Below are 72,089 nucleotides of genomic sequence, written 5' to 3' on the forward strand. Positions count from 1 at the left end.
GACATTTCAAACAGTAATGGGAGGGTGGAGGAAACAGACGAGGTTGCTATCATATTAGGTCCAGGGAAAATTCTGATAGAGTAAGGGCATAGAAGAAAGTAAGGGGAGGAGATAGGAAAAGGGAGAAGGGAAAGGAGGAGGGAACAGAGAGTAAGCAGTCAAAAAGATTGTAGAAGCAAAAATGGAGAGCGAATACAATTGCAGAAGTCAGTAGTAACACATAATGTTGCAAGCCAGGATACAAGATGATGATGGGAACAGCATGATTCAGGGCCACCATGAGTAGAAGATGCAAAGGAAGTTCAGCATGAGAGTTGAGAAAGAGTGACCCACTGTGAATGAATGAAGTCCATAAAAGTCAAATCCAGCATTGGCCACAAGACGGTGATGGTGAAACCAGAATGTATCAAGACAGACTCCTGCAGAAGTAGGCTGGAGGAGGTTGAAGTGGAGAGAGCAGAAGAATCAAGCAAAACAGGCCACAAGGGAACATCACAGGGGGACCAGAGAGGGTGGCGATGGCCTGTGGGGACAGAGGGGGTAACACATGTTGGTGTATGCTTACCTGCTGTCTGAGCAGGGGGTCGGGCCCTGGGTCCTCCTGGTCCGAACAGCTCCAAACAGGAATTGCCCTTTTCTTCGTCTGCCCTTCACTGCAGACACCCGGGCGAGAGATGCCCTTGATCTAATAGTTAAGAGCAGGAAGGAAGAAGCAGGGCTAAGAAGGTGGGTGGGGCTTAGACCAGATGACCTAGATCCACTTGCACCTGCTCCCCATCTGCAAAGGAAAAGAGGCTGGAGGCCTTAAGTAGGGAAACAGAGCGGCAAGCAGGAAGGCACCAGGTGGGTGAGACTTGCTAAGTGGTGAAAATGAGCGACAAGCAGGAAGGCACCAGGTGGGCGGGGCTTGCTAAGTGGTGAAAAAGAGCAGCAGGCAGGAAGGTACCAGGTGGGCAGGATTTAGGCCAGGTGATCTAGATCCACTTGCACCTGCTCCTGATCTGCAAAGGAAAAGAGGCTGGAGGGCTCCTTAAGTAGTGAAACAGAGCGGCAAGCAGGAAGGCACCAGGTGGGCGGGGCTTGCTAAGTGGTGCAAAAGAGCAGCAAGCAGGAAGGCACCAGGTGGGCGGGGCTTAGGCCAGGTGACCTAGATCCACTTGCACATGCTCCCCATCTTCAAAGGAAAAGAGGCTGGAGGACTCCTTAAGTAGGGAAACAGAGCGGCAAGCAGGAAGGCACCAGGTGGGCGGGGCTTGCTAAGTGGTGAAAAAGAGCGGCAAGCAGGAAGGCACAAGGTGGGCGGGGATTGCTAAGTGGTGAAATAGAGCGGCCCACAGGAAGGCACCAGGTGGGCGGGGCTTGCTAAGTGGTGAAAAAGAGCGGCAGGCAGGAAGGCACCAGGTAGGAGGGGCTTAGGCCAGGTGACCTAGATCCACATGCACCTGCTCCCCATCTGCAAAGGAAAAGAGGCTGGAGGGCTCCTTAAGTAGGGTAACTGAGCGGCAAGCAGGAAGGCACCAGGTGGGCAGGGCTTGCTAAGTGGTGAAAAAGAGCGGCAAGCAGGAAGGCACCAGGTGGGCGGGGCTTGCTAAGTGGTGAAAAAGAGCGGCCCGCAGGAAGGCACCAGGTGGGCGGGGCTTGCTAAGTGGTGAAAAAGAGCGGCAGGCAGGAAGGCACCAGGTGGGCAGGGCTTAGGCCAGGTGACCTAGATCCACTTGCACCTGCTCCCCATCTGCAAAGAAAAAGAGGCTGGAGGACTCCTTAAGTAGGCAAACAGGAAGGCACCAGGTGGGCAGGGCTTGCTAAGTGGTGAAAAAGAGCGGCAAGCAGGAAGGCACCAGGTGGGCGGGGCTTGCTAAGTGGTGAAAAAGAGCGTCCCGCAGGAAGGCACCAGGTGGGCGGGGCTTGCAAAATGGTGAAAAAGAGCGGCAGGCAGGAAGGCACCAGGTCGGCGGGGCTTAGGCCAGGTGACCTAGATCCACATGCACCTGCTCCCCATCTGCAAAGGAAAAGAGGCTGGAGGGCTCCTTAAGTAGGGAAACAGAGCGGCAAGCAGGAAGGCACCAGGTAGGCGGGGCTTGCTAAGTGGTGAAAAAGAGCGGCAAGCAGGAAGGCATCAGGTGGGCGGGGCTTGCTAAGTGGTGAAAAAGAGCGGCAGGCAGGAAGGCACCAGGTGGGCAGGGCTTAGGCCAGGTGACCTAGATACACTTGCACCTGCTCCCCATCTGCAAAGGAAAAGAGGCTGGAGGGCTCCTTAAGTAGGGAAACAGAGCAGCAAGCAGGAAGGCACCAGGTGGGCGGGGCTTGCTAAGTGGTGAAAAAGAGCGGCAAGCATGAAGGTACCAGGTGGGCGGGGCTTGCTAAGTGGTGAAAAAGAGTGGCAGCAGGAAGGCACCAGGTGGGCGGGGCTTAGGCCAGGTGACCTAGATCCACTTGCACCTGCTCCCCATCTGCAAAGAAAAAGAGGCTGGAGGACTCCTTAAGTAGGGAAACAGAGCGGCAAGCAAGAAGGCACAAGGTGGGCGGGGCTTGCTAAGTGGTGAAAAAGAGCAGCAGGCAGGAAGGCACCAGGTGGGCAGGGCTTAGGCCAGGTGACCTAGATACACTTGCACCTGCTCCCCATCTGCAAAGGAAAAGAGGCTGGAGGGCTCCTTAAGTAGGGAAACAGAGCAGCAAGCAGGAAGGCACCAGGTGGGCGGGGCTTGCTAAGTGGTGAAAAAGAGCGGCAAGCATGAAGGTACCAGGTGGGCGGGGCTTGCTAAGTGGTGAAAAAGAGTGGCAGCAGGAAGGCACCAGGTGGGCGGGGCTTAGGCCAGGTGACCTAGATCCACTTGCACCTGCTCCCCATCTGCAAAGAAAAAGAGGCTGGAGGACTCCTTAAGTAGGGAAACAGAGCGGCAAGCAAGAAGGCACAAGGTGGGCGGGGCTTGCTAAGTGGTGAAAAAGAGCAGCAGGCAGGAAGGCACCAGGTGGGTAGGGCTTAGGCCAGGTGACCTAGATCCACTTGCACCTGCTCCCCATCTGCAAAGGAAAAGAGGCTGGAGGGCTCCTTAATTAGGGAAACAGAGCAGCAAGCAGGAAGGCACCAGGTGGGCGGGACTTGCTAAGTGGTGAAAAAGAGCGGCAAGCATGAAGGTACCAGGTGGGCGGGGCTTGCTAAGTGGTGAAAAAGAGTGGCAGCAGGAAGGCACCAGGTGGGCAGGGCTTAGGCCAGGTGACCTAGATCCACTTGCACCTGCTCCCCATCTGCAAAGAAAAAGAGGCTGGAGGACTCCTTAAGTAGGGAAACAGAGCGGCAAGCAGGAAGGCACCAGGTGGGCAGGGCTTGCTAAGTGGTGAAAAAGAGCGGCAAGCAGGAAGGCACCAGGTGGGCGGGGCTTGCTAAGTGGTGAAAAAGAGAGTCCCGCAGGAAGGCACCAGGTGGGCGGGGCTTGCAAAATGGTGAAAAAGAGCGGCAGGCAGGAAGGCACCAGGTCGGCGGGGCTTAGGCCAGGTGACCTAGATCCACATGCACCTGCTCCCCATCTGCAAAGGAAAAAAGGCTGGAGGGCTCCTTAAGTAGGGAAACAGAGCGGCAAGCAGGAAGGCACCAGGTAGGCGAGGCTTGCTAAGTGGTGAAAAAGAGCGGCAAGCAGGAAGGCATCAGGTGGGCGGGGCTTGCTAAGTGGTGAAAAAGAGCGGCAGGCAGGAAGGCACCAGGTGGGCAGGGCTTAGGCCAGGTGACCTAGATCCACTTGCACCTGCTCCCCATCTGCAAAGGAAAAGAGGCTGGAGGGCTCCTTAAGTAGGGAAACAGAGCAGCAAGCAGGAAGGCACCAGGTGGGCGGGGCTTGCTAAGTGGTGAAAAAGAGCGGCAAGCATGAAGGTACCAGGTGGGCGGGGCTTGCTAAGTGGTGAAAAAGAGTGGCATCAGGAAGGCACCAGGTGGGCGGGGCTTAGGCCAGGTGACCTAGATCCACTTGCACTTGCTCCCCATCTGCAAAGGAAAAGAGGCTTGAGGGCTCCTTAAGTAGGGAAACAGAGCGGCAAGCAAGAAGGCACAAGGTGGGCGGGGCTTGCTAAGTGGTGAAAAAGAGCAGCAGGCAGGAAGGCACCAGGTGGGTAGGGCTTAGGCCAGGTGACCTAGATCCACTTGCACCTGCTCCCCATTTCCCCATTATGACAGTGCTGCTTACACAGAGGACTACATTGGGGTACAAGCCCCAGGCATATTACAGTGGGATTTTAGATCCAGTTATGAGAGGGCACTTTCCTTGCAAACAATTGCTGGCAGCAGCCGCGTTCGCGATAGATAAGTCTACTAGTATTGTGATGGGGTGTTCTATGACGTTGTTTGTTGAGCATGCTTTGCTGTTTCGGAGAAACCTAAGGGTACATTGACATCTCAGAGAGCTTCTGCATACGAGGCAGTTATATCGAATCCAGCAATCAAATAGTCAGGTGTAAAATAGTGAACCCTGCCCCATTTGTAGGCAAGCCTGTGGCAGAGGTTGAGCATGTGCATGATTGATCTAATTACAAAGAGTTCTACAATGATATCCCATGAGTAAAGGAAAATGGGTTAGGAGGGGAGGAGGTTCTCTTCATTGATGTGTCTTCAAAAATGTATCAAACCGATGGGGAAAGGCATTCAGGTTCAGCTCTGGTAAGGCACAGAGTTAATGGGGAATATGAATTGGTAGCAAGTGCAAGACTAATGTCTCACCTTTTGACATAAGCAGCAGAATTGCTGGCACTTATTGTCACGCTCAAAAAACATGCAGGGCAGGAAGTGAAGGTGTAAAATGACTCCGCCTATGTGACGTCAACCGTGCACGCAGGGCTAGCATGTTGGAAAAGGAGGGGCTACCTCCAAGCGGACAGCACTCCAGTGCAACACGCAACATTATATATAGGTTAATCAAGGCACTACAACTCTACAACTCCCAGTATCTATCACAATAGTTAAATGCGCATCACATAATAAGAGAACTGACTTTATCTCTAGCAGGAATGAAGCCACAGACGAAGAGGACACAAGGGTTGCATATTCACCAGATATTTCAAGTTTCGATACTTTTGATTTAAAGGAAAAAGTAGTCACGATTATGATTGTAAATGAAGGGTGTACTCATTTGTCAAGAACACAGTTGATGGAGGTTCATGGCAGTACATCACAGGAAGAGCAGGAATTGTGGAAACAAAGGGGGTGTTCTTTAAGCCCCTCTGAAGTATTGTGGCGACAGGACAGCACTTAAAAGCCAGTGATGCCTGTAGTCTTGTTAAGGGTAGCGCTTGAACAGCTGCACTACCCTGCACATGTAACTAAGGAAAGCCTTGCAGCAGCTATTGCAGAGGACTGGTTTGTATTGAACCTGTTAGAACAGGTTGTAGTTTATGCAGTAAATTGAAGTGTATGGCAAAGGTTTACCTCTGGGCACACACTGCGAACAATCAGAGGAGTGATTCCTCGACCGAACAGTCCTTTTCAGCATTTACATATTGACTATTTTGATATGCTGCAAGTATGTACTGGATAAAGGTATATGATAGTGGTGGTGTGCCCCTTTTCGAGATGGATTGAAGCAGGTCCATGTACACACCCTGATGCCACTTGTGCAGCAAAGGTTTTAGTCTGAGAAGTCTTTCCTAGATGGGGAGTATGTGAGGTGCTGAGATCCAACAATGGACTCCATTTTGTCAATTAAGTATTTGAACAGATTAGCCTATTGCTTAGTATATAACGCAAGTTTTCTTCTGCTTATCACCCGCAAGTGAACAGGATATGTGAGAGACTCAACAACCTCCTCAAAGAGAGAATTGCCAAGTTAAAATTGACATTGAAGAAGGATGGCTGTACTGCCTGCCCCTTGCATTATATGTCTTAAGGAATCAGCCTGGGTCAGACCACCACCTCACACCCCAAGAGCTATTGATGGGGTGGCAAATGAGAATGTCTTTGTCTCCTCCATCGAGGAGCAGAAGTGCTGCCCAGACGACTGCAGAAATGTTAGAAAATGAGTTATGTGCTTATTTGACATGTATGACTGCTAGTATCTCTGTCATTTCAGATCATCTCAAGCACACAGTGTGTCGGTCTCAGGATACAAATGAAGACCATTCAGCAACCCAATTGCAAGAACAACTACCTGTACCTAAATATTTATTGAAGGTCCAATCCTAGTGTGCAACTTCACAAGGAAGTGGCACGTGCCCCGTTTTAGTGGACACTTTGCACTGAAGAATGTCACTCCCTCAGCAGTAAAAGTCAGAGAAAGACACACGTGAATATACCTGGGCGAAATCAAACCATATGCTGGTGAGACCGATTAACCCCCGTTGATTCAGAAGCAAGACAAGAAGAGGAAGTTCAGCACGTGCAGACTGGATCGATGATGAGGAAGAAGGATGCTAAGATTGCTGATTAAATAAATGCAAGTGTGCATTTGGACTGTGGCTCACCCCGGAAACTCTTTATAGATTTTTTAGCAGGAGTGCAAAGCAATATTTATCAAGACACGGGAATCTTTGAATTGGACCTTAGAAAGTGTTGATGTGCTAAAAATGGCAAATCTAGAGTTTGAGTTTGACGACTGGAAAAGGGAGCAGTTTCCTGATTAATTCCTCACTGAGTTTCTCTTTCGATAAACCCCATAGTTCTGTCAGATGTCGATGCCCATAGACTACTTCTCGCTGTTTTTGTATACATACATTATCCTGCTTTTGTTTGGCGTAGCACAAATACACATGTGTTTCTACAATATCCTAAAAATGGCCCTGCAATTAGGAGGTTACTTATGGTGATAATTGAACAGATCCGGCAGCTACCTGAGCATTTAACGAGGCTGCCTGATTAAAACGTTTTTTTTCTTCCTTAAAATAGTACACAGGCACATTGTGGACTGTCGAGCATGATGCAGTCCTGGAAAATTAGGAAACCCAACGACAATTAGAGAATTGAAAATGGTGGGGTCTCATGTATTGGTGCATAATATAAGCGTGCTCATCATTTATTGTTTTTCTGATTTTGCTGATTCATACTGTCTATTTCATTGGCCCAAGTAAAGTAGAAGTCCCTTTGATTCTTCCCACTCCAGTGACTCTCACAGAAATATCATATCTGTTGCAGAAAGACCAAGGCCATATGTGATTATCCCTACACCAGTCATACATGTAAGGTCACCCACTTCTCTGACAAGTGTTCCTATGATTCCACCTGGCGGATGCTCCATTTTTGATATACTTCATGATCATTATGTGCAAGCTCACTTGGCAAAAGGGAGACCCAAGAGAGCACAAGAGAAGATGACTATGAGTTAAATAATTATCTAGACAGTACAGCACATTTGGGGAATAACATGTATTATCAGCACATGAAAGAGGTGGGAAAAATAACCTCTAACGAGAGCTGCTACGTTTGTGCTCTCCTACCTTATGCTATGGGAAGTTCCAAGATATTTATCACTATAGAAATAGCAGTCCAGGCAGCTCATTGCCTGATGCACCTTGCTCTCTGCCATGCGAGTGGTCAATTCCAGTGTCGAACAGCATCCTTGGTATGGGTGACTGAATGGTCAGCCCCAAAAGAAGATGATTATATGCAAGATTTAAAGACAAGAGAGACTACAGACCAGACATCATGTGATAAGATACGAACAGCCTGGAATGAAGGGAGCCAGAATCGGATGGGAGATAAACAAGTAGCTCAATTGTCAAGGAAATAATTATGAAGAAATACGAAGTTGCAAGAAGAAAGGCAAGGTGCAAATCAGGGGAACAGTACTTTCTCCAGATGGTTGGGAGGAGGGCATAGTTGTATGCAGAGCAGTGGCAGTAACAGGACATTAGGAGCCAGTCATAGATCGTGTGGAGAAGGGATGCAAACCTCTCTGGCCGAAGCTTGCAAAGTTGCTGACATGGGTCAATGACAAAGGAGGACGTTTGCAGATAGTGCCTCTAGCTAGTGCAGAGCTATGCTTCAGAAACAATGGCACAAGAAGAGTTGGAGAGAATCCGCAGTGCGGCCACATTTTCGATGTACCAGGAATGAAGGATGTAACTATACTAATAATGGACCACTACTGGACCTGCAGACCCAGAGTTTATATGAAGCTGCCCAAGGACTGGGGAGGGCTGTGTTCCATAGTGATTGTCGATGTTTCAGCTTTGGTGATTCTGAAGAGTGACCTGAAGACTGGAGAGTTTCCAAAAGCAGACGCAGACCTGAGAAAGAGGAGGTCAATTGAATTTCTCAATCGAACAAAGAAAGATAACTACTTTTCAGTTAAATCAATAGAAGCTTTGATGCTATTCCATGTGAACACAGATTGTTCAGCCAGACTTCAGCAGTATTCGTGACAATCTTCATGCCAAGGATCCAGACGATGGCGAATGTCAAATGGTTACAGATTACCAGATAGGAGCTCCATAAAAGGATTCAACGCTATCAAAGAAGAGCTATCAAAGAAGAGCTGAGAGCCATAAGACTGATGACTCTTCAGAACAGATATGTTTCGGACATGATTACAGCCATGAATGGATGTGTTTGTGCCAGCATTGGAGAATCATGTTGCACATTCATACCTTCTCAAAATGAAGAGAATGGGACCTTGACAGAGGCAATAACGTTGTTAACAAACTTGCATTTCAAGATGGAAGATGAAGTAGAAGATATGGCAGATGCCAGCTGGTTTGCGTTGATCTTCTCATGGGTTCCACAATGAATGCTGAATATCTTCAAGTTCCTTGGAGCATTGTTGGTGATGATCATGTTTGGATTCTGTGTGATCAGAATAATAATCACACAGTGCAAGAAGACAACAAAGAAACACAGTCTCCTGTCACATGGTCAAGATGAGAATAGGCTTGGGGCGAGCTGCACCGAGACCAGAAGATAAGGCCATGCTCGCACTCTCTTCTATTCTCAGTCGCAGTGATACTTGCAAGGCCGAGTTCAAAAGACTAATTGAATAGCAGATGATAGGAGTTATGATGGATGTTGGGCTAACTGGGTGAGGAGGCATGACCAGCTTGCGTGCTGCTAACGAGTGGAATATTCCAAAGGGGTGCAAGCATGCCAACCAATCGTAGAGGGACACAACGTGAGAAGCCCTATAGTTTGAAAGCCAATGAAACGTGTATTTTATGAAACAGACAATGACTTGCGCTAGGGGAGGGCATGGCTGTCCATCTGACCTTAGAGACCAAATTCCAGTCCAATTCCCCATAGAAAGTATACTTAGATGTTCCTCTTAAGCCAATCCCAACCCTCAATAGGTTTTCTTATTTTGCCACATAGCATGACGTCAGTGATGACGGGTTTTTGCTATAAATGAACTGTTTTTATGAAATATGTTGAGAATGCTTGTGCAGCATCTGTTGATACCAGTTGTACTCCCTGTTTTAGATAATTGCTAATAAAACAGCTTAAAGTTTTGCCAACTTTCTAAGTCGGTCTGATTATTGATGTATGAGTAGGATCTGCATAACCATTCATCCCACATAGTTCTATCTCGTCTTAAAGGGCCCATGGGTTCACAGAACTTCTCTTATATCCAATTCTGATTGCTATTGATCTGCCTCGTAGCCCACCCTTATCATTTCGTTTCCTGTTGCAGGAAAGTTCAATTTAGACAATTTTCCATTGAGCTAGAGTAGGAATGACTGGACAGTTAAAATGCAGGGTAGGTAATGTGCTCTTCTATTTAACCCCACCTTTTAGTTTTAGTGATCATTCCAAAGAGGACGGATCTTTAACTAAGTGCCCATTTCAATGTGTAGCTAGCAGTATGAATTCACATCGGATTCTCTTTTTAAGTAAAATGTCACGCTCTAATAAGCCATATACATATTCTTCTTTTGCTTGCAGTCCTTCTCTCAGTGCTGCAGGCACAGAAAGAAAAGCAACACATAATATTGGGCTGTGCTCCAAGAACCTTTTTCTCCGAATATTGAACAGTGGAGAAATGGACCTACATATTACATCTACTTGGTTCCTTATGAAACAGTGACGGATGGAAAATTCCCAAACACTTTTTCCATCTCTGCAGCCTCCATGTTTAAAATGCATCTCCATTAACTCATTAAATGGTTTATAAGCCAGTTCAGACGTAACTCCAGTTTTTGTGTACCAACCTCATTGTGGCTGTCTATATATTATAAATAATCTTTCTCTTTGCACAGTTAATTTGAAAAACAAGTTTTGAAAGTTTCAAATACAGTCTTGTAGGATCCGTCAGAGCGCTAAGCTTAGAAATTGGATATTACATGTGTTCCTTCCGTCACAAAATATAACAGCTGCCCTGCTTTGAGTGAGACGTTTTTCTTAATGTATAATAACAACATGAATGCACATGAAATAACTTACTGTTCAGGTAGCCATTTAGGAAAATATGTCTCACATGAGGGACTACAAAAACTGTAAGTGTTGAATAATATGACATTCTGATGCGAGCGAATTGCTTAATTGTAGCTGAAATGGTGTAATAAACAGGTCCAGTATGATTTCAGCCACTTGATTTAGATATGTTCCTTGGGCTGAAGTCCTGTTAAAACTAGGACTGTCACAGCCAACAGTTGTTCCTTGTGTAAAGGTATGAGAGAGGTTACTACCGCATTGCTATCAATTTCCAAGAATATCAGTCCATTTTCCAGCAGCTGCCATCTTGTGGCCAGGTAATATCATTATGGCAGTGACTAGAAAATGCCTCTCCCATTCCAACACAAAAGCCAAAACGTTTGGTATTATTATACTTGTTTATACTTGTTTACATTTCCAGGTCCAATTTAAGTTATCTCATATGGAAGCCTTTGTCTTTTATCACTAAGTGAAACTGAGAAGATTACTTAGTTCTCTTCAGAGAAATGGCAAATTGAAAACACTCTCTTCAAGTGGAACCTTTTCAGACACAAAACAAAAACCGCTTTTGAACATAAGAGCTCAACAAAACCTGGATCCAACATATATGTATGTAATATAACAGAGTCCCTGGTTGATTCAGGGACTTATACAAAAAAATATTTCGTTCTTTCTTTTGGTGTGACCTGCCCTTTCTTTGCAGTGTCATGATTACTTCTTGCTAAAGTCAACACGGTGTGTTTCGGCGTTTTCGGGAGTGTAGCTTGTAACTCTTATTAACTGCAGCCTTCATCAGGATGTAGTCTATTTAAATTCCAACCAAATGTGATTTTGTGTCATTCCGTTAGTCATTACATTAGTAGCAGAGCCACTGCAGAGTGCTTGTGGTTTACCAAATGCGCCAGTGTCTGTATGTTAACTGAGAACATCACTGGGCAAATTTTCTGTATTCTCCCATCAAAATGACGTAGAACAAAACTGCTCTTCGGAAGGGTTTGAACCAGTGGTCGAAGTGAGTGGGAGCAGATGGGAACGGTACTCCTCTACTTTTTTTATTTAAGTTTTACTGTTCCTATACTTTTATTTTTAAAAGAAACCATTCCGGAATGGTTTCGTTTTAAAATAAAAGCATAGGAAGAAGTTGAAACTTGCACTTTCAGTGCACTACACTGAACGTTCCCTTAAATGGCAGGTGCGTGTGTTTGGAGGTTTGTATTGTGTCTTGGAGGGGTTGTTGTGATGGGGTTTGTGGGGGGTGGGTACAGTCCAGCAGGGAACATATTTCAACTACTTCTTTTCCTACACTTCGACCACTGGTTGGAACACATTCTAACTCATCAGATGGGGCCCCATGGTACCTGGTGCTGCCCTCCTCGAGAATTACTTAGCAGAATGCCAGGAACGCGCCTCGGTATGTTTAATGTGCTATAAAACATACATAATACCAATTGCAAAGGATGAGACATATATCATATCAAATATGCCTATTTTACCAGTGCCCATCTTCACCTTCACATTATTTTAAGTCAATTGTCCTAATTAGAATACAGTTGCTATAGCCTGAATTCATGTGATCTACAATTCTTCTTTTGTCTCTCTCCTTGTAGCACAGCTTTTGCCATCAACTGGTTTTTAGAGCTTTCACTCAAACATACTGAGTTAATGTCACATTTTCATATTTCCAAGGCATCAGTTGGCCCTATGAGCCAAAAGGTAGCTCCTAGTAGCTGTTGGTGTCAAGGTTACCAGACTCTACTATGCAACTATACTAAATAGCTCCCAGCTCCCCTCAATTTCAAACCCTGCTCTTTAGCACTGCCACATCCTGTCCCTGGGTGGAAAGAGCTGTACTTCTCAAACAACTCCCTTTATGGCAGACATGTCCTTTAAACCCTGTCTCCGGTGCCAGATATGCCATTACTGTCCAAAGCTTCTCAGCTCTGCAGTGATGCAGCTGTGCTGCACATAATGAAATCCCTTATGCCATGTGCTGTGCTCTGTGGTTCCCCTCCATCCCATGGATTGCCATCTATGAGTGGCCAGCCACAGCTTGACCTTTGTCTGGCCAGCTGCCATGGCCACTGTGACACGCTCTAGGGAAAGCACTGTGCTGTCTGGTTACTCTGCACTCTTCCTCCTCTGCAAGGTACACGTTCACTGCGATGCTGTCAGGGCTGAGCATCAGAAACAAACCACAGCAGCATATCCAATCGTGAGGACACTGTGTCAGAATGAAGGTGCTTCCCCTCTGGTCCCAGATGGTATGATATGACTGTTGATTGATTGATATTTTATTTATATCGCGCTCGTACACAAGTGTTTCAGAGCTCGAATGTTCTACCAAAAAGTAATTCTCACATATTGAAGCATTCTCAGTTTCTCCTTCCACTCACCTGTGTGTCTTTAAAACCTTGCATGTAAAATTAAAATGACCATGTTCGCCGGCCCATCTTTAATCTAACATTTGTTTAGGAGGGTAATTCACTAAAGGACTCTTTGGTAAAGGGGTTGTTAATTCCCATCCAATGGTTTGCTGCACATAGGCTGGACAGGAAGATATCGGGATTTGCTGTAGTTTCCCATAGAAGACACAAACATACATGCCCAGTATTTTGTGTAAGGTGTGTAAAAAGGTGGGTGGACAGGGACTGGTCTTCCCACATAGAAGATATGCTAGAAAGATGTATTTGTACACCTTAATTTGTGCTATTACTACCAATCTAAAAAGATTTTGACCACAAATGGAATCTAAGCACCAACCAATAGGACTTGGATCATTGCCACCCCCTGTCCCGCCCATACAGGATGCCAAACTAGGTGTTTTTGTCAACTGACACCTTATTTTGAGTTTTGACCCTGCATTCAAAAAACCTATTTGTTGAATGCTCTTTTAATTCTGATATGTAACCCATCACATGCAACCCAGTCACTTAATTGCATTGTAGCAGAATGGGAGAATGGGATTGGAGAGAAAGATAGGACATGGGGTTTTCAAGGGATTAGGTAATGGGCTGGTGTTATTCAATGCAGAGGAGGCAGCATAACAAAATTAACTCTGTCAACATTTTGGAGGTGACGGGCGCCTGGACTAACATCCCTAGACCTATGCATACGTGCTTCCTTTGTGGCACTTCTTCCATTGAATCGCTAAACACCTGTTAGTCCATTGTGCGACACTGGACAAACTCCAACTCTCTGCCCGGAACGGCAGCACGTCTGGAGTCTTCACTTTCTGCTCCAGCAATATGGGAATTATATATGGGGGAATCACGAACCCTGTATTGTGTTTTTTACTATTTTGGGGGAAAAGGTTGCGTGCATGCTGGAGAACTCCCTCACTGTAGCTAGATATTAACTTGTTTATCTGTGATACCATGGTCTTTTCGGACCACTATTTTATTGACTGTTTTCAATAAACTGTTTTTTTATGTCAAAAAGCTGTTTTCTGCTGCTGCATAACAGTGGCTAATAAAAAAAAAGAAAACAACAACAAAATACCTATTTATTGAATGTTCTTTTAATTCTGCTATGTAACCCATCACTTGCAACCCAGTCACTTAATTGCATTGTAGCAGAATGGGAGAATGGGATTGGAGAGAAAGATAGGACATGGGGTTTTGAAGGGATTAGGTATTTTTTTAAATTTTTTTATTGATATAGTTGGAATACAACTTTTCAATATTTCTAATTTATAAAATACAAAGTTTTATCAAAATTTCATACAATAATATTAAAATAGGACAATTCATATATCACACATAGGCATGATATATACAAATAAAAATACACATCACATAAGATTTAGTAGAACATCACCATCATCACTATTTGAATAGTTAAAAAAAAGAAAATAAATATAAATACAACAAAGGAAAAACAAGAACGATTGAAATGCTGAACCATACTCAATTTTCACAAGGCCAGTAGAATGACAACGTGGCCAACATTTGTCAATTTTGTTGACATTGTTTCACACATTCTTTAAATCTTCTGTACTACATATCTCTAAATCAAGTGCTATTAAGTAATTTACAATCGCAATTCTATTTTTGTTAAGAGACGTGTTATACAAGATAAGCCATAATTGTTCAGCAGTTGTAATAAACAAACCCTCAAGGTGATGTTTAAAGTGTTTTATGCGATGATTTAACAGCATAGGACAACTCGTTACTAAATGAGGTAATGTCTCTGATTCACTTGGATTTTTACAAAAGTGACAGATGTTTTGCAATGGTGAAATTAATTTCCATTTTGCCAGAGTTGCCCTTGTATGCCAAACATCCAATCTAAATCTGATGAAAAGATCTCGAAATCTCGCATTTGGAAATTGCAACAAGTACGATTCTGGTGTTCTGACTTTTTTAATTGAAGTGCAAAAAACTTTTGAGTGCTTAGTTGCAAGACATTGAGATCTTGTTTGAATCCAATCTGAAAGCATTATTTTTTCCTTAGCTTTTTCAGGATTATTAATCAGCAACTCCTCAGTGATATTTGATTCAAGTAAATACTTTTTAGTTTCTAATTGCCATTCTTTCATGTTTTTGTGAGTGGTTTCTTCCTAGTACTTAGACAAAATGCTGAGTAATGTGCCTTCTTTTGAGCCTATAATGCATTTACGATAGAGACTGCAGATCTTCCACATGTACATAGCATACAGGGACGTTAGTCCTAATTCATATCGTATCAAACACATTGGTACAGATTTGGGTAAACTCAGTAGCTTTTTCCAGAATGAGCCTTCTATGATTGTCCAAAATGAAGAATCACGCCATGCTCTCGTGTCAGAGCCATATAGCACCGTCGGTATGGTTTTCTGGCAATAAAGGATCAAAGCTGGCTTCATGGAAAATTTGCCATATTTGTGATTTAGTATTGTTGCCTGTGATGTGGCTGTGTTCATTGTGGTTCTAAATTCATTGTAGTACGGTGCATCAGAAATAACGTTGTTTACATTTAGACCCAAGTACTTGTACTCCGATACAATCTCCAGAGGTTTTTTCTGCATGTACCACAATTGCCGAATTCTTTGCTTTGCGTTGTTAGTAGCCACGATCATAATTTTAGATTTCTCCAAATTTATAGTCAGCTTATTGTTGGTAACATAGTCGTGTAATTGATCCAATAACATTTGAAGTCCTCTTGCTGTCTTTGCTAAAAGTACGAGGTCATCAGCATAGAATAGATAAGGAATCGTATAATTTGACAATCGAGGGGAATCAGATGTTATGTTCATGAAATGATTTATTATGTCAGATATGTAAAAATTAAACAGAGAGGAAGCCAACAGACAGCCTTGCTTCAATCCTCTATATGTGTATATGCACTTTGAGAGTGTTCCATCCATAGAGAGTCTTATCTGGATTGAGGTGTCAGTGTGAAATTCTCGTATCCAATGCTGAAGATGAACAGGGCAATTACTTTTCTGCAGTTTGTCAAAGAGAAGGTTTCTGGAAATTGAGTTAAATGCCGTTTGTAAATCAATAAAGGCCATGAATATTGGTTTTTTTAATTGGCACTCTTTGTGTTTGTTGGCATGCAGAATATGTAAATTAACAGATGTTCCTAGGCCAGCAATAAATCCTGTTTGGTATGGATCGTTGATGTTGGATTTATTTGACCACTCAACGAATTTGGCCAGGATTAAATGGGCAAAAAGTTTTCCAGGCACATCAAGTAGCGCTATCGGCCTATAGCTTCTGGGATCTTGTCTATTATGTTTTTTATAAATAGGGAGAATAATGGATTTACGCCACGACTGAGGTATTCGTTGAGATATAATTATTTGATTGAAAATGACTCTTAATATGTTAGCCCAGGCTTCTGGCTGGGACTTTAGCATGACATTAGATAGACCGTCCGGCCCTGGAGCTTTGAACGTACTGAGTTTTTTTATATTCCTTTTTATATCGCTAGGATCTATTTTCAACGGAGTCAAGTTGTGTGGAGGCTTATATGTGGGTTGGTTGGTCCATGGAAAGTCTGCATAGAATGAACTATAATATGCGACCCACACTTCCTCAGATACTGCATTAAGTTGTACAATGGATTGTTGAGGGGTATAGATGGTCTTGATTAAGCCCCAAATCATGGCTGAGCTTTTTCAAGCTATAGTTCGCAGCATTAACTGTGCATCTTTTAATTGCATGCTAGCTTTATGTCGTTTCAGCCAGTTGGCATATCTGTTTTTGATTTTTCTTTTTTGCAATATTCTTTGGTCCAATGATAGATATTTTAAGTCTCGAATTTGCTTTCTCATTATGGCTTTCTCTTGTTTGACTAAATCATCCCAAGTATGCTTATGATTTTTCTTTGTATTAGCAGAATTCATAATTGTGCTTGTTCTTTGCTCGAAAGTCTGTAGGGCTGCAACATAAGTTCCATCTCTGATGATAATGTCGGGACATAGAATGTCTGGAGGAAAGGAGATGATTTGGAGTAATTCATTCAGATTTGTGGAGGTCCATTTATATTTAAAACCTCCTGTTACAACTGCAATCTGGGTGTTATACTTTTCAGGTAGGATTACTAAAGGAGATATTAACCAATTCCAGGTAATTTCCAAGATGTCATGATCACTAATGTGTTGTTCAATCACATTGAAGGATGTTAGGGAGGAATGAAGACTGACATCAACAAAGATGTAATCTATTAAGGATGCTTGCTTGCCTCTCTTCCAAGTGTTCTTCGGAGGAGCATCATGGTCTATAGAATCATTTACCACGTAGAGGCCTCTCTCCTCCATAAGGTGACTCCATCTTTTTATTGAGTTTTGATACTTGTTGCCTGATTTCTTTATGCAGTTCATATTAAGATCTCCTGCTAAAATGATGTGATCTATATCAGGGTCTGCGGCAATGATGTCCAAGCATTTTTCTACATACTCAAAAAATTGTTTATCTCGAACAGCTACATGATTCCAGTAAAGGTTCAGGCAGGCTATCTGTCTCTTATGAATGGTGAGTCGAGTTAACTGTATGTGATTGCTTGGGGCTGCCCAGAATGTAACAGTGAGATCTTTATTACTTTTTACAGCTGTTATAAGTCCTGCCATGGGTCTTCCTCTGAGCACATTTGAGGCCGGATTTAACACCAGTTGATGGTTTTCCCAAACTGGCGCAATGGTTAACCAGACTTCTTGAAGAAATATAATATCATATTCTGCCAATAAGCTCATCGATGTGGTTGTTAAATGTTTATTGTCACGAGTATTCCATGAGGCCATGCTTAGTTGGACTTCCGAATTGGGTTCGAATTGTTATTGTTGATCTTCCAGCAAGTAGTTATTTGGGAAGGATACTGTTCGCGTGCTGCTTTGATTTGTCGAGGAGCAAGAGATTTTCATTGCTGTGGGTGGCCAAGACTTTGCTAAGATTACATTTTGAATCTTAGATGGGCTCTTTGGATCCTCCATAGCTTTGTCAGTAGTGTTCAACAGCATAAATCCCAGCTGGTAAAGCTCATGTCTAGCTTGCCATATAATATTCCTTACCAAACCTGACGTCATCCATAATTTTACTGCAGATGTGTCATGTGGATGTATAAATTCTACTTGAGCTATATCAGTTGTCGTTACATCTTGTAACCTATCTATGTTGCTCATGAGATTCAAAACTGCAGCTCTGTTGAGGTTGCATAATCTATAATCACTGGTGCAGCTCTGTAGTATTAAGCTAAAGCATGCAGCACTTTGATGTTTGTTCTGTCGGTTATCCATTTTAGGATTACTCATCTGATTCACTTGTTGTGATTCTTTGATTGTATTAGTTGCCGTGATTTTTGGAATATTTACATCAGGGTTTTGTTGGAAAGTTACATGTTTATTAATACTCATACTTGGTTGAGTCAGACGTGAATCATTCTGTATTTGTGTCTGTTGATAAATCATTTGCAACGGTTGAGAGATATACACTTTAAGTGACTTTTGAATTTCTTCTCTTCTCTTTTCTAATGTTGTTAGTGAAGTATCATCTGGAAGTGACTGTTGAGATTTTGGAGCAGAGAGAATACCAGATATGACAGTATGTGTAGGCACAGTTGTTATAAGAGCCTGTTTTCGTGCTTCATTAATCAAATTGTCCAAAGGAGGATACATTAAATCCACATTAGGTGTAGGTTGGTTAAGTGTATTATCCATACTCAATTTAAGTAAGGAAGCTTTGTGTTTGGATATTGTTGCGTATTTTCTAATAATAGCAGCTCTTTTGTCATTTGTTCTTCTGTCAGGCATAGAGATCGATTTAATGAATTGTTGAGTATTATTCTTTTTTTGAGCCTTCATGATTTGTTGTTTTTTGTTTTTTTAAGCGATGTTCCATTGTTCAATGCATTTTTGGATCCACCTTTTTGAACAAATATATTAAATGGTAGTTTATTTGTTGTATTTTGATCTAATGAAGGTTCTCCAAATGCTTTAGTAGATGGTAAATTGAGAGATTCAATTATTTCAGCTTTAGACTGATCATCATGAACACAACCTGACCATTGTAAGTTCTTCAAAGTTTTTTTCTGTGGATTTTGTGTCTCTGCCGTTTGCAATTTCTCAATGGTCGCTGTTTCTGACTTGATTTCATTCTTTGTTTCACTCAGTTTGATATTCTTAGGATTTTCTGCACACTTTGCGGAAGAGTCTTCCTCTTGTAGATGCAGCGTTTTATCACTAACTCCGGCTTGATCTAATGCTCGAGAGTGTTGATGGGTTGTAGTAACTGGATTCAATGACAGAGTTGTATGGCATTTAGTTTCTAATATTTCTTTTAAAAGAAAGTTCTGATCAACAAGACGTGAATCCAAAGTTTCATAAAGTTTAGCTAAAGAGAATAAAGCAGTATTCATTGCTTGTAAAGTTAAGTTTGCAGCAGAAGTATCATCTGGCGATGTTACTAACTGAGGGTGAGATTTTGACTGCCTGGGAGTTGGCTGAGTAAAAGAAATAGATAGAGCAGTAGACTCATTAGGTGAATGAGTAAACATCACAGGTGACTGAGATAAATTATCATAATCATGGATCCTATTTATCTGTTTAGGTGAGGTTAAAGGTGATTGACAAGCCTGATCTTTTGTTGATGTTACAATGGGTGTTTCTGTTGGGTCCTTTAAAACAGAATTTATGACTTGTACATCTGGGGTTATCAGGACTGAATGACCATCATTATTTTCGGCATGAAACTGGACTAGCGTTGTGGCTTTGTTTGTAGAAGGCAAAGCAAAATCTCCCAGTAGATTGGTTTCTGAGAACGCAGCCAGTAGCGAGTCTGAGGGTGTACATAAATCAATTTGCAGAGTTGGAAACGTTTCCGTAAATGGAATGATAGAACTTGCTTGAGGTAAAGGAGTGTTGTTTATGATCTCAGACATGACTTTCTCTTTCTATTTTATCAGGGTAGAATGTAGGTATGTCTGCTAGATAGGACGTTGATTTTGGACGTCCTGCTAATTTATTTGTCTTCGTTCGAGTTGGACGTTTAGGTGTTTCATTATTTTAAAAAAGCGCAATTGCCACTTGGTCAGGCGGTGGCATATCAGACATAAGGGTGTATAATTTTACCATATGGTTGACCAAATATAAATGGTCGGTAAACAGCAAGCACAAGAAACAAATATCAACAATACAATTCTGAATAGCACAGAATAAGTAAAATAGAAATTAAAAGATTCAATAAATATTCCCAATTATTTCAATGCTTAAATTGTGCTAATGAGTGGAATAAAAGTGCAATAGCCAGTTTCACTCAAAAACAAGTGGAAAGTACAAACAGACCTCCGCCTCCACGCCCTCCAACCACAACAGCAATAACAGCCCTTAGTGAAGCCCTTGCTTGAATGCGCGCGCGCGAATGCGCGTGTGCTCAGATGATAGAGGGCTTCTGGGAGGGGGAGGTGGAGACTTCGTGTATCACATGTTTTTAGTTCCAATTTGGACAAAACGATGTGGGCAGCAGCCAGAAGGAGCAGGAAAAAAGCACACCCAGCAACAGCAATAACAGCCCTTAGTGAAGCCCTTGCTTGAATGCGCGCGCACGAATGCGCGTGCGCTCAGATGATATAGGGCTTCTGTGAGGGGGAGGTGGAGACTTTGTGTATCACTGCCAATGACGTTCACAACTCCGTAATCTGTCCTTAGTATTCTTTCATTGTAAATGTGCTGGAGTTAGGCAATGAAGCGGAAGCAACATAACAGAAAGAGGGGCCAGATGATTAACTGTGTCAAGGTGAGTTTAATTTGGGTAATAACTACCTTTACTAGTTTGCAGCTGTGAAAACAAAATCTGAAATATGTTATTCGAAGGCCTGTTTTAGTAGTTCTGTTTTATGGCCTTTTTGAATGATATCTGCTGTTTGGGAGTACAATGTAATTGATTTTACTCTGTAGAATAATTTCACCTGTTATTTCCTTGCTGATGTTCATCTGATGTAACTCAGTCGTGGAAGTGTCTTAGGCTGTCAAGAAAATACTTCAGGCCTAATTCATAGAACAAGAGCTAGGTCCCTGAAAATTAATTAGTGCCACAAACAATATTGTGCCTACTTTGCACATTCAAAATGTGTGCACAGTGTGCAGATTCATGGATTCTAAAGTGCAAAGTAACCCATTGCCCAAAAAACGAGTTGTACCTGGAACTCCCAAAACAGGCCCCCAAACAAACAAAAACGGACACCAACATACAACCTTTTTGACAGTCTTTGCACCACCATCCAGTACCCCGGCGATACTGCGCACTGTCTCCGGTAACTCAAGGCAGCACCTTGCGATAATCAGTGCTGTCCCCTGTATTTCAAGGCAGCACCTCGTCTGAACAATGGACTGTCACCCCTAACTCCAAGCGGCACTCTGGCAATACTGCGTACTGTTAATAACTATGAGAGACCAACGGAGTAGATTAAAGAAGCCTGTTCCACACTCCTATTAAAGCCTTATGGACAATACCAGACAGAAAAGGAACCAACCGTCTATCTCCTCTTCAAGCTCTACCTGTACTCCCACTCTAGGTCCATGGACCAAATAAGGACCAAGTCCAAGGTTTTGAAGAATGAATATGTCAAAGTACAATTTTATTCAAGAAAAAACACAATATACAATTATCTTAAAATGAAATCTAAACATCGTAAAAAAGTGTAAAACATAGTGCACTTTTACTAAAACATCAAATACAAAACCACAATACCAGTTCTAAAACAGTTTTAAATTAAATATATAAAAAACTGATAAAAAAAACAGCACCAACCTGCCTAGGTGTGAACTATACACCCAGAAATCTCCTGCCTATACAAATCTAAACAGAGCAACACAAAAAATTAATCCCTGGTGTATAGTTATGCTTTGGTAGGTAGCACCTTCAAACAACCACTATTCTTTGTTTGTTGGAGGTATGTTGTTAATCACCTGTTTGTTAATTGTATATCCTTTGAAACTGCTACTAGGGTGGCTATAACCACTGAATTGGTCAATGAACCGCACCTTGCAACTTGAGGTGCTCATATGCCCGACATGTTTCATTCATATACATTTGGAACAAATTTCATGAACTTCATCAGGGAATCCAAAACAATACCCACTATACACAATAGATAAACATAATCCAAGACACGTTGTTTGAACTGTCAAAGAAGGTGAAGTATATCTCAACTTTGGGGTTGCTTCCAAGTAAATGAAGACCTTTTGTATTCACAACCCACTGAAAAAGAAAGGGGACGGGGGATAGAGCCAGAGAAACAGAAAAGGAGAAAAAGAGAAAAGAGATCTGAGTTAATAATATACCTCAAAACTGCTTACAAGGCTACAACTAACCTTAATAACACTCACCAGTATCAGTCTTGCCAGTGCAAATCCTGCTAAGTTTCTGTGAAGAGGGAAACACTCTACTGTAGACGTTTAAACACATTCAGTAGACCAAGAAAAGAAGACAAAAGAACTGGTGTAAGCACAACACAACAATTTGCTATTCTTCTGACATTACAGGGGGTATTTGTTACTTTTATATCCCCATAGTGACTGCCAGGTTCAGTGACTGGAAAAATTATCAGTGCACGTTTGAATAGGCACCACGTGACTCTTCAAGACTCTGTCACCACTAGCTAAGGAACTCTGTTGTTTATACCGTACTGTCCCACGCAACTCAAGCCAGCAACCTGGTGATACTGCCTATTCTGCCTCCTGTAATTCAAGGCAGCACCCAGGCTAAACAGTGGCCTGTCACCCCTAACTCCAAGTGGCACACCTGCAATACTGCATACTGTCCCCCATAACTCAAGCCAGCACCCAGGCGAAACAGCGGACCATCACCCATAACTCCAAGCAGCACCCCAGCGCTACTGCATACTGTCCCCCATAACTCAAGGCAGCACCCTGAAGAAACAGCAGACCATAATCTCTACCTCTAAGCATCACCCCTAACTCCAAGCAGAAACTGAACAACTTACCATCACCCCTAAATTCAAGCTGCACCCAGGAGAAACTGTGAACCACCCCCCACAAGGCAAGCCAGCACCCTGGTGAAACTGTGACTTTCACCACTAGTTCCAGGCTAAACTGTGGGCATACACCCCTAAGTCATAGAGCCCCATTGTGATGCTGGAAATGCCTTATGGAGTGACAGGGCCTCCTAGTCCTTGTCCTACCAATTTAATGTATGTGTTTTCCTTCTGTTTTCTGAGTACAAGGGGTGTGGGTGGGCACTACTTAGTTAATCAAGCTTCTTGGAATCCACATGTAGTTGCTTCTAAAGTAACTGGTGATCCGCAGAGACCCAATGTACACCACATTGGTACCAAAATATTGAACATAAACATGTCTGGTGAATGCATTCACCAGACCTGGGGTCGCCAAGTATTGTAGTAAACACTACTGAATGTCTTATTTCATTTATTTTGTGATAATATGTTCATCATTCAGCAACAAAATGTTGGTTACGTCAGATTTGTGCAAAAATCTCTTCTTTAATTAGAGTACATTCTATTCATATGAGTAAGCAGAAGCAACTAGTGCCGATGCATTTCAGAACAAGGTCCTTCTTTAGAGCGAGTATCGAAATGACTCCAGGAGAGAGCTTTCTTTTCGTCAGCTGGATAACTAGGCTAGATGCTTCATCTTGCTCATATGGAGATAAAAACTTGCTTTTAAAGAAAAATGAACAGCAGTTCTCACCACTAATATAGTCATGTATGTGCTATAGAACACACATAATACAAGTTGCAAAGGATGACACATATCATATGAAATATGCCTATTTTACCAGTGCACATCTTCACCTCAAAATTAGGTGAAACCGAAGATGAACAAACAAAGAAGAAGACAAAGAAGGTGGAAAGCTGGTAGGTTCATGACCAGGAAGTGGCCGGCAAGTTATGGGAAAGTGGTTAAGAGGGAAAGCCAGGTTTAGACAGGCGACCTGCGAGGAGTACCCATGGAATGGGAAGCAGCAAAGAGGCTTGCATGATGAGACAGAGATGAGTGGGGAGGAAGATGTAGCCACAAGAGAAGAGAGCAGAACATGTCACTGAACTGAAGGAAGTGCAGAAGGCACACATTACCAATAATCAAGGCTTGCCACAGATCCACTGAAATTCTCTGGATACCCTAAGGTAGATAATACACATTTGCATGTAGTCGGAAGGAAATTTTGATTGTATATATGTTTTTGTTTTGTTGCTGTGGGCTGCATATAAGCACCATACAACTATGGTGACAATGCTGATCGTTGGGGACCCTGCTTGAGAGGGAAAAAGAGAGTGCAAATTAACTTTGCTGGGTTTTGATCATATGGTCATCCATAAAGGAAGACAGCTACTGGCTCCTAGCAGATCAATTGTGTTGTGTAACACACCCAGATTTATTCAGCAGGGGTGTTGCTAGGTCTGGAAAAGATCAGGGACTATGCTAATGTCCGAACTGTCGGGACTGGAGGCTAGCTAGCATTTTGGTTGTAGCTCCTGAGATTCTATCTGGGGCTACAACCAAAAGACCAGGGGCTATAGCCCCCTTATCCCCACCCTAGCAACGCCTCTGTAATTCAGCATTCAGTATTGTAAGCATGTGACAGACATAATAGGTTAAGTATGGATTTTTGTTTGGTGGATTTTTCCCTAATGTCATAAATGGGGAGTTAATTGCTCGGTGTAAGATCTGGTGAATCAACATCTTCAGACTTCCATTTTGGTTTTGCAACAATAGAGCCAGTTTATGTTTATTACAATGAAAGAAAACAACCCCACAGAGAACCCTATCAGAAAAAGTAAACCCAGAGGAAATAAAGCAATCTCCCTATATAGATGTTTGATTACACTAACAAACAGGGATTAGTTAATTACCTATTACCTATTACAGATAGTTGTTCTTATAAACTTGTACAACTAAGAGGTTTCAACAGAGTACTGTATCCCACTAGCACATCTCTACTTCATCCGTATCATCTCTCAGTTACAAATTCTCGCACCATCTAGTCATGTGCTCTGGGTCCCTCTAAACTCCTGGCTACACTGTTCCTTATGGCCCTTCCACTTTCTGATTCCAATGCCTTCTAGTCTTTCCCACATCCCTGTGTCAAGACACATTGTTACCTGTCTAATAACCATATCAGATGGAGGTTCCTATGTACATTCTGTAGCACAGCTGACACATCGTCTCTTGGTTGTGGGATAGGTTGTGTTTCTCACTATGTTCTCCTAACTGTTATGCCACCACGTATTCCAATATCTTAACACTGAGAGTCAGGAAAGACAAGGTTTGATAGTTAGCTAAGATTGATAGGATTCTGTTTGGCTTTATGGGTAGGGAGTTGATGCTGGTCTCTTTTCCAGAATTTGGGGAGGAATTTCAAAGTTTGGCAATGCATGGAGCAAGGGCTAGAATGTGGGTGCACATGCATGGGCTGGGTGTGTGTAGATGCAGCGTTTTGTATTAACTAATTGGATGAGATCAATATCTGTGATAGAATTGAAGAATGGGGCATCAATGGATGCTCATGCTCAGACAAAGAGGGCTTTTATGACTCCATATGAGACTGTATGTTGAGGTTCATGTTCTGATTTAAAAATCAAAAAATGTATATGTGTTCAGGGTTAAATAATTATGAGCACAATGAAACATTTTAAAAAACAAATAATTCTAAGTATTTGAAACTAGTACTTCTTTCTCCTGTACCCAATGACCCTTTGCAAACTTGTCTGTCACTTTACGAGCCAGGATATCAAAGATGTTACTGGATTTTCATATTAGCATTTAAGTCCTCCATCCTCATTTTTCATTAACACCATACATGTGTTGTACCATGTTTGGCTAGATTTTCTATTGTTTTGGGGATCTTAGTTACAGTGAGGGCTATGATAACCATGGTGCACTCTAAATCTTAATTAAAGTTTGGCTAGTGTGTTTTTTGGAAAAACGCAGTAAGGGCTTGTATGGTCTGTTAATTGTGCATATCCCTCAAGTATGAGTTATAACCAAATGTATTACAATTTTATATTTGTAGATAGTTAGCCCCTCAACACTTAACAATTGTTCTTTCAATCAACTTATTTACGAATTTATGTCGTTATTCATCAGGGATGGTAAATCACCTTAATACAGGTCTCTATTGTATAATTTTCATTACATCACATCATTTCATATAATTCAATCACATGTAATGTACCATCCATATAAACATTGTTTCAGCCATCTTGTTGCCAATTATCATCAGACAAGATTTTTTTTTAATAAGGTTATTAGCAATTAAAAATAGATACCCACCAGTTCAAGAACCAAATGTTTGTTCCACATCATGGGGTAGAGGATGATAGCCAAAGAAAGAAGGAAAGAAAATAAATACAAAGAGGGTATGAGCAAATTCTCATGTTAGTACACTCATATCACCTCACACTATCTAACAATAACTTACACAAATCATCCACCGTGCATTGGTGTGTCCACCACCTATCGATAAGCCAAGGAAGACTAGTCATCAAACTAATAACCACCTAAAGTCTCCTTCCATTTTGAAGTTGCATGCATAATTGAATTTCATGCGTATACTGGCCATTGCCTATCATCTTACCTAATTAACTGGTTGTTCACCCAATTTGTTGCTCCAAAAGATTCTTCCAATATTAGGTTTTCTTATTCAAGAAGCCTATAACAAATTCCAGCCCTCATAGTTATTCCACCGACTAGAAAAACATATATTTTGTATTATTATTTATTTATTTGCTTATAGTTTATAAAGACTTCTGCAAAAAGACACACAAAGAAGAAAAAGAAAAATTAGAACTTTGTTAAGATGCAAAAAATAAAAAAAGTTTTCATTATTAACACAATCCTTAAAAAGTAATCACAACCTTATTACTCAAAATGTCATCATACGACTCATTGGGCCTCATTCCGAGTAGGGCGCATAGGGATACCGGGCACCGTTAAGGACATCGGTGCTGATAATCCCTTTGTGCCCTATTCCGAGGTCCCTTAGCGGGTCCTTCCCTTAACGCCTGGTTTTACCAGGTGTTGTGGACGGGACCCGTTAAGGGACTTCGGAGCTAATATCGGTACCGCAATTTGCGGTACCGTTATTAGCTACTTCCCCATTCCCATTGAGCCCTATGGGGGCCCAAACAGGAATGGGGAATGGATTTTTCAATGGGGATTTACCAGTCCCGCAAAGGTCGGACTAGACAGGTAAATCCCCATTGAACCAGGGCGGAGTCGGTACCGGTATGGGAGGTAGTCATGGCGCAAATAGAGCCATGACTACTCCATATTCGGAATGAGGCCCATAGAATGAAAAAGCATATACAACTTCCATACATAGACATTAAAAACAAAACACTTGCATTAACAGATTCCAGGTACAAAATCACTGAGCAAATTACAAATTACACACTAAACCTCTAAAAACCTTTAAATTCTTTATAAAAACCAATACAAATATCAATGTTCTAAATGAAACAAAAATGAACATATATTATTCCACAGTATTCTAACCCTGAATATATTTTAGAAAATCTCTGATTCCTCCTTAAGATAAATCACATATATTCTTCAAAAATGCTGTTAATCTAATCTTTAGTGCCATTCTATTGCCATGTAGCATTTGGTACCATAGAAGCTCTGTATTAACAAAATGGGTTGATGCAACAAACTGTGAGACGTATAGGGCCCTCATTAGGACCCTGGCGTTAAGGGTTTAACGGCACCGTAAAAGGTGTCGGCGCCGTTAAACCCTTAACGCCTTACTACGAGGTCCCTTTGCGGGACCCGACCTTAACGGCTGGTCTAGAACAGCCGTTAAAGTAGGGGCCCGCAAAGGGACTCTCGAGGTAAGTACGGTACCGCAATTTGCGGTACCGTACTTACCGCCTTCCCCATTCCCATTATGCCCTATGGGGCAAAAATGGGAATGGGGAAGGGCCATGGTGGCATGGGCAATTACCGTGCCGCCAACCTTGGAATGGGGTGGTAATTCCCCATTCTGCCATGGCGGACTCCGGCATCGACCATGGTGCAAATAGCACCATGGTTTTCCACCTGAGTCCTAATGAGGGCCTAGGAATCTCTGGGGGAGAAGAACTGGACATACTAAAGCAGATTTTGCAGCGATTCAACTTTTCCTTCAACTTTACAGAACCTACACTGTTGAACATCATCACTGTTCTTATTTCTTATGTTTTACTAAATATTCCTCTAAAACTTGATAACATTTCCAAAAAGAACACGCATGATTATACACCCTTGCATTGTTCACAATTGATATTGTTAGCTCACCAATTGTAACTCTTAATTAGTTCTTTAACTTTAAGCGGTTTGTTTACAAGAGTGGACACAGATATTCCCAAAGTGCACAATAGGGATTCTACTTCCTGATTCAATTTGAACATAAATAGTTCACCTATATCAGCCCCTGCAATAGTGTATAAGTAATTCTGTTTGGATATTAAACACTTCCTGAGTAACTGAGTTTGTTTCCATAGAAACAGGGATTTCAATGATTGTAAACCGAGTACATACCTAATCAATTCCATGGGATCACTCTTGGGAAGAAAAAAATAACTCTTTTCCACATGAGGCTTTCAATAATTTTCAGATAATTCAAAAATTCATAGTCACAAAATTATACTCCATATAATAATTGCGGCAGTACCTTCATACTGTAAAATTCTCTCAAAGGTGCCATATTTACCATATTTACGTTCAGTAATTTGCATTTGTCGAAGAGCGATGTCAGCTTTACTCCGTATACAATTTTTAGCCATACTTAGTGAACCATTATCAGTGAATGAATAGCCCATATAACACATGGTATTTGACAATTTGATTAGGTTGCCCTCACAAAACCAGGTCCATTTCGATTGCTTTTTAATTCTTTGCCCTAATCTCACGATGACAGTTTTAGCTGGATTAATCTGAAGCTTTACATTTTTTATGTGTATGACAAATTCATTGATTACTTGTTCCAGACCTACTTTAGTACTATTCAGTAAAAGAGTCATCTGCATACAAGATCCAACAACGAGATTGCCATAGCTCTGAACATTGGTGTAATCAATCCTTTATTTTTGAGGACAATGCTGGCACCGGCTGTACAATGATTGAAGAGGGTATGGGCTAACATACACCCCTGATGTAGTCCATTTACAATATCGATTTTATTGGAAAACAGGCCCTCAGATTTTAAGCGAACTTGCATTCTGGAATGTGAGTACAAAGCAATATTAATGTTCAAAAGACCTTGCGGCATACCCTTCTCTTGTAGCATTTTCCATAATGTGTGTCTAGCTGCCGTGTCGAAGGCCATACTAAGGTCAATCGATGCCATAGAAAATGGCAGTACACCTTTTTTCAGGGCAGCCTTTTGTAGGGAAGCAATGATCAAGGCACCACAATCAGTACCCGTACCCTTCTTAAAACCTATCTGATTGGTATTCAGAATGTTAATATCATCTATCCATTTCTGAATTTTTATTAATACTAAAGATGCAAATATCTTTGAATCGGGGTCACTGATGGCAATAGGCCGATAATTTGTGGGATTACATCGTACGCCCTTTTCATAGATAGGGACAACATAGGAAAGTCTCCAAGAGGCCGGGATGATCGTAATCTTAATAATGTTGTCAAAAAGAAAATAATGCACTTTTGACCATAGGCTAGTATTCACCTTTAAGATTGTATTACAGAGATTATTAGGACCCACACTTCGTGACTTTGTGGATCACTTAATTAGTCGAGTAATATTTGCCATAGTGTAATCTAGGAGCCAAAAAGAAGTGTCCATCTTATCACCACCAGAACAGTCACCATATTTTTTGTATGTAGAACTATAATGACCAATCCATATTTGTTCATTAATTGGATTTAGCGTTTCTGTAATTTGGATGGATTCCAAGTTATTCAATACCTCCCAGAAAGATTTAGAATTGATGTATGTAACCACTAGGTGGAGTCTTTCATAATCTCTCTGATAGAGAGTTCCCCTATGCCATATCTGCCAGTTTTAAATTGTTGCTTAAGATTTTTAATCCTCAATAATTTTTCCAAAAAGTCACCAGCACCTTTTTTAATGTTTCTAATTTCCTTACGAAATAAAGCCTTACGGTCATCAGTCATCAAATCAAATCTATGAGGATGTTTCGAGATTAGACTTATCAGTAATTTGTGCTTATTCTCTAACTTAGTCATTATCTACATCAGATAAGGTGTAAAGTTTCTAACAGAGTATCTTAATATTTTCGATTCGATTTTGGTTGACTCAAAATCATGCAAAATCTCTGTCGTAAATTTTGCAGTTTTTATATGGGTCCACTTCAATCTATTCCCTCTTGTATTTACCGTTAGACAGGCTTTACAAAAATCTATATTGTCAGTAGCTATGAAACACTGCAATGATTTGGAAAGCATTGAATGGTCACTATAATGGGATTCTTTTATTTCAAATTTGTTCAATCTAATACTAAGTTGACATGATAGAAAGACATAATCAATAATGGAAGAAGTACCCCTTGCTTTCCAAGTAGATTGGCAGTTCTCCAATAGCTCCAGCCCCCAAATGTTAGCAAATGATAAACATATAGCCCCTTGTACTCTAGGGGTCCCTCTAATAGATATATCATAACTTGGGTCAAATCTCAAGTCAGCCACTAATGCTGAATCGATATTACAATCAGCATTAAGGTCACCGGCTACCATTATTTGACGTCCTTTAGTTTTAGAAAGTTAATGCTCTATATAGTCACCTAAAGCGGAAATAATCTTTTTCCAAATGGGCATCATAGTTGTCACACGGATTCCAGTACACATTAACACACATAGGGGGTAATTCATAGAATTTAGCGCACAAGTGGCGCACACGGCTGGCGCAGAGAGTGCGCGTGTGGCAGTCTGCGCCAGCCACGTGCGCCAAAACCCTTTTCAGAGCACAGCGTATCAGTCCATGTGCCCCAAAGTAAAATAAGAAAGAACGGAAACCTACACCTACAAAACTATTTACAAAGGGGGCGGGCCAGTACCATGGCTCATTTAGTGATGTTCTGGCCAGGGCATCATCGAACTCCACGTCGATGTTCCGGAGGCGGGCCTGTTCCCTGGCCTCGAGGTCTCGCAGGGATGCAGCCATGGAATACCTCAACTCCCTGCAAGTTTCCTCGAGGCCCTCTGCCCACCTCAAAGCCCGGTGCATGGAGTTCTCCGCCCTGACCATCCTGAGCCGTGCCCTCTCTGCCCGCTGCCTCTCTGCATCTATTTGCCGGCCCAACTGCTGCCACATGGAAGACACTCCCAGTCCGGGGTCCTCCTGCCCCTCGGCCGATGCCTCCCCCCGGGGTGTTGATGGCCCCGAGCCATGATGCCTCCCATGCTGAGCCTGCTGCTGCCTCCGACGCAACTGCCTCTGCCACCATGACAGCATCCGGGCTGATGGAATCCCCCGGCTCCGTCGTGCACATGCCCTGCCTGATGATGCCGGCACATCCTCCATCCCCTGGGGTCCAGTTGGTGGGGTGGGCACCCCTGCTGGACCTCCGACTCCCGACTATGGCAGGGATGTGATTTCCACCAGGCTGGCTGCGTTGGTTGGGGCAGGTCCACAGGGGGCCCTGGTGGCATCTGGGCCAGAAGACAGCATGGAGAACAACTGGCATATAGTGTGCACAGAGGAGGAGAGGGCCGCAAGAGTGGCCGACAAATGGAGGAAACCCACGACCATGGTCCCTCCCAACTGGGCCACGTTGGCACACAGCTCTTCGTGATGACATGCATGGTCCCCCGAGGAAGCACGCACGTCATCACAAATGTCACATGTGCGCAACGGGACACCAATCAGGACGGACTCAATCCGGTCACGGGTCCCCTTGTCCGCAGGTAGAGGAGTGCCAGATGACGTGGACCTCCCCGCTACCTGCGGACAGGCCTGGGACGGGCATCCCTGCTGGTGCATGGTGATGCAGTCACAATGTCAGGGACAGTAACATGCACAGGCCCCTCTGCGGCAACCTGTGCTGCCTCCTGCCCCTACCCCTGGACTGCACCACTTGCACCAGTGGTACCACCCCCACCAGGCCCCATGTGCGGCTCTGTAGCGGCCTCCTCCTCCTCTGTACACACCACCAACCTGGATGGCTCTGCACCATCTTCTGCTGTCGCATCCATGTCCATGGCACCGTAGACACATCGAATGGTGGGCTGAAACTCACATGCATCATGGGACATGCTGATCACATGCACACGCATCACCGGAGGGTCATGCATCGGGCCGCGTATACCCACAGACACAGTGGATACAAGGATGGCTAGGCTGTATCAGTGAATCAACACATTGTCACGGACATGTGTCATGCATCCATGGTGCACACACTACTTAGACACACAGACCTGTACATCATGCATGTCCATGACAGCAGCACACATCTCTCACACACCAAACATGTCAAAGTACAGACACAGGCATGCAAACATGTGTGCATTCCGCATGATGCATTGTAACACATACACCATCCATGTGGGTAATGCCTGAATGGACTCACATGCAGCACCATCATGTCCTTGCACACACACATCCAAACATGACCCATGTCACACATGCAGCCAAGTAGCTAACTACCAGTACACAGCAACATGCACTGTTTTAAACTTGAATGCCTGGCCACTTACCGCTCGACTCCAGACGGGCCTGCATCCTGAGGATCTGGTGGTGAAGCACTGGGCGAATGCACTGCAGGACCCTCATCTGATGGGTGGTAAACTGGACCTGGCGCCCCACTGCATCCGCTGCGTCCAAGAGGCACCGGGCCTTCTTGAGAGTCCTGGACTTGTAGTCCTCCCAGCGCTTCTGGACATGTTTGATGTCGCGGGGTGCCACTCCCTCCGCGTTGATGGCACCCACTATGTCCTTCCAGATCCTCTTTGTGGGATGTTTTTACCCATGCATCCAAACCCTACCATAAAACTGTGCATTACTGGCATTGAAAACATCACGATGGCCAGAACTCCCCAGAGAGTGCACATGGAAAACATGAAGAATAGGCTGCCAACCATTCTTGCCTATGTTGTGAGCACAGGAGGGCACTGCCTAAAACCACCATTGGGCTACACACACAGTAGCCTGAAACCATTGGGAATGGCAATGCTGATTGCCAAAAGCAACCCAGAACTGTGGGGAATTAGTTTTCTTAATGTCAAAAATGGATGCAATACTGGTGCCCACCACTATCAGAAAGCCGGCGATTTAAAACCACCAGACTTTTGTGAAAAACTGAACAAATGAACCCAAACCAGGCCAAGGAAAGACTTGCTAAGAGGTGGATACAATGTAAAACTATATTCTGAAATGACTTGAAGGAAATAATTATTTAATGTATATATAAAAAATAGCTGGGGATGTCAGCAGCTTAAGTGAATTTGGGTTTAAAGCCACTAAAATCGAATTGTTTAGAATAAATGAGTGACCTACTTGTGAGTGTCACATAGGTTGCAATTGTTTAAATGTCATAATTTTGAACTTAGAATCAGCATTCTAGCTGCATGTGCAAAAATTGTTAGTGTGATTTGAATGTAGAAAACTGGGAACTAAAGTGACATTAACTGAAGCCTGGCTGGAAGAGAGTGAATTCTGCCTGACAACTACCCCCGACAGGAGTTGAACTGGCTCAACAACTCTTCCCAGGCCTGGCTGCATCTTGCTGCTCCCACCAAAAGGAGGTGACACCTCTCTGATTGAATTAGGGGAGTGGTACCTGCAGACTGCAGGAAGTTGAACAAAGCCCTGTCCTGGACTCAGGCAAATGTTATATTGGGGGGGTCGTAAAATGAGTTCCTCTTGGGAGAAACTGGGAGGGGCAGTGCCTGTGAGAGCAAGCTGAGCTTGGGGGAAGTGGATAAACCAAAAATTCCACCATGTGCTTTGGAAAACCACACCCCTTTGGGGCCAGAGCATGATTTTAAAATGATGGATAATTCACAGTGCGGACTTGTCAAAATTATATAAATAACATCATCATTCATGCGATTTTTCTGTGCACATTTTAAGAGGTGTTAGGACCCTGTGGTATGTTCTTGGGGATAGTAGCGGAAAAAAAGGTTGTTACTCCAAATGTATGTATGTTAAAAATCTGACACTTTATCATCTGAAACCCATATCTCTGGTGCACATTTGTGTAAAATCTGGAAAGGTTTAGAGGTCGTTATCTGGATGAAAAGGGGAGAATTCTGTCGAAAGTGGACACAACATAGTACAAAGACAGGGATCGGATGGTTTGGTGCTACAGAAAATATGTTAACTGGACCTATAATATTAGAAAAATGGTACATAGATAAATATGTATTTGGGTCAGAAATAGATTTGTGTGCAATTGGACAAGGGGAGGTTCCTCTGACCATAAAACCTACAGCATCACTCTGACACTCCATTTCTTTCCCCCAATCAAGGGAGAGAGGAAAGCTTGGCCAATGATAAGTGAGAAGGGCAGGCTTAGCTAGGCCCAGGCACACAGCCATTTTCAAAACACATAAAAGGAACATTGAAACCCAGGTAGAGACATTCACTTTCCACTTTCTTGCGGGACGCTTTGCCGGGAGACTTCAGACTTCACATCCAGAGATCCAGACTTCAAATCCATCAATCTCCAGAGACCAGAAATTAACTCCAGAATTTGTAGCAGAGAGTCCTGAATCCACAAGCTGAATCCTCTTCAGCAGGCCTCAAAACCAACCAAACTATTCAACAGCCGGGCGAGCTGTTTGAATTCTTTGCCAAGAACTTTTGCAAGAACCTGTAGCAGTATCCAGAAAGCAGTGCTGTATCCGGAACCAGAGAGAACCAGAGACCAGATTGCTTTGAAGAACTGCTAGCAGAAGTCCAGCCAATCCTGACCCGATCGGCGACAAAGTCGCATTCCTGTCCAAAATCTAGTGTGAGTACCCAGCGAGCACTGTGCCAAAACCAATCTCTTAGTTTAAAATAATCTAATCCAAACTATTTTAGCCTATTAGAACTGCCTCCTAGAATCGTGTCATTCTGTCATCTTTAAAACTGAAAACTGTCATCTGTCATTCTGAGCTTTAAAATTTCAAATCCGAAAAACTACCTTTACTAAATCGGCCGTATCTCCGGAACCGTTTGTGCTAGGAGCAAGTTTTAACTGTCATCTTAAAGCTAAGATTATAAGGTTTCCAACGAACCTAAAATCGCTACCCCTTATAGTGCCTCCGTAATTGTGCTCGGCGCACGCGACTAAATTTGCAGCATTTGACATTTTGCTTAATTTCAGCCACGTGTAAAAATATTTTTCCTTGCTTTCCTTGCTGAAATTCGTGTGCAACCTGACAATCATTCATAGAGCAATGCTAAAGTGATCCTGAATTGATTCAAAGTATCTATCAACTACCCTGAACCCCCTATTGGGAATTGAAAGCCTTTTTACCATATTTTTCACTTCATTGCCACCACATTTAAAAGGATTTTGCCTGTGTTTAAAACTCCTACCTGTTTTCCTTTAAGCTTGCTAAGGGGGAACTGAATTATATTTGATTGCATTCCTGAGAACTGTGTGTTTTCCTTCCATCTCTTTACCTTGCATAAAAGAGGGGGGGTGAATTGTCAAAGAAAAGTGATTACATTGTCTTTTGTTGAAGTCATATCAAGTTTATTTTCTGTACTGCTTTTATTCATCTTTGCATCTCCTTGAAACCATAAGGCATTCTTTGATACCTTATTTTCCTGTTCCTAGTCATAAGTCACCAGAACTTTGCTATTGTAGGATTACCAATTGCGGATTACTGCTCATATTCACAAGTGTGATATCAATTATTAATTTATTATAAAAGTGCGATATATATATATATTGTTTAATTCTCAAATAAAACTTTTAAATTTGCAAAACAAACTTACTTCTTGGCTCAGTGGGGTCAGGGGGATTCTAAGAGAAGGGTGTTATATAAGGGTTGTCATCCAGAGTACATGAACTGGACATAAAAATATATAATTAAGGGCTTCCCTTGAGCAATCCCAGACAAGGCACTGACTTAGTGGGACTGCTTGATTGGAGTCATTAACATCTTCCGTCCTTCCTTGTCGGAGCGCGATGGTGTGAAGAGGGCATCATAATGCCCCAGAATTTGCTCCACCAGGATAAAAACTTTCTTTTCACTGAAGCTGGTAGCCCTCTGCCTCTCTGCTGGGGGGTTGCCACTGGTGCTGGATGGTGTTGTGTCGGACATGGCAAACCCTGAGGCAGGTGTGGGTGGGCAACTGGGTCCTGGGGCTGGGCTGTGGAGTGATGGAAGACCAGTCGGGAGTCTTCTGTTCCAGCAGGGGTGGTCACAGCAACTGGACCCCTGCAGATAGCAGATGTGCAGGCACCAAAAGGCAAGGCACGGTGGCAGCAGGAAGGCAGGCAGCAGCAGATGGCTCGTGGGAGGCGGCTCGGGGCTGTGGGGAACAGTAATATGGCCTTCTGGGCAGGAGCGTGGTCTTCTGTGTGTTGTCCCATGGCCAGCTTGATACGGAGTGATTTGGCATGTGAAAAACAGCACGTTTGTGTGAATTCCGAGAAAAGGCCCTAAGCGCGTAGGTGACGTAACGTGTGCGTGGGCGTTTCCCTCACCACGGGTTAATGGCCCCACGTGGGTTTCCATCACTCTGTAGGTGCTTTTTGTGGAAAGCGGTGCTTGTGTTTTCCAGATGTTGGGGTTCACACGCGATTACTTCACAGAGGCTACAGTGTGTACTTCTTCTTTTGGCGTGGGTGTTGGCAAAGTGTTCTTCTTCTACACGCAAGGCAGACGGTGAGTCGCACACACTATTTCTCCTACTGCGGTGTTCCTGTTAGTCGCATACCCCTTTTTTTGGTCATGGTAGCCTGTGAGTTGATCACGTACGCATGTTTTGTGTTCCTGGCTGCCACAGCGTACTGAGTGTATTTTTTTACATGCACGTGGGCTACAGGGGTCACGTATCTCTTTTCCTTGCTTTTTTCTGATGCCTGAGCGTTATGTGACACGTCATTTCTCCTAAGGGGCCATTCATCGTAGCTGTTTATATGTGTTTGTCATTTGTGTGCCCTTTTATACTGCGTGGGGACGTTTCCGCCGTCCTTCATGTGGTTGATGTGTTTAGGCGTGTGCGTGTCTTTTGGTGTGCGCGTGTTTCCTCTATTCGAATCCATGAATACGTGTAATTCGTGTGCGTGTGGGCATTCCGTGTATTTCCCAGCAGTACTTCCCCAGTTACGCCCTTATTTTCACGTGTTGTTCCCCATTCTGCGTGTTCCACCCCGTGTTCTGCCCCCTTTTTGGTGTGTGCGCTAATGTTGTGCACTTTCGATGTACGCGCTGTGCACAGAGTTTGGGATGTTGCAGTGACGTGTGCGCCCGTGTGCGCCATGCGCGGATTTGGCGCACCTCCCGGGGAAAACACGCGCAGGGCCTTCCATGATTCGCACGCATGAGAGTGTGCTTGCTTTTTCACGCTTGCGCCAGCTTGCGCCATGGATTTCGGCACACATTTGTTCCATGATTCGGCCCCTTTATAGTTACTATTAATATACAATTCTCAATTCTCCATTCTTCCATCTGTGTGATCTACCCTGATGGTAGCCTACCATGAGTCCACATTTGGGTCTCCCACACACCCCTCTTATCTCTACAGTGCTGATCGTAATGAAACCTTCCCATAGTAATTCACCCCTGTCCCACATTTCCTGTAATAAAATAATATCAAAACTTGATAAAACTTCAGTTAGTTCGACTCTATTCACCAATTGAGAATGACTGTGAGAATTCCAAATACATACCCTTAATGTTTCTATTTTGCCACAGAGGTTTATTCATAGTTTTTAACTGGCTAATGGAGTCTCTTAACGATAGAGCTAGCCATCGCCAATCTTGAATCTCCATTCCATTCCATTACCTTCACCTTGTTCTTGATTTCCTGTATTAACCAATTTGGGGAATTTCAAACCCTCCCTTAGGTTTGATTCTCTTTTCTCGTGCGAGCCCGCCGATATCTCAAAACTGAAGATGTCAAATCCCCTTTTTTGCAAAGACGCTGCTTCTTTCAACAATAAGGCCCTTACTAATGGAGAAGTTATAACTAGCTAAACGTAGTAAAACCTTTGATTGTGTATAAAATCCACCAACATGATATCAGACAATGTAATCAAACTTAAATCAGTGATCTCTGAAAATAAGGACAGAATATAATATAAGGTCTGTTTAACGTCCGGGGGTCTTTGACACATAAGACAAAATCAGACTTGGATATTGAGGGAGAACCGGTTTTCTCAAATCCCTTTCGAACTGAGATCGAGGTCTATTATCTATGTCCATACATTTATTATCCTCAGATCTGGAATTGTCGTACCTTTTCCCTATGTGATCGGTATTTGTTAAATTGCTCTGATATATTTTTTTCCTCTAACATGGTGGCAACAAGGCGTTTCACTGCTTCTGTATCTAAAGCGGTAGTAATTACATTATTGATCACATGGTCACCCACAATACTGCTCTGACAGTCATTTCTATTTAGAGGATCAGTGTTGTTGATGACCATACAAGTAGGTGTCTTTTTTAAAATTTCATTTGCAAAATCCGATCTTAAACCTTTTTCATACGATATCTGACCCACGGGTTTTTTGCATGGTCCGATCTTAAACCTTTTTCATGCAATACCTGACCCAAACTGGCATCTGATGATTTGACAAACAAGCTACAATCAGAGGCTTTAGGCCTTTTAAAGCAATTGCAGCTTGTTTATCTAAGTCAGATGATTTAGTTTGCAAATTCACCAGCAATTTGTCAGTAGAAGACTTGAATATATTATCAGGAAAAGATGTACTTTTGGCAGATAGAGGTGTGACATTCCGAGAAAGGGCATTAGGATTTTTGAAAATATCAAATATGTCATTAATGCCACATTCTATTGTTTTAGTTGAAACTCCATTCATGGGGAATCTTTTTTTATTTTTCATTACATCTGCCAGATTTTGTTCGCCATCTTGATACTCACTCTGGGTACCTTGATGTAAACTAGGTTGCTTACCATTGACAATTTTCGTAAAAGCCACTTTACCCGCCTGGGGTTTCACAGACTTCAGCTGAAGGTTTGCTGGCTATTAAATCCTTTGGAACAGCTTTTTCAATTGTATGCTTGAGACCTTTGTCTCTTAGGTATTTGCTAGATGATTTATTCCACATTTTTTTCTTGTTTTTTAGTTAGTTTGACCTTGAATAGTAGATCTTCGGCTTGTTTAGGTACCAAGTCAATATCGGAAGATGCAACATAGTGGTTATCAATACTTAATTGAGGAGTCTTGTTTATTTCCGCAGGACATTGCCTACCAAGCTGATCCCTTTCAGCCACTACCTTAGGTGTTGGATCTGTAATGTCAATCACCTCTAGTATGGATATATAAGGAGCTTTTTCACTTCTCTTCTCACAACCCTTCGTCTTATGTATGTTGTCGAACAATACAGAAACTCAAAATCGCATATCTTCATTCAATTTGTCGGGAAGTAACCCAATCATTCTGTATATACCATGAAGCACTTGAGTTTGTTTCCGTAACTCCTGTATAATTAAGCCATTGTGAAAGCCTAATAATGAGGCAAATTAAGTGGTGTTTGTATTAAGGCATTCCACATCCCCACTTTTGGTGTAATGGATGGATAGCTCCAGCAAGGAATCGCCCTCTTGAAAAATAGGAGTATCAATAAAAGATATATTACCAATTTGTTGACTGGTATTAAATTGGCTCTCATCTCAACAATATTGTGGTTAGATTCCATTGGACCACCCATCCTTCCCTGATCTTCCGCAAACAGCGATTGAGAGGAGCAATTGTTATTAGAATCCATTTCAATCTGTTTGTTATTTTTTGGTTTATTAGAACAAAACACTGCACAATCAAAAAGTTCTTCTTCATTAGCGCTAATTACAGGGCAAAGTAAGGCCGCAGCTCTAGCCAAGATGGCTCTGCGTGTATTGATAGCGACAAGCATACCAGTCACAGTAACTCTCTTCCCTGTGTTTTGTCTTTTGTTAATTCTGTAATAGCACAAAGACACACTACTAAACCACTCTCTTAATTCCCACGATTTGTATATGATTCATTCCTGCTCCCAAAGAGCAAAAAACAAGGTTACAGAATCTCTTTACAAACACAATATAACAAATCACATGCCACGTTGTCACGTTCTCCCCATATTTCATCTGACAAGAGTCGAAGGAGAGCACTAGGTGCACATTAAGCAATAGAGAGAGCAGTGAGGTATACTTTTACACACCTGAGTGTGAAGGTCAAATTCAAATCATTAGAAGCACTACGATACCTTCAGGATTCAACTACCATATCCACCACACTATAAGGCATCAGTAAAGAAAAACCAATAAAGAGCAGAGACAAGAGACACAAAAGAAAAAAAGACAAATCAATATAATCCTGTGACCGCTGCATCTCCGCACACCCGAACAGCCCACTTGCGGGCCACTTGCGGGCCACTGCCGAGAGCGCGTGTGGTTGCATGTTCACTCAGATTTTATAGAAGCTCCAAGAAAGTAAAAGGGGCGGGGCCACGGCATCACCGAAGCACTAGAGGATGAAGGCTAAAAAATACACTTGTGAGCAAGGTTGACAAAGAAGCAGGAGTCCCAGCCACAGTCCCAAGGTTCCAGCCAACACAGATTCAAACAGTCACCTGTTAGATGAAAGTTTAACATGTTTCAGCAGTGTGAGTCGGCTTGCACTTTCTCTTGCCAACTCACAGATGAAATAGTCTGAGAATCACGGACAGGTAGCTGAATGCAGGGGAAAAGGAAAAGTCCATGACAGCCGAACAGCCCACTTGCGGGCCGCTTCCGTATAGTGGAGTGGAATTTTTCCTTACCTTAAATGTATCTAGTGAGACATTGGGCCTCATTACGAGGCTTGCGCTGACGGAATGAAGGGGGCCGGTACGGGACCAGACCCCTTCATTCCGTCTCGGCTGATTACGAGGTTCCCTTCGTAGGACCCGGATCAGACGTCTGGTAAAACCAGTCGTCTTTTCCGGGTCCCGCGAGGGGAAGAGGGAGGTAACAAGGGGACACATGTAATGTGCCGTTGTTACCTCCCTCCCCATTCTCATTGAGCCCTATGAGCTACCTCCAAACTCGTAATGAGGGCCATTAACTCATAGAAGCTGAACGTGTTGCTCCTAATTTGCATTTCCTGTACCAAAAATTATACTTTTCCCAGATACTATTCAATATCCAGCTCACCCTCTTTACCCCTCAGGCCAAGCCACCTCCATCACTGCCACCCGCCTTCTCGGTCATCTGACCCATGAAGCGTGTGTCAGTTGAGGCTTTTGCCGCCAATTTCTCAACCCCTCCTCATCCTTTGTCTGAATCACACCATGACACAGCCCTTTCCATGCTCCACTCTGCTATATCTGATACTCTCTATGTTCTTGCCCCTGCCATGAGGATCCGCCTGAAGCCCAAAGCCAAGTGCAACTCCTGGTACCACTCAGACCTTGTCACCCTTAAACGCAAATGTAGGGTGGCTGAGAGGAAATGGCTTGCTTCATGTACATCCTCTGACAAACTGTTCTGCCGCCTGCTCTAACGGCAATACCGGCTCTCTGTCCTCACCAAGAAGAGGGCATCCATGCCCGCATCTCTGCGCCATCTAACAACTCAGCTGAACTCTTTAAAATCTGCAAGGAACTGGTCAATCCTGCTGTAGACTCTACCTCTCCTGTCCCTTCCCAGGCCCTCTGCATGGCACTGGCTTCTGATTTCATCTCAAAAACCCAGGACACCGTGTCCTCTGTATCCTCCTCTCCCCTTCCTTCCTCTACTCACTGCTCTTCCTCTGGCACTTCTTCGGCCACCTCTCCTCCCTCCTTCTATACCTTTCCCCTGTTCTCCCCAGACGAGGTTTCTAGACAAGTCCGATCTATGAAAGTCTCGTCAAAACAGGTTCATCCCTGTTCCTCCAAAACCATCAAGGACCACATTGACTTCCTGGCTCCTGCTCTGGCCAACTTCTGCAACCACTCCTTCACCACTGGAGACTTCTCTTCCCCCTGAAGCACTCCCTTTGTCAAAAGAGAAATTATTTTGTGCCTCCTATTGCAATAAATATATGTATATTGGCCTACGCCAAGCTGCTTGAAAGCCGCTTGCGAAAGAATCCATGTTGCAAGGTCCTGACCTTAAATCAATGTAAGCCACCATTTTAGGCCAACCTGCCATTTTAGGATTCACTTTGTAAAAGTCACCCTGTGAGTTAAAATGGTGGACGATGTCATTCCAAAAATACAACATGGGTGTCTTGACATCAGTACATAGCTAATATGTAACTTGCCTGCAGGCCACTTTTTGAGGTCGTGAACTGAGACCTTGTCCTTTGTTGCCTATGTGTAAGGGATTACTCGTAAAAGAAACTAATCCACGAGTATACTATAAAAACAATGTATTCAAATACTGAACATAGAACACTTGTTTAAAGGATAGTTCCGGGACTTTTTTTTTATTGTCCCTACGGTTCGGCCATGTGTTTTTAAGCATAAATCGGTAGATCGTAGAAAACTTTCCTATGGACCTTACCCGACTTTTCGTCCATTAACGCACTCGAAATCAGCCACCATTTTGTGATAATCCTATCATTTCCCCCCATCGACCTGGCTCACCTGCGTTTGCGGCACTAAATCATATCCCCCGCCCCTGAAACAGACTTTATCAAAACATTCATATTCCCCGCCTCTATCCGTGATGTGACTGTGCTGCGTAGGCAAACGCGCCCAGGCGTCTTCTACGCGACTCCAGACAGAACCCGGAAACCAACACAGATCAGCTCACAACACAGCGCGCCACAATTCGGAATATGAAACTGTACTTTTAAATCAAACCGCAAGATTGTAAATTTGGTAAAGTACATTTATTTGACATCAAATGTTTAGAGAATTTTCAGCGATTTGCATTTTCATTTGCTCTCGATCCAAAATAGTTCGTCTTGAGGCAAGCGATGTTCGTGTGCAGTACACAGGGTGTTGGTTTACGATAAAATAAGCTCTTCGGTCGCACTGATAATCGCATGGCTGTTCCAACAACGAGGCACTAGGCCACCACAACGGTATGTATGTTGCATCTAGCCATTAGTACCGCGTAAGGGCATACTTGTACTTGGCGATCGTCCCATAAAATCCAAAGTTCAAAAAAGCAAACCATTCCTCCATGGTAAAAATAATACAGTAAAATCTGGTCCATAGCTATGTACAAATATAAAATCAAGGGTCCATGCGCCCGACAATCCTAAGGAAACCTAATAAAAAGACCTACCTAATAAACAACTATTTACAAAAAGGCAGGGCATAGTCCATGTGCCCCAAAGTAAAATAAGAAAGAAAGGAAACCTACACCTACAAAACTATTTACAAAGGGGGCGGGCCAGTACCATGGCTCATTTAGTGATGTTCGGGCCAGGGCATCATCGAACTCCACGTCGATGTTCCGGAGGCGGGCCTGTTCCCTGGCCTCGAGGTCTCGCAGGGATGCAGCCATGGAATACCTCAACTCCCTGCAAGTTTCCTCGAGGCCCTCTGCCCACCTCAAAGCCCGGTGCATGGAGTTCTCCGCCCTGACCATCCTGAGCCGTGCCCTCTCTGCCCGCTGCCTCTCTGCATCTATTTGCCGGCCCAACTGCTGCCACATGGAAGACACTCCCAGTCCGGGGTCCTCCTGCCCCTCGGCCGATGCCTCCCCACGGGGTGTTGATGGCCCTGAGCCATGATGCCTCCCACGCTGAGCCTGCTGCTGCCTCCGACGCAACTGCATCTGCCACCATGACAGCATCCGGGCTGATGGAATCCCCCGGCGCCGTCGTGCACATGCCCTGCCTGATGATGCCGGCACATCCTCCATCCCCTGGGGTCCAGTTGGTGGGGTGGGCACCCCTGCTGGACCTCCGACTCCCGACTATGGCAGGGATGTGATCTCCACCAGGCTGGCTGCGTTGGTTGGGGCAGGTCCACAGAGGGCCCTGGTGGCATCTGGGCCAGAAGACAGCATGGAGAACAACTGGCATATAGTGTGCACAGAGGAGGAGAGGGCCGCAAGAGTGGCCGACACATGGAGGAAACCCACGACCATGGTCCCTCCCAACTGGGCCACGTTGGCACACAGCTCTTCGTGATGACATGCATGGTCCCCCGAGGAAGCACGCAGGTCATCACAAATGTCACATGTGCGCAACGGGACACCAATCAGGACGGACTCAATCCGGTCACGGGTCCCCTTGTCCACAGGTAGAGGAGTGCCAGATGACGTGGACCTCCCCGCTACCTGCGGACAGGCCTGGGACGGGGCATCCCTGCTGGTGCATGGTGATGCAGTCACAATGTCAGGGACAGTAACATGCACAGGCCCCTCTGCGGCAACCTGTGCTGCCTCCTGCCCCTACCCCTGGACTGCACCACTTGCACCAGTGGTACCACCCCCACCAGGCCCCATGTGCGGCTCTGTAGCGGCCTCCTCCTCCTCTGTACACACCACCAACCTGGATGGCTCTGCACCATCTTCTGCTGTCGCATCCATGTCCATGGCACCGTAGACACATCGAATGGTGGGCTGAAACTCACATGCATCATGGGACATGCTGATCACATGCACACGCATCACCGGAGGGTCATGCATCGGGCCGCGTATACCCACAGACACAGTGGATACAAGGATGGCTAGGCTGTATCAGTGAATCAACACATTGTCACGGACATGTGTCATGCATCCATGGTGCACGCACTACTTAGAAACACAGACATGTACATCATGCATGTCCATGACAGCAGCACACATCTCTCACACACCAAACATGTCAAAGTACAGACACAGGCATACAAACATGTGTGCATTCCGCATGATGCATTGTAACACATACACCATCCATGTGGGTAATGCCTGACTGGACTCACATGCAGCACCATCATGTCCCTGCACACACACATCCAAACATGACCCATGTCACACATGCAGCCAAGTAGCTAACTACCAGTACACAGCAACATGCACTGTTTTAAACTTGAATGCCTGGCCACTTACCGCTCGACTCCAGACGGGCCTGCATCCTGAGGATCTGGTGGATAAGCACTGGGAGAATGCGCTGCAGGACCCTCATCTGATGGGTGGTAAACTGGACCTGGCGCCCCACTGCATCCGCTGCGTCCAAGAGGCACTGGGCCTTCTTGAGAGTCCTGGACTTGTAGTCCTCCCAGCGCTTCTGGACATGTTTGATGTCGCGGGGTGCCACTCCCTCCGCGTTGATGGCACCCACTATGTCCTTCCAGATCCTCTTTGTGGGATGTTTTTACCCATGCATCCAAACCCTTCCATAAAACTGTGCATTACTGGCATTGAAAACATCACGATGGCCAGAACTCCCCAGAGAGTGCACAGGGAAAACATGAAGAATAGGCTGCCAACCATTCTTGCCTATGTTGTGAGCACAGGAGGGCACTGCCTAAAACCACCATTGGGCTACACACACAGTAGCCTGAAACCATTGGGAATGGCAATGCTGATTGCCAAAAGCAACCCAGAACTGTGGGGAATTAGTTTTCTTAATGTCAAAAATGGATGCAATACTGGTGCCCACCACTATCAGAAAGCCGGCGTTTTAAAACCACCAGACTTTTGTGAAAAACTGAACAAATGAACCCAAACCAGGCCAAGGAAAGACTTGCTAAGAGGTGGATACAATGTAAAACTATATTCTGAAATGACTTGAAGGAAATAATTATTTAATGTATATATAAAAAATAGCTGGGGATGTCAGCAGCTTAAGTGAATTTGGGTTTAAAGCCACTAAAATCGAATTGTTTAGAATAAATGAGTGACCTACTTGTGAGTGTCACATAGGTTGCAATTGTTTAAATGTCATAATTTTGAACTTAGAATCAGCATTCTAGCTGCATGTGCAAAAATTGTTAGTGTGATTTGAATGTAGAAAACTGGGAACTAAAGTGACATTAACTGAAGCCTGGCTGGAAGAGAGTGAATTCTGCCTGACAACTACCCCCGACAGGAGTTGAACTGGCTCAACAACTCTTCCTAGGCCTGGCTGCATCCTGCTGCCCCCACCAAAAGGAGGTGACACCTCTCTGATTGAATTAGGGGAGTGGTACCTGCAGACTGCAGGAAGTTGAACAAAGCCCTGTCCTGGACTCAGGCAAATGTTATATTGGGGGGGTCGTAAAATGAGTTCCTCTTGGGAGAAACTGGGAGGGGCAGTGCCTGTGAGAGCAAGCTGAGCTTGGGGGAAGTGGATAAACCAAAAATTCCACCATGTGCTTTGGAAAACCACACCCCTTTGGGGCCAGAGCATGATTTTAAAAAGATGGATAATTCACAGTGCGGACTTGTCAAAATTATATAAATAACATCATCATTCTTGCGATTTTTCTGTGCACATTTTAAGAGGTGTTAGGACCCTGTGGTATGTTCTTGGGGATAGTAGCGGAAAAAAAGGTTGTTACTCCAAATGTATGTATGTTAAAAATCTGACACTTTATCATCTGAGACCCATATCTCTGGTGCACATTTGTGTAAAATCTGGAAAGGTTTAGAGGTCGTTATCTGGATGAAAAGGGGAGAATTCTGTCATAAGTGGACACGACATCGTACAAAGACAGGGATCGCATGGTTTGGTGCTACAGAAAATATGTTAACTGGACCTATAATATTAGAAAAATGGTACATAGATAAATATGTATTTGGGTCAGAAATAGATTTGTGTGCAATTTGACAAGGGGAGGTTCCTCTGACCATAAAACCTACAGCATCACTCTGACACTCCATTTCTTTCCCCCAATCAAGGGAGAGAGGAAAGCTTGGCCAATGATAAGTGAGAGGGGCAGGCTTAGCTAGGCCCAGGCACACAGCCATTTTCAAAACACATAAAAGGAACATTGAAACCCAGGTAGAGACATTCACTTTCCACTTTCTTGCGGGACACTTTGCCGGGAGACTTCAGACTTCACATCCAGAGATCCGGACTTCAAATCCATCAATCTCCAGAGTCCAGAAATTAACTCCAGAATTTGTAGCAGAGAGGCCTGAATCCACAAGCTGAATCCTCTTCAGCAGGCCTCAAAACCAACCAAACTATTCAACAGCCGGGCGAGCTGTTTGAATTCTTTGCCAAGAACTTTTGCAAGAACCTGTAGCAGTATCCAGAAAGCAGTGCTGTATCCGGAACCAGAGAGAACCAGAGACCAGATTGCTTTGAAGAACTGCTAGCAGAAGTCCAGCCAATCCTGACCCGATCGGCGACAAAGTCGCATTCCTGTCCAAAATCTAGTGTGAGTACCCAGCGAGCACTGTGCCAAAACCAATCTCTTAGTTTAAAATAATCTAATCCAAACTATTTTAGCCTATTAGAACTGCCTCCTAGAATCGTGTCATTCTGTCATCTTTAAAACTGAAAACTGTCATCTGTCATTCTGAGCTTTAAAATTTCAAATCCGAAAAACTACCTTTACTAAATCGGCCGTATCTCCGGAACCGTTTGTGCTAGGAGCAAGTTTTAACTGTCATCTTAAAGCTAAGATTATAAGGTTTCCAACAAACCTAAAATCGCTACCCCTTATAGTGCCTCCGTAATTGTGCTCGACGCACGCGACTAAATTTGCAGCGATTTGACATTTTGCTTAATTTCAGCCACGTGTAAAAATATTTGTCCTTGCTTTCCTTGCTGAAATTCGTGTGCAACCTGACAATCATTCATAGAGCAATGCTAAAGTGATCCTGAATTGATTCAAAGTATCTATCAACTACCCTGAACCCCCTATTGGGAATTGAAAGCCTTTTTACCATATTTTTCACTTCATTGCCACCACATTTAAAAGGATTTTGCCTGTGTTTAAAACTCCTACCTGTTTTCCTTTAAGCTTGCTAGGGGGGAACTGAATTATATTTGATTGCATTCCTGAGAACTGTGTGTTTACCTTCCATCTCTTTACCTTGCATAAAAGAGGGGGGTGAATTGTCAAAGAAAAGTGATTACATTGTCTTTTGTTGAAGTCATATCAAGTTTATTTTCTGTACTGCTTTTATTCATCTTTGCATCTCCTTGAAACCATAAGGCATTCTTTGATACCTTATTTTCCTGTTCCTAGTCATAAGTCACCAGAACTTTGCTATTGTAGGATTACCAATTGCTGATTACTGCTCATATTCACAAGTGTGATATCAATTATTAATTTATTATAAAAGTGCGATATATATATATATATATATATTGTTTAATTCTCAAATAAAACTTTTAAATTTGCAAAACAAACTTACTTCTTGGCTCAGTGGGGTCAGGGGGATTCTAAGAGAGGGGTGTTTTATAAGGGTTGTCATCCAGAGTACATGAACTGGACATAAAAATATATAATTAAGGGCTTCCCTTGAGCAATCCCAGACAAGGCACTGACCTAGTGGGACTGCTTGATTGGAGTCATTAACATCATCCGTCCTTCCTTGTCGGCGCGCGATGGTGTGAAGAGGGCATCATAATGCCCCAGAATTTGCTCCACCAGGATAACAACTTTCTTTTCACTGAAGCTGGTAGCCCTCTGCCTCTCTGCTGGGGGGTTGCCACTGGTGCCGGATGGTGTTGTGTCGGACATGGCAACCCCTGAGGCAGGTGTGGGTGGGCAACTGGGTCCTGGGGCTGGGCTGTGGAGTGATGGAAGACCAGTCGGGAGTCTTCTGTTCCAGCAGGGGTGGTCACAGCAACTGGACCCCTGCAGATAGCAGATGTGCAGGCACCAAAAGGCAAGGCACGGTGGCAGCAGGAGGGCAGGCAGCAGCAGATGGCTCGTGGGAGGCGGCTCGGGGCTGTGGGGAACAGTAATATGGCCTTCTGGGCAGGAGCGTGGTCTTCTGTGTGTTGTCCCATGGCCAGCTTGATACGGAGTGATTTGGCATGTGAAAAACAGCACGTTTGTGTGAATTCCGAGAAAAGGCCCTAAGCGCGTAGGTGACGTAACGTGTGCGCGGGCGTTTCCCTCACCACGGGTTAAAGGCCCCACGTGGGTTTCCATCACTCTGTAGGTGCTTTTTGTGGAAAGCGGTGCTTGTGTTTTCCAGATGTTGGGGTTCACACGCGATTACTTCACAGAGGCTACAGTGTGTACTTCTTCTTTTGGCGTGGGTGTTGGCAAAGTGTTCTTCTTCTACACGCAAGGCAGACGGTGAGTCGCACACACTATTTTTCCTACTGCGGTGTTCCTGTTAGTCGCATACCCCTTTTTTTGGTCATGGTAGCCTGTGAGTTGATCACGTACGCATGTTTTGTGTTCCTGGCTGCCACAGCGTACTGAGTGTATTTTTTTACACGCACATGGGCTACAGGGGTCACGTATCTCTTTTTCTTGCTTTTTTCTGATGCCTGAGCGTTATGTGACACGTCATTTCTCCTAAGGGGCCATTCATCGTAGCTGTTTATATGTGTTTGTCATTTGTGTGCCCTTTTATACTGCGTGGGGACGTTTCCGCCGTCCTTCATGTGGTGGATGTGTTTAGGCGTGTGCGTGTCTTTTGGTGTGCGCGTGTTTCCTCTATTTGAATCCATGAATACGTGTAATTCGTGTGCGTGTGGGCATTCCGTGTATTTCCCAGCAGTACTTCCCCAGTTACGCCCTTATTTTCACGTGTTGTTCCCCATTCTGCGTGTTCCACCCCGTGTTCTGCCCCCTTTTTGGTGTGTGCGCTAATGTTGTGCACTTTCGATGTACGCGCTGTGCACAGCGTTCGGGATGTTGCAGTGACGTGTGCGCCCGTGTGCGCCATGCGCGGATTTGGCGCACCTCCCGGGGAAAACACGCGCAGGGCCTTCCATGATTCGCACGCATGAGAGTGTGCTTGCTTTTTCACGCTTGCGCCAGCTTGCGCCATGGATTTCGGCACACATTTGTTCCATGATTCGGCCCCTTTATAGTTACTATTAATATACAATTCTCAATTCTCCATTCTTCCATCTGTGTGATCTACCCTGATGGTAGCCTACCATGAGTCCACATTTGGGTCTCCCACACACCCCTCTTATCTCTACAGTGCTGATCGTAATGAAACCTTCCCATAGTAATTCACCCCTGTCCCACATTTCCTGTAATAAAATAATATCAAAACTTGATAAAACTTCAGTTAGTTCGACTCTATTCACCAATTGAGAATGACTGTGAGAATTCCAAATACATACCCTTAATGTTTCTATTTTGCCACAGAGGTTTATTCATAGTTTTTAATTGGCTAATGGAGTCTCTTAACGATAGAGCTAGCCATCGCCAATCTTGAATCTCCATTCCATTCCATTACCTTCACCTTGTTCTTGATTTCCTGTATTAACCAATTTGGGGAATTTCAAACCCTCCCTTAGGTTTGATTCTCTTTTCTCGTGCGAGCCCGCCGATATCTCAAAACTGAAGATGTCAAATCCCCTTTTTTGCAAAGACGCTGCTTCTTTCAACAATAAGGCCCTTACTAATGGAGAAGGTATAACTAGCTAAACGTAGTAAAACCTTTGATTGTGTATAAAATCCACCAACATGATATCAGACAATGTAATCAAACTTAAATCAGTGATCTCTGAAAATAAGGACAGAATATAATATAAGGTCTGTTTAACGTCCGGGGGTCTTTGACACATAAGACAAAATCAGAATTGGATATTGAGGGAGAACCGGTTTTCTCAAATCCCTTTCGAACTGAGATCGAGGTCTATTATCTATATCCATACATTTATTATCCTCAGATCTAGAATTGTCGTACCTTTTCCCTATGTGATCGGTATTTGTTAAATTGCTCTGATATATTTTTTCCCTCTAACATGGTGGCAACAAGGCGTTTCGCTGCTTCTGTATCTAAAGCGGTAGTAATTACATTATTGATCACATAGTCACCCACAATACTGCTCTGACAGTCATTTCTATTTAGAGGATCAGTGTTGTTGATGACCATACAAGTAGGTGTCTTTTTTAAAATTTCATTTGCAAAATCCGATCTTAAACCTTTTTCATACGATACCTGACCCACGGGTTTTTTGCATGGTCCGATCTTAAACCTTTTTCATGCAATACCTGACCCAAACTGGCATCTGATGATTTGACAAACAAGCTACAATCAGAGGCTTTAGGCCTTTTAAAGCAATTGCAGCTTGTTTATCTAAGTCAGATGATTTAGTTTGCAAATTCACCAGCAATTTGTCAGTAGAAGACTTGAATATATTATCAGGAAAAGATGTACTTTTGGCAGATAGAGGTGTGACATTCCGAGAAAGGGCATTAGGATTTTTGAAAATATCAAATATGTCATTAATGCCACATTCTATTGTTTTAGTTGAAACTCCATTCATGGGGAATCTTTTTTTATTTTTCATTACATCTGCCAGATTTTGTTCGCCATCTTGATACTCACTCTGGGTACCTTGATGTAAACTAGGTTGCTTACCATTGACAATTTTCGTAAAAGCCACTTTACCCGCCTGGGGTTTCACAGACTTCAGCTGAAGGTTTGCTGGCTATTAAATCCTTTGGAACAGCTTTTTCAATTGTATGCTTGAGACCTTTGTCTCTTAGATATTTGCTAGATGATTTATTCCACATTTTTTTTCTTGTTTTTTAGTTAGTTTGACCTTGAATAGTAGATCTTCGGCTTGTTTAGGTACCAAGTCAATATCGGAAGATGCAACATAGTGGTTATCAATACTTAATTGAGGAGTCTTGTTTATTTCCGCAGGACATTGCCTACCAAGCTGATCCCTTTCAGCCACTACCTTAGGTGTTGGATCTGTAATGTCAATCACCTCTAGTATGGATATATAAGGAGCTTTTTCACTTCTCTTCTCACAACCCTTCGTCTTATGTATGTTGTCAAACAATACAGAAACTCAAAATCGCATATCTTCATTCAATTTGTCGGGAAGTAACCCAATCATTCTGTATATACCATGAAGCACTTGAGTTTGTTTCCGTAACTCTTGTATAATTAAGCCATTGTGAAAGCCTAATAATGAGGCAAATTAAGTGGTGTTTGTATTAAGGCATTCCACATCCCCACTTTTGGTGTAATGGATGGATAGCTCCAGCAAGGAATCGCCCTCTTGAAAAATAGGAGTATCAATAAAAGATCTATTACCAATTTGTTGACTGGTATTAAATTGGCTCTCATCTCAACAATATTGTGGTTAGATTCCATTGGACCACCCATCCTTCCCTGATCTTCGGCAAACAGCGATTGAGAGGAGCAATTGTTATTAGAATCCCTTTCAATCTGTTTGTTATTTTTTGGTTCATTAGAACAAAACACTGCACAATCAAAAAGTTCTTCTTCATTAGCGCTAATTACAGGGCAAAGTAAGGCCGCAGCTCTAGCCAAGATGGCTCTGCGTGTATTGATAGCGACAAGCATACCAGTCACAGTAACTCTCTTCCCTGTGTTTTGTGTTTTGTTAATTCTGTAATAGCACAAAGACACACTACTAAACCACTCTCTTAATTCCCACGATTTGTATATGATTCATTCCTGCTCCCAAAGAGCAAAAAACAAGGTTACAGAATCTCTTTACAAACACAATATAACAAATCACATGCCACGTTGTCACGTTCTCCCCATATTTCATCTGACAAGAGTCGAAGGAGAGCACTAGGTGCACATTAAGCAATAGAGAGAGCTATGAGGTATACTTTTACACACCTGAGTGTGAAGGTCAAATTCAAATCATTAGAAGCACTACGATACCTTCAGGATTCAACTACCATATCCACCACACTATAAGGCATCAGTAAAGAAAAACCAATAAAGAGCAGAGACAAGAGACACAAAAGAAAAAAAGACAAATCAATATAATCCTTGTGACCGCTGCATCTCCGCACACCCGAACAGCCCACTTGCGGGCCACTTGCGGGCCACTGCCGAGAGCGCGTGTGGTTGCATGTTCACTCAGATTTTATAGAAGCTCCAAGAAAGTAAAAGGGGCGGGGCCACGGCATCACCGAAGCACTAGAGGATGAAGGCTAAAAAATACACTTGTGAGCAAGGTTGACAAAGAAGCAGGAGTCCCAGCCACAGTCCCAAAGTTCCAGCCAACACAGATTCACACAGTCACCTGTTAGATGAAAGTTTAACATGTTTCAGCAGTGTGAGTCGGCTTGCACTTCCTCTTGCCGACTCACAGATGAAATAGTCTGAGAATCACGGACAGGTAGCTGAATGCAGGGGAAAAGGAAAAGTCCATGACAGCCGAACAGCCCACTTGCGGGCCGCTTCCGTATAGTGGAGTGGAATTTTTCCTTACCTTAAATGTATCTAGTGAGACATTGGGCCTCATTACGAGGCTTGCGCTGACGGAATGAAGGGGGCCGGTACGGGACCAGACCCCTTCATTCCGTCTCGGCTGATTACGAGGTTCCCTTCGTAGGACCCGGGCCAAGTCTGGTAAAACCAGTCGTCTTTTCCGGGTCCCGCGAGGGGAAGAGGGAGGTAACAAGGGGACACATGTAATGTGCCGTTGTTACCTCCCTCCCCATTCTCATTGAGCCCTATGAGCTACCTCCAAACTCGTAATGAGGGCCATTAACTCATAGAAGCTGAACGTGTTGCTCCTAATTTGCATTTCCTGTACCAAAAATTATACTTTTCCCAGATACCATTCAATATCCAGCTCACCCTCTTTACCCCTCAGGCCAAGCCACCTCCATCACTGCCACCCGCCTTCTCGGTCATCTGACCCATGAAGCGTGTGTCAGTTGAGGCTTTTGCCGCCAATTTCTCAACCCCTCCTCATCCTTTGTCTGAATCACACCATGACACAGCCCTTTCCATGCTCCACTCTGCTATATCTGATACTCTCTATGTTCTTGCCCCTGCCATGAGGATCCGCCGGAAGCCCAAAGCCAAGTGCAACTCCTGGTACCACTCAGACCTTGTCACCCTTAAACGCAAATGCAGGGTGGCTGAGAGGAAATGGCTTGCTTCATGTACATCCTCTGACAAACTGTTCTGCCGCCTGCTCTAACGGCAATACCGGCTCTCTGTCCTCACCAAGAAGAGGGCATCCATGCCCGCATCTCTGCGCCATCTAACAACTCAGCTGAACTCTTTAAAATCTGCAAGGAACTGGTCAATCCTGCTGTAGACTCTACCTCTCCTGTCCCTTCCCAGGCCCTCTGCATGGCACTGGCTTCTGATTTCATCTCAAAAACCCAGGACACCGTGTCCTCTGTATCCTCCTCTCCCCTTCCTTCCTCTACTCACTGCTCTTCCTCTGGCACTTCTTCGGCCACCTCTCCTCCCTCCTTCTATACCTTTCCCCTGTTCTCCCCAGACGAGGTTTCTAGACAAGTCCGATCTATGAAAGTCTCGTCAAAACAGGTTCATCCCTGTTCCTCCAAAACCATCAAGGACCACATTGACTTCCTGGCTCCTGCTCTGGCCAACTTCTGCAACCACTCCTTCACCACTGGAGTCTTCTCTTCCCCCTGAAGCACTCCCTTTGTCAAAAGAGAAATTATATTGTGCCTCCTATTGCAATAAATATATGTATATTGGCCTACGCCAAGCTGCTTGAAAGCCGCTTGCGAAAGAATCCATGTTGCAAGGTCCTGACCTTAAATCAATGTAAGCCACCATTTTAGGCCAACCTGCCATTTTAGGATTCACTTTGTAAAAGTCACCCTGTGAGTTAAAATGGTGGACAATGTCATTCCAAAAATACAACATGGGTGTCGTGACCTCAGTACATAGCTAATATGTAACTTGCCTGCAGGCCACTTTTTGAGGTCGTGAACTGAGACCTTGTCCTTTGTTGCCTATGTGTAAGGGATTACTCGTAAAAGAAACTAATCCACGAGTATACTATAAAAACAATGTATTCAAATACTGAACATAGAACACTTGTTTAAAGGATAGTTCCGGGACTTTTTTTTTATTGTCCCTACGGTTCGGCCATGTGTTTTTAAGCATAAATCGGTAGATCGTAGAAAACTTTCCTATGGACCTTACCCGACTTTTCGTCCATTAACGCACTCGAAATCAGCCGCCATTTTGTGATAATCCTATCATTTCCCCCCATCGACCTGGCTCACCTGCGTTTGCGGCACTAAATCATATCCCCCGCCCCTGAAACAGACTTTATCAAAACATTCATATTCCCCGCCTCTATCCGTGATGTGACTGTGCTGCGTAGGCAAACGCGCCCAGGCGTCTTCTACGCGACTCCAGACAGAACCCGGAAACCAACACAGATCAGCTCACAACACAGCGCGCCACAATTCGGAATATGAAACTGTACTTTTAAATCAAACCGCAAGATTGTAAATTTGGTAAAGTACATTTATTTGACATCAAATGTTTAGAGAATTTTCAGCGATTTGCATTTTCATTTGCTCTCGATCCAAAATAGTTCGTCTTGAGGCAAGCGATGTTCGTGTGCAGTACACAGGGTGTTGGTTTACGATAAAATAAGCTCTTCGGTCGCACTGATAATCGCATGGCTGTTCCAACAACGAGGCACTAGGCCACCACAACGGTATGTATGTTGCATCTAGCCATTAGTACCGCGTAAGGGCATACTTGTACTTGGCGATCGTCCCATAAAATGGTCAGGGTGGTAACGTTGTTCACGCGGAGAAGCAACTGGCGGTTGTAAAAGCCATCCGCCGGTGTCTGGTACTCGTGACACAGACAATAATGAAGGATGTACCTGTTTTAAAAACATAAAAAATGAAATTAGTCTCACCATCAGATCTTTATTAAAATTATTCATTTTATATATTTGGTCGGGAAATTATTTCATAGCTAGGACAGTGCAACTGGGTATTATACGTCATTTCCAGTAACCCACCCCCTCTCCTCCGCCTTTTTCAGAGCCGGCTGAGAGCCAGTGGACCACTTTGTCACTGATATGATATAATATGGCATTTGCAACGCGCCTATACACAAGTGTTTCAAGGCGTGGCGAGGCAGGGAGGGGGGGGACAAGGAGAAGACAGACAGCGATCCTACTAGGCCAGGTGTCATTCAGATCGCGCAAGTGCAGGGGTAGGGGGAAGGTAAAAGTGCAAGGGGAAGGGGAGGGGGGAAGTGGAGTACAAGGTAAGTAGCATAAAATAATAAATACATAGGGCCAGCTGGTGGCGAGTGCAAGGTAAGTGCAGAACAAGTGCTGGGAAGGGGGGGCTGTAGGATACTGAGACAGTCCCCCAGTGCAGGGGTTGACAGGGAGGCAGTGCAGGTGGAGAGTGGAAGGGCCCAGGACCGTGGTCGCAGACAGTGGACCAGTTGTAGCAGGGGAGAGGGAGAGAGAAAGCAGAAGCAAAGAGGAAGGTTTTGAGGTGCTTCCGTAAAAGGAGATGGTTCTCCTCAAGATAGTGCGCGGTACAAAACAATATGCCACATAGAACGAACAAGTACAACTTAACCCGTCTTTAAAGCTACTGTATAGTAATTAAATTGCGGTATAAACTCATCTAAAGAGTTACTTACATTATATTTGCATTTTCCATTGTGTCTGTGCGTAGGGCAGCCCCGAAATACCACTCCTTCTATGCCGACGTTATTTCTTCTAATGAACGAACATTAAATGGCTATCGTTTCTGAAATTTTATTCATTATCGTTTCTTACGTTATTGCACCACACTCCCAAAAAGAAGTCTTTCGGGATGGTCCCGGCCTGTCAAGGTCAAATAACAATAGAACCTTATACTGAGTTGTGGGCCATTCCGGCACCCGAGCAAAAAATCAAAGCAGCTGACCTTCACTTTGAACGAGCACACATTCCTAGTTAGCTACATTCAGTGTAAGGCCATCTCACAGGACTTGAAATTTACACTCCATCTTTTCATTTTGTCTGCGTGCTTTGCAGCCCCAGAGAACCATAAATACGGAGACATTCTATATTTTTTGAAAAATGATTTATATTACTGTTTGGTTTACTTTAATGTGCAAATGAACAAGGTTGGATAGACTTATTGCATGTACACTGAGCAATCACTTTTATTTACACATTACATAGATACACATATTCAATGGGCCTGCAACATGAGGAGACTCGAGAGAACAGACAATCAAATTACAATCATTTAAACCGTGATGTGTATTTCTCAATGAGCTCTGCTTTAGGTGGACATGGAACAGAGGCAATGTTGGGTGGCAATGCAGTTGTCCCCTGCACAGGTTCGTTCACAACTCCATGTATGTGCCTATCTAGGACATCAACAATAAGTCTCTCAATAAACTCATATTGCATATCCTCAAACACTGGTTTGATCACCCATTGTTTACTTCTTTTAGTGAAGGCCTTATTGTAGCGAAGCATCCCTAAAGTTCCGGTCGTCCTACTTTGTTGACGGCCAGCATTATGGTTATGTGCCAAGACCGCTAGAAGAGTCCGATTTATCATGCCCTCCATGCCAAAATACAATCGTTTTGGCCTGTACTTTAGGCACATATTGTGGAACACCTCCAAATCTCCTGTGTGGCAGAATTCCGTGAGTCCCCTCAAATCTCTTGTTATAGTTTTATCAAATACAATCTTTTCAATGGCTTTGTGAGTGGGTGATGAAGGAATCAACCACTTCTTCTTCCGTGCCTCCTCTGTGGACAAATGGCCATGTTCACAATTGTGGAAATGTTGGTTTGTGGTCCAGCGGTGAACGTTGCTACAGTGTAGCATTACTGACCGCCATTTTTCCAGTAGAATTTCCAACGACCCTTCACATGTTTTTGAGCTCCACCAAAGATGGTTGCTGATTGACTTGGACCACTGTGAAATACCTTGCATATCTTTTTTTTTACCTGCAGCCGACATTTTTTTATTGATTGTTTTTGCAAGATGCCATACGTCAAATTGGTGATTTATATTTTTGTACTCTTCTCTCATTGTCTTGGCAATTGAAACGTGTCTGTCCGTGGCTATCAGGTCGATCACCATTCCCCGCAATTGTAGTTCTTGCAATGATGCTACAAAGCCAACTTTCTCCATGGCCACTGAGGATGTACTTTGTGACACCTGCACGACCACCAAACTCACAATTTTCTTACTTTCCATGTCCTGAAAGTGGTAGGTGCAGTACTTGGCTGAAAATCCTGGGCTGTCGCACTGTCCATCACCGGCTAGCCTGAACCGTTTGCCCGCGAATGTACTTTCAATAGACATTTTTTCCATTCTCCAAGCTTCGCTAATGGCTGGAAATAGATAATCGGTTTGGTATTTGTAGAACTGAGTTTTCGCAATGAAATGGATTCCCACAAACTGAAAGAAATACTCTAACTTTTTAAAACTTGAACCACTAAAAAGTGCGGCCGCTGCACAAAGTAGATTGCCTGCTGGCAGTTGCCCCAGCATGGGTTGTGCAGACCATGAGAAAGGATGATATTTTGTACAGGTGGCATGTATTTTAAGGTTAGTGCCTCGAATTGCACGAGTCACATTAATCAATGGCTCCCCACATACTTCCCCACCAACCGAATGCCCACATTTCATCCTAATAATAATATCAATCAAACAACTATCGAATACAATGAATTTGGCCTCTTTCCTTATACTGTCACTCTGCATCCCAGCTGGTTCGGCCTGTAACGTTGAGGACATGTCACTCACATTAAAGGTACAATCTCTGATATCGTCTTCCGCTATGTTCAGTGATATTGATGGTGTTTCATTGTCGTCCATTTCATTCTCTTCTATTGCAACATCTGTTCCTTCTCCGGCGATGGGAGAATACAACAATTTCTTCAACTTTCTCGCGGTCTTAGTTTTTGCAGGTGTGGATTCTGTGAATTGATCTCCGACTGCATCCGAACTACCAGGAGGACATTCACTATCAATGGCTGGTGGTGGTATAGCTCCGTTGTCAATCACTTCATATTCTTCCCATTGGCACGATGCATCTCCAGTCTCAAGTCCCTGCCAAAAGGTTTGACAAGCAACATCTCTCGTTCGCTTCACTGTCTGTGTAGATCTAGTTCGTACACCCACTCGCAACTAGAGGACAGATTGGAAAAGGGGTGTTCAGTTTAAACACAACTTACAGTATTGAACTATTAACAGTGAAAAACAACATAATATAGTGACCAGGACACTAACCTTCTTTTGCTTTCTTTTCTTTGAAACTTTCTTGCCTCGAACTTCAACATCTGGACGCTGTTGCTCCGACTCGTGTGGGCATGTCTCCACTTCCTCTTGCGCAGCAACGACTATATTTCCATGATAAGCACATCCATCACGCACTGACGCTCCATCGACTCCCTGAAACATAGAACTTTCATTAGTATGTATAATAATATTGAAAACACAAAATGTACTTGGGGACCAATACCCACGTACATCTCAATAGCAAAACACGAATGAACGCATTGTGTAGAACATTCAAACGACAATTATTCACGCATTGTTGATCTAGTTAGATGGAACTGACAAGATCCATACCTCGGGCTCCGCATAGACTTCCATTGATGATATTATTGAAGATGACGCTTCAGCAACTCCCTGAAACACAGTAATTGCATTAGTATGGTTTTCTATTTTGTTAAAAAGAACATAAACTTTGTGCAGGCGTCAACGGCTCATCTAAATAGACCTGCACAAATGATCAGTTGTCTAAAATAAATAATGGATGTCTAAATATGATTCGATTTGCTCGATCGTTGGAAGTGTCACCACCCAGAGATCTGCATCAACTACTAGGGGTGATGTTCTTGTAGAAGAAGCTCCGTCATCTCCCTGAAACATAGTACTTGCGTTAATAAAGAAGGAAGTATAGCGGATGTAATCACGTCATATGATCTCGCTTGATCGAACTGTCAGTATCCATACCTCGAAATGCATAAGAACATCAAGGGACGCTGTAACTGCGGTGCACACTTCTGCAAGCTGTTGCGCCGACCCGTAACTGCATGCTCCCCCTTCTTCTTGGACTAATGCTCCATCGACTCCCTGAAACATAGGACTTTCATTAGTAATGAACACAATATTGAAAAAAGAAGACACATAGGAGGGCGACGACAGAAGGACATATCAATGGCTAAAAACGAAAGAAACATTGTGTGTAACAATCACGCTACAAGAATGCAAGATCTGATGATCTCCATCGATGGAACTGTCCGGAAACGTACCTCGAGCATCTGAGTGACATCAACGGTTGTCGTCAATGCGTTGGACTCCTCAGCATCTCCCTGAAAGACAGTACTTGCATTATTTTGGATAACAATAATTATAACTGAAAACAAAGACTAGAGGACGAGTACTAGGGTGTACCATTAGGTAAAATAATTACACGATAAATTAAAACTATTGATTTACATGCCTAAAACAAGTCAGTGGCAGAATAGCTAAGTAAGATTACCCGATAGGCGCTTGAAGTGGCTGATGACTGCAATAACGACACGGATGGAGAATCTTCCGCCTTCATATTGAGTGGATACATAAATGGGGAAATTATTGTTAGCTAATGCTACACACTACCGCAAGGCCGAGAGCTAAATCCGTAAACTTGACTCACCAGTGGAGGGATGTGGACGAATAGAGTGGGAATAGCGGTTGAGAGCAATTTTCGCGTCGCTCGCGGTGTTTTCTTCTTTATTAGCAATGATGTGGAGTACATGTCTGAGCTAAAGTGCCTGCTGCAGATGCGGTATCGATCACCCCTCTTGTCCGCAAAGACTTCTAGGACTCTACTTTCAAGCTCAGACGGTGGATATCCGCAATATCGGACCCATTCTCTTATCTGATCTATTGTCTTAGGGAAAACAGGCATTATAGTACCTTCAGATTTATTATGGGTCTTCGAAGGGCAACCGCCAATGGAGCAGGCAGGCATTGTGGAAAGTTCTGAAAAGTAAAGATCAACAATTCTCTATGAATACCAATGTGTTAAAAAATTAAATGACACATAAAAGGTTCAATGCAAGGTTCGTTTTGGTTCTTGGAACTATACACGTTATTCACATGCGGATAAGTATTTGAATAACTTTAAAAAAATAGAAAAATAATTTGACTAAACTCAGAACATGTGACTAGTTCCTTGCATGTACTGTCTTGAACGAAAAGAAAACATGGATGCAATTTGATGACTACTAGCAAATAGATATAAATTAAAAAATTGGACGCAAAATGATTATGGTACATGGCCTTACCTTGACGAACAAACAGTTAGATGCAGGGATCAGAGTAGTTTCTTGTCGTAGAACAGGGAGCAGTTCACAGGTTGCAAACTGACGAGTTTGCTCGAAGTGGTCACGGAAGTTCACAGAGACGAAGAGCAGATAACCAGCACCTTCACGGGTTGACTAGCAAAGCGCAAAGAAGTTCTCATTAAAAATATGAAGTGGGTTATAAAGAATTCGAAACAGGGGTGTGTTTGTGAATGAATGACGTGTATATGTCGTGGCATTATGCGGTTTGCAGGGGGGCGTCCAGCGTGAGGGGGGATGCTTGGCAGGAGACACGGGGTCTGGAGGTAGACATGGGAACAACAACCCATGCTCTATAGACCACTTTGAAGTGTACATGGTCTTTGGCACCTCTTGGCCTTTATCGCTCCCTGACAGCTCCACTTGCCAGCGCAAGTACCCCGGTGCGAACTGCCTTTGATAGGGCTGGGGGTGGATTGGGGTGGTGGTCGTGCAGACAAGACTCGTTTGCCGCAGGGCCTCACCAAGGAGAGGCCATCTAACTGCATGTAAGAGGCAGGCTGCAGGATCTAGTACATGGAAGGCAGGGGGGTGAGTTTATAAATACCTCACCCTCCCAGGAGAATATATGGGTGCAGTTCACCCTGGAGACCCTGGATGCCTAGGCAGTTAGTCAGCAGCAGGCTGGCCTGTGGTGGCAAGGCGGCACGGGCCAGAGGGGGTCATCTCTGTACCCGGTGCCCAAAAGGATGATTTATTATGATCAACCATATTGATTATTTACCTATAACCATGTTTTGTATCAATAAAATCCAACGGCCTTTTATTGCCAACGCTTGAACAAAGTGGTGTGGTAAGTATTTTTGGGGGAGAAGGCAAGGCCGGGAGGCTTGATGCCAACCCGCAAAATAACATATGTATGTCTGCTGCATATGGGTTCAACGGTTATGTGGATTGAAGGTGGGCGGCCAGCGTGAGGGAGGATGCTGGCCGGAGACATGTGGTGTGACAAGACAAGGCACAGGAAGACTATTCAATGGAGACACACTAGATTCATTTAAAAAATCAAAACAACCATTGTTAAAATATATGTTGGGTTTTATTTTAGATCTTAATTTCAATTGAACATAAATAATAAACAAACAAAGGGGGGGTCTGGGAATCTCTCTACCAGCACGAACACAGCCCAATGACCTGTTCTTGGGTGAATAACCCCTGGGAGAGACTCTACCAAGTCTTTAGCTCACTGTCCTTTTCGGCGCTGGACTGCCCATGGGCAGGACAAAGGCTGATATGCGGGGAAATTTCTTCTCTGTGAAAAGGACAGTGAGCTAAAGACTTGGTAGAGTCTCTCCCAGGGGTTATTCACACAAGAACAGGTCATTGGGCTGTGTTCGTGCTGGTAGAGAGATTCCCAGACCCCCCTTTGTTTGCATAAATAATAAACATTACACATTGTAAAGTTCCGGTTGCAGCACATCCAGGGAAAATCTGCGGTATTGTCCACTGTCACTGGGGAAATGTTGTCTAATGGCAAGTACTGCACAGGCAGGTATTACTCTCCGAACGCGGTGTCCGAGCCTCCCGTGAAGCCACCAAGTGAAGCAACGATAGGCCACCAGCCTGTACCACCTGTGAAAAAGAAAGATGCAAACTGTATTAAAATGACAAAACTTTCTTATCAATGTCGATTCAGGTAAAAAATGTCATTCTGCTTTGAAAAAAATTCTATCTAGAAAATGCACAATATGGAACCAATTTACATGCGTTCGAATGATATGTAGATGTAATTTTATATGTGAGAGACGACCATGAAATAGTAGTGGCATCACTGACATCACAACCAGAGTATACTTACTCGTTACTCGGATTACGCGGACGAACAGTGCCGCGAAGTTCGTGCATAAGCACCATCATCATCCTCAACACGGTCCGTGAGAGGCAGGCTTCCCTGAACTCTGGCAGCTCGGTGATGCAGTGCGGACTTGGCTCGCCTTCCGAAATGTAGGCCAAGCACCCGGAATTTTCACGGCAGCAGCAGTTCTCCTCCTCAGTTGGCATTAGCTCGCACCGATTGCACGTGCACCAGGTGGAGACGCCGTCCATGCGACATGGTCCAGGCTCTTCATCCGTTGACTGGTCCTCCCAACTGCCGTCCGAATCCCCATCGTTTTCGCGTGCTTGCCTTTCCAGTAGTTCCTCCTCGGTGTACTCGGGCTCGTACATATACGGCATTATTGTAGCCATTGTGTGGTAAAGAAAGTAAAATAATTTACAGAGATGGTACAGGTGTTGACAAGGCCTAGAAGCGGCGAAGGTAGCTGACCAGAGCACAGAAACGAGTCACAGAATACTCAAAGTAACACAGAGAGAGTAATGGAATCGAAAATCTGCTGCTGTGTGTTGTGAAACGGTGTGTTTATACTTATTGAGGAAAGAGGCGTCCTGCCATTTCCATGGCGACACTTCATTAGCTGAGGCGCAGCGATTGTTGACACGAAACGTGCTTTGGCGTTGGGAAATGGGCGGTACGCGTCTGCTGATGTCAGGCTCAGGGGCTGTATTGTGAGATGATCTAAGACCCTGTGTACAGCAAATGAACATCGCGTGCCTCAAAACTAACTTTTTGGAACGTGAGCAAATAAAAATGCAAATCGCTGAATATTCTCTAAACATTTGATGTCAAATAAATGTACTTTACCAAATTTACAATCTTGCGGTTTGATTTAAAAGTACAGTTTCATATTCCGAATTGTGGCGCGCTGTGTTGTGAGCTGATCTGTGTTGGTTTCCGGGTTCTGTGTGGAGTCGCGTAGAAGACGCCTGGGCGCGTTTGCCTACGCAGCAGTCACGTCACGGATAGAGGCGGGGAATATGAATGTTTTGATAAAGTCTGTTTCAGGGGCGGGGATATGATTTAGTGCCGCAAACGCAGGTGAGCCAGGTCGATGGGGGGAAATGATAGGATTATCACAAAATGGCGGCTGATTTCGAGTGCGTTAATGGATGAAAAGTCGGGTAAGGTCCATAGGAATGTTTTCTACGATCTACCGATTTATGCTTAAAAACACATGGCCGAACCGTAGGGACAATAAAAAAAAAGTCCTGGAACTATCCTTTAACCACATTGTATTAATGTTTAAGAGGACTAACATGGAAAATCCCAGATTACACAGTTGCTGTACAGGCTTGTTGATACATGTATTAAAAGCAAACCAGTTATATGCGGTTGTTCGAGACTTGGCATGAACCCTAGATCGGTGATGTATTAAGTGGAATATTAACCTGAAGTCGGGCTGGAGATCATGCTCACAAAGTGTATAAAAAGCCAATGCATTCTAATGTACAGGTTCTCTCACTGAACACACTGAACCATGCTGGAGTTCGTTGTGTTGTACTGAGGGCCGATAGATATCTGATTTTGCTCTGTTTTTGTAACTGGATTCAGTATAAAATAAAGTACTTTGTATGTTCCTTTGTAACCCGTGTTCGGTGGGTTTCTTTTTGGGGTACTCAGCCTCGATATTTTGATTTTGTGTTCACAGTTGGCGCCCGAATAGGGACCCTCAAGATTGATGCCGGATTGTTGAAGGTTGACACACGTTATCGGACCGGGATCGGACGGTGTGACAAAAAGTGGCCCCACTGAATGAGTCGCGACACCTCAGCAGCGCTGCACGACCCGATCCCTGGACGATTAGCTTGTGGTCTGAGACGGCATCTAGACGAGGGTTCACTTATCGAGGCGGGCAGATTTGCCAAAATCACCATACACGAGGTAAGATTAGTTAGGTAAGATTCTTTGAAATCCGATCGGACCTCCTTAGGTTTGTTCAGGTGAGTAATGACCCGACTCTTAATTCAACCCTGAAAATTTGAATTTGGCGCATTGTATCTGCAGACACAATTATTGACCAGGTAACACCAATAATTTGATATGCCTGAGAAATTGTCTACCTGCTTCAGGGCGTTGTTCCACAGCGATAGACAATCTTTGAAATGTAGCCGTCCGGCACCACAGGAGGGGTTGCCAGCATGTACTATGTACTGTAAGCATGGCCTTGGAAGTATAGTATTTAATGACATTTGGCACAGACAAACCAGACATGCCTCTGAACTTCAGTGGCCAATCAATGGTAGTTTTGAAGTTCGTATTGAGTATTTAGAGTCAATACTATTAAAGAAAAAGGCTAGACCTGCAGCATTTGATGTTTTGCAGAATTGGAAAAAAGAAGCGTTGCAACAACTTAAAAGTAGAGAAAAGCATGTGCGCCGTCATAAGACGAACGCCGAAAAAGCATTATTGTATGACCAAGATAAACATTCTGAATCGACTAGGAATATGGATAGGGCTTTCTCACTTGGAATTCAAAAAATATATCCGTCCAAAGACCTCCATGCTTCCGATGAATTTATAGATACATTGTTAAATGAACGAAGGCCTGGTGCCTCTGCGCCACCTCCGTATGTTCCTCTTCCTGATGCTTTGCCTCTTCCTCTTGTTATTCCTGCTCTACCTACTGTTGTTCCCGTTGTTCCTGCTCCTCCTAATGTTCCCCTTCCTCCAGCTCCTCCACATCTTCTTATCGCACCAATTACAGTACCTCCATTGAATTTACCTGCTCCCTCTCTTCCAAGTGGTCCTGAGCTGCTTGTAATCGATCGAGGTGCAGGGTCAAAGGTTGTCACTCGCAATACTGTACCACTGGAGAAGAAACCTGAGTTAATTGCATGGGCTAAGCATTGTATGGAGAGGGATGATCAAGCTAATGTTTTTGCCACACTTTGAAATATGGAAAATTTTCCGGAGAAAAATGTTTTTATTGAAGGTTTAGGGATTCAGTTATGTGTAATGTAGGGAAAATTAAATAATACAGATCTCCCGCAAGGGTTAAGGGATCTAAATACTTTACAGTTTTCTAGAGACACTGTGGAGAAAGTAAATGAGCATGTCGAGAGGTTATTTGGGTATAGAAAGGAGTTAGAAAAGTTGCAGAATGAGGATGACGAGGAGGAAAGTATGTATGTACAGAAATGGTTCCTTCCTTGTCGTAAATCGATATCTGAGGAAGCACGAATTTGTACGAAGGATGCGCTTAGATGGATTTCGGACATGTCAATAACTCCAGTTGAAGTATATGACACATATAGTCAGTATACGCCAGAAATGCAGAGGAAAGTGATACAGGTAATGATAGAGTACCTACAGGATAATTGTGTAAAAAGAAAGATTAGTTGTCCCACAGAGTTATTGAGTATTTACAAGAGAGCTTTTTCACTTGACACTTCTTCGACTGCTTTAGCGCTCAATTTAGCTCTGTTGCTTAGTAAGCGTTCGGAGTCACCTACTTCTCTGTTGCCTATGAGAGAGGTTCCTCCGACATTTGTCCCGAAGGTTGAGATTGCGGCCGATGCTGCACAGGGTATAGTCGCTGTGAACATTCCTGCACATTATGTATCACAGTTCGTTCACGTCCCATTCTCAAGACAGGAAGTCAATACTATTAGGCAATCTATTCCTGACATTATGAAAAATCCGAAAGGATTCTATAAAGAAATAGAGTCTGTCTTGCAATCCTCAGTATTCCCCTTAGGTGATATTGATTTGTTATTTCCTGTACTCCTGCCCGTAGATTTGTGGAAACAAGTTAGAACTATAGACGACGTGCCAGGGTTGGGAGATACATGGGCTAACATAACTAGACTTGATAGAGAAAGGCCAGCTGGTGAAAGACCGCCTCAGGTGATACTAACTTTGCCTGATAGAATCATTGCAAAATTAAAAACTATAATTCCAGAGAAAATAATTATTTGGGACAAACTTACGGCCTGTATCCAAGGAAAGTCTGAGGGTGCTACCGAGTTCTTTAATCGGTTCGAACAGGTATTCTCGGATTTCAATGGACAAGACCTAGGCACAGAGTCTGGGAAAAGGTTGTTTGTGGACAAATTTGTGCGTGGATTGCTGCCTGACATCCAGTCACAAATTATGTCTTCTGAGAGCGCTTGGCAGGCGAAATCGCAATCAGAAGTACTGCACATGGCTCAGTACTATGAGAACCGTGTCATTAATGAAAAAGATAGAGTTGAAAAACGAAAAGGTGATTTGAAAACTAAAGTGCTATTGCAGCAAATTGTTAGAGGCCCCAGAGGGGGTAGTTCTCAGATTAGAGGTCAGTATGTCCCACAAGTGAATGTGCCCTTGGGTCCTGTGAACATTAACCAGTGTGCTTATTGTCGCCAAGAGGGTCATTGGCGAGCACAATGCCCTGTCCTTCAACAAAGGTCAAATAATACATTTGGAAATAGGGGTAGATGATCCAGAGGTCCCCCGGGTGTAGGGGGCCCTGGTAGAGGTCAGTTTACACAGGATCCTCAGCAACCGTTCTCGCAGGATAATCAGATTTCGAGTATGGACACCAGGAACATATTTGATCATCCTTCTGCTGCATATTTATCTGTAGAGCTTCATTTTGATGACATTGGCCCTCATTACGACCCTGGCGGAAAGTAACTGACCTGACCGTCATAGCGTAAATAGCGTTTCCGCCATTGCACGATGGAGGAAAGTGCGGCTAATTCCGACCCATCGGGCACGAGCATTACGCCATGGCGGAAGTGCAAAGTCCGCGATGGCGGAAATGTCCCCAAAACGCCCCTCACCGCCGTCGTACGGCGCCCTAGGTGCAATTCCGCCACCCATCATAGCGGTCACCGTAATGAGCGGTAATTGCAAAATACGGTGACCGTAAATATACGGAAACGGAAGTAAAAACATGGGTCCGGAACGGGAAACAGCACGCTGTACACCTATAAAATCAGAATCCCAACACAACCATTAAAAATCCGACCCTGAGACACATCCCAACCCGTTAGCCACCCTAGTTAAAACAATCAAAATGGGAAAAGTTGCTAAAAAAGCGTGCGACCGCAAGCGGCAGGTCCACTTCTCCCATGAGGAACTCACCGTGCTCACAGAGACCCTCCAGGAGAATGCTGCCGTCGTCTTCTCGACGCAAATGACCAGGACGGCACTTGCGAACAAGAAGGCCATATGGGCCCTGGTGGCACAGCGGGTAAGTGCGGTGGGGACCGCACCCCGCAACCCACAGCAATGCAGAAAGCGATGGGACGACTTGCGGATACGCGTACGGAGCATACTATCTGCCAACCGTAACATTGCCACAGCTACCGGGGGAGGATCGGAATCACCCATCAAGTTGACCCCCTGGGAAGAAATCTGTGCCTCCACCATTGGAATGGAGAGTATAGAGGGAGTCGGAGGGATGGAGAAAGGAGTGCAGACATCCGAAGAATCAGGTAGGTGGGCCAAATAAAACAATGCTAAATCCACAATGTCCAATCATGTGAAGTACCATGTGTCCACATAGTGCAACAGAAACACATGTCCAGGAGAACGTCCACATACATTGGCCTGATAGCGCACTTTAAAACTCACATTAAATACATAAATAATTAAATATCCTAAAAACACCCTCTACACGTGCAGCATGCACACCCTAACTGCAGGCTGCAAAACAACTGCATCCTCAATCCACACAAAAATGAAACCACCTCCAAGACCCTGACCCAAATCACCCTCAGGTACCACCCCAATGCATGTGATACATTGCCATTCCAATTTCCACAGACCCATAAATAACGCTCGCCCTCCTTTACTCCACCACAGGGTCCGATTCAAACGACGAGCTCCAGGACACCCCTACCAGCACACCTGCAAAGAGGGCCAAGACCAACGGCCAAAGACCCTCCACCTCAGCTGCACGGATCAAGACACGGCAGCAGCACAAATCAAGTGGCAGCACACAGGAGGGGACTTCAACAGGCACCCCAGCAGCCAGCATGCCCACAACAGCAGCACCACATGTCCCCCCAATGGATGCCACAGAAGGCACTGCTTCTGGTGGCAGCAGCACCATAGGTGACACTGCATTAATGGCAGCATGCTCCGACACAGAAAACGGTGCTGCCGATGTAGGACCCATCCATGACCTGTCTCAATCCCCCTGTTTGTTTCATCCCGTACACCATGAGGATACCACGCAGGGGCACCCACAAGACGACGACTGGCCATCCCCCACAAGCCCTGTGGCAAGGCAACATGAGGTGATCAGCCCCTCTGTGACACCACCGCAAATGGCCATGGCCCAGCAGAGGCAACAGTCCCTCGACCAGGTGATCGTGCAACAGCAGCAACTGGCCACGCTCCTCAAGGAGCATGCTGATGAATGTGGGGGTTCTAAGGCAGTCATAGAAACATCTACTGAGACACTTAGGGCACAAATGGAGAGAAGTACAGAGACACTAAGGGTACAAATAGAGAGAAGTACAGAGACACTAAGGGTACAAATGGAGAGAAGCACCGAGAGCCTGAGGGGGGAACTGCATGCGACGTCCAAAGACGTATGTGGTGAACTTGCCGCTGTGCGCCGTGTGCTCACTGAGCTCTCACAAACCCTTAGGGACATGCATGGACGTGAGCAGGCAGAGACATCATCCGTTGCAAGTTCCGTCCAGGGCAGCCCCCAACGTAGATCTGGGAGGAACCTGCGCTCCACAGGCAGGGGTGCCCCTGATACCCGGAGAGGGGGCTTGCAATAGCGTCTGCCCACTGACAATGAGCATCTTTGGACACTGGTGTTCGGGGGGGAGGTAGGAGGGTGGAGGGGGGGTGTTGGGCTTTCTTGGGTGGCGGGTCGATGGGGTGTGTAACATAATTTCACATATGCTATAAACATTACATAATCACCCAATGAGATGTGTGGACATTGATCTTTGTGTACGAGGCCATTATTGGCGTACAGTCCACATTGTGCATGTTCCAGACACACACAGTGCCACAAGTCCCGTGTCCATGTATCAGCCACCAGGCGTGAGTGCTAGAAGCATGAATCTATGATATTCTGACGAATTTCACGGGCCTCCTGTGCCTCGCGGACTCCTTGAGGTGCTGCCACATCCCCACCCTCATCATGACCATCTTCAGGTGCTTGCAGTTCTGCGTCAGGGGGCATGGGCACATTTCTACGTACGCACATGTTGTGTAGCATGACACATGCAATGACCATCTTTGCAACCTTCTCATGGCGGTACAGGAGTGCCCCGCCAGACCTGCTGAGGCAGCGGAAACGACCCTTCAGTAGGCCGAATGCCTGTTCAATGACTACACGGGTACGTGAGTGGGCATGGTTGTAGTCCTCCTCATGCTGGTTCTGTGGGTTCCGGAGTGGTGTAAGGAGCCATCTCTTCAGTGGATACCCGGCATCACCTGTATGTGGACAATAAAGGATGTTTGTGGAATGACATTGCTACGTACGCATCCCCCCCCCTTCCTGCCAGGTCATTGCCGCATCACATACCCCACATTATCATGCATGAAATGAGACTCACCGAGTAGCCAGGATCTGTTCCCTGCGTGTCGCTCCATGTAGCGTGGTATTGTAGAGTTCCTCAAGACCATAGAATCATGGGTTGATCCAGGAAATCGGGCACAACAATGTGTAAAGATCCTGTTGGAGTCACACACCATCTGTACATTAAGAGAATGATATTGCTTCCGGTTGCGGTACTGGGCCTCCATGGCATGTGGGACAACCAATTCCACATGGGTGCAGTCGATGGCACCAATGCAACCCGGTATGCCGGCCAGTGCATGGAATCCAACTTTTGTGTTTGTAATCTCCTGCTCCGAGCGTGGTAGAGAGATGTAGTCGTCTGCGTGCTTCAGGAGGGCATCGAGCACTTGCGATAGTGTCCGTGACAACAGTGGCTGTGAAATGCCATGCAACTGTCCGACTGTGTGCTGGTAGGTGCCTGTGGCCAGGAAGTGGAGTACAGACACCACCTTCAGTAGGGGTGGGATGGCGGTTGGGCTATCTATCATGCTGACAAGGTCAGCGTGTGTCATGTCCACAATGGCGGTTATGGTGTCCCGGTCCAAACGGTAGAGGGTGTGGATCTGCTCAGCAGTGAGGTTGAACGGATGAGCTCGGAGGCGTGGGATTGCGGGCTGCCTGCGTGGTGGTAGTGGCTGTGCTGGTGGCCCTTGCTGGCCCTGCCTTGCCCTCCTCCTCCTCCTGCGTCTCCTCTGTGCGGCCGGTTGTTGTAGTAGTTGGTGTTCGTCTTCTTCTTGAAGTTGTAGTACTTGCAGTGCTATCAGGTCTCCCAGGGTCAACATCGCTAGTCCTGCCGGTAGCATTTTGTGGTGGGTGTGGTTGTGGGAGGGGGTTGGGTGTGCAATTTATGTGTTTTCAGGCTGTATAGCCTCCACCTGTGGTGATTCATTCCACCTGTGCCAGCTGCAATCCCCTTTGGGCGAGCACGTCCCGCACACAACGCTGCAATGTGACGCATTGCATCTTGCTATTACAATCATGTATTTAATCCCGATGGCAGTGAAATATTGGTTTATATGTTCATTCTGCTATGGTCCCATTGTTTCACATACTATCTTTGCAGTCGCGAACAAATTTGTGAAGGGTCAGTGGAATGTAGTACTCGATTAACGCTGGACCCTCATGCAGCACTGTACCGAGGTTCACCGACGGGCGGGGCGTCCCATTTTTGAGTGAAGCCAGTTGCCATTTTCACACACTGCCGCACTACATGGATGAATTTGTGATTTCAAGCGGTCACAGATGCCTTATCGACGTGATGTTGCAAATGAGGAATTCGAAGGACAGCGCTTTCGGTTTTCAGCTAGCGGCGAGGAGACGCCCACAGGTCTGACTGCAAAAATAACGTTCTATTGTTTAATGTCCTTGGGACAGGGGCCATGGCGAAAATGCAATGATTGATATGAATAGTATGGGATGCGCAATAGCGTAGTGGAGGATAAGGCAGGACGTTCCCAAATACATGTTACTTCACAACACTAGAATTCCGGGCTGGAGCACAGTGGATTTTGCAGACTGCATTACGCACAGACTCAATGGAAGTTTCAAATGTGATGTGAGTAAATAATCAGGCGTTTTCATACCGGGATGAGGGAATGATGTATGGATGCATGGACAGATGATTTAATTGAGAGTTTGCCATGTACATGGCTTTTCGGGATCTATCCCCTTCCCCTGCGCTATGTGATGCAGAGCTGCCATAGTGGGACCATCGTCTATCTGCCCTTGTTG

Source organism: Ambystoma mexicanum, chromosome 4p (assembly GCF_040938575.1).
Source record: "Ambystoma mexicanum isolate Mex_15411 chromosome 4p, UKY_AmexF1_1, whole genome shotgun sequence".
In the NCBI taxonomy this organism is placed as follows: domain Eukaryota; kingdom Metazoa; phylum Chordata; class Amphibia; order Caudata; family Ambystomatidae; genus Ambystoma; species Ambystoma mexicanum.